Source organism: Asterias amurensis, chromosome 8, assembly GCF_032118995.1.
Source record: "Asterias amurensis chromosome 8, ASM3211899v1".
Lineage (NCBI taxonomy): Eukaryota > Metazoa > Echinodermata > Asteroidea > Forcipulatida > Asteriidae > Asterias > Asterias amurensis.
In genome coordinates, this window is record NC_092655.1 from 20646110 (window position 1) to 20714141 (window position 68032).

The 68032-nt window shown below is 37.6% G+C and overlaps 1 protein-coding gene and 1 long non-coding RNA gene across 2 annotated transcripts; one reads left to right on the forward strand and one right to left on the reverse strand.

Moving 5' to 3' along the window:
* Window positions 1–7296: 7296 nt before the first annotated feature.
* LOC139940540 (uncharacterized) lies at window positions 7297–29866 on the forward strand. The gene is made up of 10 exons (XM_071936842.1): window positions 7297–7344; window positions 15767–15812; window positions 16734–16837; window positions 17801–18002; window positions 23587–24318; window positions 24744–25058; window positions 25969–26211; window positions 26408–26533; window positions 26807–26902; window positions 27399–29866. The coding sequence occupies exons 1-10, from the start codon at window positions 7297–7299 to the stop codon at window positions 27635–27637; spliced, it is 2151 nt and encodes a 716-aa protein (XP_071792943.1). The 3' UTR covers window positions 27638–29866.
* Window positions 29867–54357: 24491 nt separating this feature from the next.
* On the reverse strand, window positions 54358–57126 carry LOC139940554 (uncharacterized). The gene is made up of 2 exons (XR_011786466.1): window positions 56836–57126; window positions 54358–56158 (listed from the first exon to the last, which is right to left on the reverse strand). It is a non-coding gene; the product is annotated as an uncharacterized lncRNA (long non-coding RNA).
* Window positions 57127–68032: the final 10906 nt, after the last annotated feature.

The following is a 68032-nucleotide window of genomic DNA, read 5'->3' on the forward strand; positions in this document are numbered from 1 at the left end:
GTCTCATTATTTCAAGACGACTTATGCACAAACTATACTCTGAGAAACACAGCAGTGTTATGTCAAGTACTTTTCAATTAAGTATCAAGTACTGCCGAGTACTCGGGAGATCAAGTAGTACTCAAGTATAAGTACTCATGGTCATCGATTACAAGTGTTCAAGTACCAAGCTTTTGGATATCCAAGCACTGAGTTCCTGAGATTGGAACAAATGACCTCCGGATTAGTATGCCGGTGCCCTACCAACTGAGCTATCTAGCCCATGTAGGCGGTCTCCCTGTTTTGTCAACATCTTTAACTGCTGTATAGCTAATAGGATCACGCCCATGTTTCTGAAAATGGAATTCCAAAATAACATGAGGCCCCTGGTCTAGTACCTTTCTAGGTTTGTGGACTTCATTGCAGCCATCATTGTGAGGGCCGGTGTCTAGCTCTGGTCCTGTTGGTTGGGTCCGTCTGAAGGTGGCAATGTTCAGCACTGTCTACGCCTACAATGTTTTCTTCTTGAAAAGAATGTCCTCCCTCTGTCACAGGATTCAACTTGAGATGTTGAGACACTGCAGCCAGCATGACGAAGCAAACAACTGGAAGCTCAACAGAGAAATAAGATTTCCCGGAGCCTCTGGTCACTCGAGCTCAACATCAATGTTGGTAAAGTTCAGTTCTCAACTCTGTGGCGATGTACTGAAGCACACACTGGAGCCATTTACACTGCTGCCAAAATAAAGCAAAAATCACCTATTGTTATAAAAAACTCAGATTATTAGGGTTCCAATTTGAAGACAGAAAAAGTGGGTGAACTAGGGGTCTATTTGGTCATATGACTTTAAAGTACCTCTAAATACTGCAAAGAATAAAGTATTTTCCCTAAACATTTTTGTTTATTTCCTGCAAGGCCAATGTCTCGTCTGTACAATACATGGTCAATGAAAAAGTCAAAGTACTACCTAGGGTGGTTTAGAGTTGTCAAGTGATTGTTTATTTTCATGCTTTGTAAGCAAATATCACCATTCCAAAAATGAGTGTAAAAAGAAACAATTTATAGTCATTTATCAAAAATTATACTTGTTTGATAATGAGCAAAGACGGTAAAATTTATAATTTGTGGAAAAAAAAACCAAGAATTGCTCAAAAACTTCATAGACACAGAAAGTGGGGCAAAAAGCCTTTGTGGCAATGTACATTTTGTTTCTGAAAAATGCCAGGTGAAGTATTTTCCTGAAGAATTCTTTTTGAATTTTTAACAAGACCAATGTCTCACCTCCACAATATGGCAAGTGATGAAATTATTAGGACAATGGAATTAGTAAACAACATTTGGCCAGGGTAGTTACCTTCAGGACTGTGGACTTCCTGCAGCAGAAGCAGCCATCATTGATGGGCTGTAGAGGTGCTGCAGCTCTACACCCCACGGGCTGGATGGGTCTGCTGTGTGGTCCCTCGGGCTGGCTGCATATGCTCTTGTCCTATGGGCTGGGTTGGTCTGCTCTGTTCCCAGGGGTGGGGTGGGTCTGCTCTTGTCCCATGGGCTGGGTTGGTCTGCTCTTGTCCCATGGGCTGGGTTGGTCTGCTGTGTGGTCCCACGGGCTGGCTGCATATGCTCTTGTCCCATGGGCTGGGTTGGTCTGCTCTGGTCCCAGGGGCTGGGTTGGGTCTGCTGTTGTATAGTGGAACGATGTTCAATTTCGCAAAGCTCAGTTCTTAACTCTGTGGTGACTTTCTGAAGACATTATTGCACTTCTGCAAAAATAATCCAAAATCAATGTTACAGAAAATTTAGGTTTCTAAAGAGCAAATGAACAAAGTCTATTCCACCACATGAATTTCGGGAAAAAAAAGAAAATGCCTCTCAACACCCCAAGACCAGTGTCTCATCTTGACAGTTATGGTTGATGAAGAAATCAGAGCACTACCTATGCTTCTTTGACTTTTTGAGCTGTAAAAAATAGTATATTTTGACCCCTGAAAGAGAATCACTATTTGAAATAATAACGGTGTAACCCACACATTTTGAACCTGTTGACTTTTTTAAATTCAATGTAATTTGCATGGACCCTGTCCTAAATTCTATATGCCATGTAATGGTAATGTGGTCTTGGTTGTAGGCAAACGCCACCATTCAAAAACTGACTGTAAACAAACATTACAGGCAAACATTTGTAAATAAAATGTTGTTTTGATAATGGCAAAAAAGCTCAAAACTGTGGATAACACAAAAAGTGGGGCAATTTGTTAACATGTGATATATTTTTTAAACTGGGAAATGCCTGGATTAAACATTGCAAAGAATACACAGTTTTTCCCAAAGAATTCCAGAAAACCAATGTCTTATGTCACCAATGTGGTCGATGAAAACAAATTGATTAGTTTATTATGACAACGTTACTGTAATTTACAAACTATATTAGGCTATAGGGTATTTACCTTTCAGTATTGTGGACTTCCTGCAGCGGCAGCAGCCACCCTTGCTGGGCCGGGGTGCTGCAGCTTTATGCCCCACGGGCTGGGTGGGTCTGCTCTGGTCCCGTGGACTGGGTGGGTGTGCTCTCGTAGTGAAACGATGTTCAGTACCGTCTTCGCCAATCAGTAATTCTTCCCGTTTCCATGGGGAACCAACTTACAGTAGTGAGATATTGAAGCCAACGTGACGAAGCAAGCAACTGGAAGCTCAACGGAGAAATAAGCCCCGGTGCGGAGGTATTTGCTACAGCTATCTTCAAGAGAAAGCTGGGCCTCTTTCCCCGGAGCCTCTGGTCGCTCGAGCTCAACATCAATGTCGGCAGTTTCGTAAAGTTCAGTTCTCAACTCTGTGGCGACGTACTGAGCACAAATCACACAAATTGAAGCAAAAACACAGCTGCAAAAACAAAGACAAAATCACATATTCTTTATAGAGAGTGAACAGTTGACTAGGTTTTGAACTAGGAGACAGAAAGAGCGTGTTTTGTTTTATTTTAGTGTGCGAGCAAAACGCTCCTGTGTCCAGTCCGCTGGCTGCACCAATGTAAAACCACATGTGTTTCGCACACACGTACGTAGCTAGCTCACCCTGTTGTCAAAAAGAGCATTTGCATTTCAGGAAAAGAAACGCAGAATCGTCTCTTTTGCATAACAAAGAGATTTGCATACAGCTTGGCAAAGTGTTACTTTTTGGAATGCGGGGAATTTACATCAAACTGAAAACATTGCGGTGTATGTAGCTTTGTGGTACTTGGATTTTTTTCTCTCAAAATAATACATGGCGTGGTTTTGTGCATTTTTGGCTAGGAAAGTGCCATTTTAAAGCAATAACAAAATTTAGTAGTGTATTTTTTAAACATTTTGTTTCGAGGAATCACTAGAAAATACTAAAATAATACTTAATAATGATGTCAAAATAAGCAAGTTTTGCTAATTTTTAGCATTTTTATTTTTTTTTATTTTGGGGGTGGTTGTCAAACTTGAAAGTAAAAAATAAAATAAAATGTGAACCAGGATTCCCCCCCCCCCCTAAAAAAAGATACATACATGTATGTTTAGCGCATCTTTGTAAAATGAATGACGAGGGGCCAGTGCGGCCATTTGAATTCCTAAAACACTGTAAATAATAATGTAATTTACCCACACCCTCTTTTGTTTATTTTTTCACCGCCCCTTGTATGTATCGACCAATCACACCCGCGAACGAGCGCCTAAAAAGTCCGTTCACTAAATTCACATTGACCAACGTGCAGAGAGCTGCCCACGTGGTGGGTACAACAATAAAAACATGCTGTGGGCGTGGCTTAAATGGTGAAGCTGTGCGCGGAAAAACATGTGCTTCTCTGGACATGACCGTCAATTTCCCGGCTGAAAACTTTTCGTATCCTGCCACCATCATTTCACTCATTTTTACAAAAAGGAAATTTGAGTAAACTTTAATTTACTCAAAATAATGAGATTTATATGAGATTTAAAAATACTATTTTATTTTATAACCCCACAGGTAAACTAAACACATGTTTTATTTTTATTTTTTTAATGAATGAAAACTGGTGACAGGATATTTTGAGAGTAGAAGTTGAGAGCAAGGGTCAGTTTTCATTGAGCACTTTTGGGATAACTTTCCGTATGGCGCCACCACTTTTTCACCTTTTTTTACAAAACGGGATATCTCATTGAGGTAAATTAGATACTATATTATTTCATATCGAATGAAAAAGTGGTGGCACCATACGGAAACTTTTTCCACTTTTGAAATGACAACAGTAATTTCTTCTTTTTTTCAGTTTTAGAAAGACAGGGGAATTCGAAACATTAATGAGGTAATAAATTGTTATTTTGAGAGTAGTGGTAAAAGAGGAAGTGTCGTAAATTAGACACATTTTCAATGAGCTATCTTGAAAAAGTAAATTTACTTTTAAAAGTAAAGATTGACAGTGGAATTCGAAAACATTTATAAGGCTCTTTACCTTTCAGATTTGTAGACTGCATTGCAGCGGCAAAAATTCATCTGTCTATTGGCTGGGCCGTGTAGCGGCTCTCTGGTCCCGCATGGCTGTGAGCGTTGTGGCTCAGTGCGTAGTCCCGCGGGCTGAGCTCGTCTTCTCTGGTGATAGGGGCACGGTTTTCAGTCTAAGGCTATCAAAATGTCTTTCCACTGTCATCACGAAGCCAACTTGACGAAGCAAGCAACTTGAATCTCAACAGAGAAATAAGCCTGGTGTGGAGGTACTTGCTACAGCTATCTTCAAGAGAAAGCTGGGCCTCTTTCCCCAGAGCCTCTGGTCACTCGAGCTCAACATCAATGTCGGCGGTTTCTTTCGTGGTCTCCATGAAAGTTTCACTCCGTGGCGACTTTTGACTTTTACTAAAGCATATGTCACACAAACTGTAGCCATTTACACTGTGGTCAGAATTAAAGCTAAAAGCACTACTTCTGTTTTAGCTGCATGTAGAATAAATTTACAGCTAATTTGCTTGTTTTTTCTGTGTAGAAGACAGAAAGAGTGAGTGTTGTTTTAGCAGACAAGTTTAGAGCCATGTCCAGACTGGCCAGTGACTTCAATGTGGTCTGGGCGCATGATTGTTTCGCCCAGGTCATTATTGTTGAAAACAGCGATTTGCATAGAAATCGTAACAGTTTGCTTGACAAACACATTACTGATTTCCATTTAAAGCTGTAGTCTGGCCAAGTCCTTCTTTGAAGAATGAGGGGATCAACGAGATGTCTTGAATGGACCAAAACAAAAGTGTTTCTTTATAATGTCTTGGTACTTAGCCTAGATCAGGGGATTAGGCTAACGAGTTTTTATTCAAATTAGGCAAGTGCGTGCTGGGTGCATTTAACTGAGCCAAGTATTTTTTCTTTAGAGCTACAACAAAAAAGTGACAGACGACAAGGGAACTTGGTGGGTTTTATAGTAAAACAGGTGAAATCATTATAGCTACATGGGATGACTGTATACAGTGTATTGGGTTCTGGCCGACTCCCCTGAACAACAAAACAAAATGGGCTGAATTTCATCTGCTAAGCACAACAATTTGCTTACCATAAAATTTTTGCTAAGCATGAATGTTTTGGTTTAACAAGAGACCCTTGACACTCCAATAATTATTGTCCCTTCACACGAGGTGCATTTTGCAAAATCTTACAACCATGCTACAATTTAGCAAGGGACCCTTGCTAAATTGCTCTCGTGTGAAAGGGGCTTTTGATAAAAACAGGGTTACCAACAAATTAATATCCACGTGATTTTTAGGAGGAGCAAACAACATCTGAATATAGTAACGATGCAAAAATCCGGTTTTTATCAAGTAAGACATTTCATGCTGAGCAATTTGTTGTGCTTAGCAGCTCTATGAAATTGGGCCCTGATAATGTTTGGAAACTTCAAACATTGGAGATGGATGGCTCAACTGGTTGTCCGCCCCTCCCCCCAAAACATAAGAAAACTAAATACCAAAAAGGGAGAAATTAAAAAATAGAGAGGACGAACTGGACGAAAGCAAAAAGTGGACCAAAACCACCCCCTTTCAAAAAATAATAACAATGATTTAGTAACAATTGTATTACAAAAAAACATAAAAAATTATAGCTCTGTTAAAAAATAAAATACCTTTATGGGACTACTTAGTTCTGAAAAAAAAAACAGTCCTGGATAAAAACGACCAAGGTATGAAACAAAAGAATGAAAGAGAATTACTCGACAGGGAAAACAATAATGGGCTTTATTCAGTGACGTTTTTATCACCCCTTCAAAAATTTAAACAACCTTTAAAAACACTTTTGGAATTGTTTCACAAGAGGGCGTCATCCATCTTGGTTTGTAACGCCCATAGGAGGGGGGGGGGTAGAACGAGACCAACCTTCAGGCCAACAGCACTTTGGTGGTTAGACACATATTTCTGCCTTTGGTTGCAAACAAAAAATGTATGTCAACAACCGCACGGCAGTTTGGAACCATTCAGCATGCATGGATTGATATACTGTTTTATCTTTGAGGATAACCAATCCTCAATTTTGTTTATAAGAGACATAAATCAAGGGAATGTTTTGTACTGCGTTAAAAATAACACGTTCGCCATTTTGTGGTGCAACATTTTAGGTGCGTTCGATTAACTTGCCTGGGTCGACCTCACTCGGGTGAGCCCGACAAGAGCTAATCGAACGATCACACTCGCCCTCTTGTGGTGACGTCGTGCAACTCGGGTCACCCCCAAGTGACCCACTCCACAAGTAGGGCAATGGGGGCTGACCCGGGTGAGCCCCTGAAATTACGTCAAGGCTATTCGAACGCACCGTGGGCAGACCGGGGTCGACCCAGGAAACGAACGCACCCAATATTTCCAATACAAAATGGCGGATTGTTAGTGTTATAGAGCACTATAGTAAATGGAAAAACCCACAATTTCGTAGTATATTTTTGCAGATAATTTTTTTCTCCTTTTCAAACATGTAGGCATGCAACAATTAATAATAAACGACCTTTCAGCACAAGGCATCCAAAGGCAACGTGACATTTATTAAGCACCTTTTTGGAATCAATAAAAAAAAGAGAGATTAATTTCAGACAAAATCTATACCTCTGACAGTGGGTAAGTAACTCACATAAAGTATGTCGGCACCGTGTCAGTATTGAGTTGTTTGTACATCTCCCCATACCCAGCCTGAAAGCAATTAGAATCTACTTATTTTTAATAACTCGTGATAAGACGATGACGATGGTGACTGCCTCTTTAGCTTTTTTTTTTTACTCCGCTACCCATGCAATGATGACGAGTATACGTGTATGCTAGTCACTTCATCGTACTCTTGATATCTGTATCATTGTTGCGATGGGGACGTGTACTGCATCAGCGATGGGTCTACTATCATTGAGCTTGGTGAGTCAATGTTTTTCATTAAGTTATTGCATCAAATTGCATACATGTTTTCAGTGAACTTATTTTCTTGGTACTTAAAGACACTGGGACACTGTTGGCAATTGTCAAAGACCAGTCTTCTCACTTGGTGTATCTCAACATTATGCATAAAATAACAAATCTGTGAAAATTTGAGCTCAATTGGTCGTCGAAATAATGAAAGAAAAAACACCCTTGTCAGGCGAAAGTATTTGCTTTCAGATGCTTGATTTCGAGACCTCAAAATTTAATTCTGAGGTTTCGAAATCAAATTCGTGGAAAATTACTTCTTTCTCGAAAACTAAGTTAATCCGTTTCTCACAGTGTTTTATGCTATCTACAGCTCTCAATTACTCTTTACCAAGTAAGGTTTAATGCTAAAAATTATCTTGAGTAATTACCTACTAGTGTCCACTGCCTTTAATGGACTAGTTTTCTTTCGTGAATTTTAACTAAGAAAAGATAAACTAACTGGATGGTAAATTTGCATCGGGTATAAAGAACAGTCATTTTGTTTTGTACCTAAATAAACCGATGTATATAGCACTATGTAGCCTACTCAGCACTTACCCGAGTTCTGTGAAAACAAATTTACAGGTACTCGGGTGAGGTTCGAACCCATGACCCTTACAATTCTAGAGCAGTGTCGTAAAGTAACTGCACTTAGAAACCTAAAAACTATATAAACAAAATTAAGCAATTTTTTATTTAAATATACATAACATTATATTTGTTTTCTGTGTTTAATCAATTGGCTCGGAGATTTACAAATTTACTGAAAATCTTCTCATAAGGCCTGTATGCTACAAACAATTTCCATACTTCAAAACAACAATTCAAAATTGAGGCTTTTTCGACAAAACACTTGCGTCATTCTCTCTCAAGTTTTAGAATTACATTAGAACAGAGCTTTCAATTAATGTAGAGAAAACTGAGTTAGAAAACTGAGTTTTTGAGTTTGGTCCTTGTCAAAGGGTAACTCGAACAAATATTTGGGAACACAGTTCGTCGAATTCGAACAATTAATTTAATGTTTGTGGTTATTTCCTTCCTTTGGTGGAAAAACAACAACTATTAAAACATATTTCCATTCATCAATTTCACCTGGTTCAAACAATCTAGATTTCGTTTTATACTTATCGTACTTGTGGATTAAATTTCATGTTCGCAAACACTTTCATTGTTATTACAGTCTCATTTAGGTTTCTGGTAGTAGTTGTTTTTAATTTCGGCATTCGATATTATTTTCGTGCGTTAGACAGTATACGGGACCAACGGCTTAACGTCCCATCCGAAGGACAAAGCAGCGATTAAAGGCCCGGTAACCAGAACTAAAACGAGAACGTTTAAACTGCACGCCCTCGATTGGTTGAATAAGCGTGGGCGTATTCTGGTGGAGCAAATCAACCAACAGAATGAGTTCCCTTTGCTTAAGGACACAGGTGTCATAACTGGGACTCGATCCCACACTTTGCAGATCAGAAACAACAGAGTTTGAGTCCGGTGCTCTTAACTGCTGAGACAACGACACGCCACTGTGATGAAGACTGAGCAAAATGACTTCATCTTCCGGCAAACCAATCGATTTAAAACAACGGGTTTTAAAAAGGCACTGGCCACTATAATTACTTAAAGTAACTGTTGGCTTAAAAGTTTTACTTGGTAACGAGCGATGGAGAGCTGTTGGTAGTATAAAACGTAGTGATAAACGACTCCCTCTATAAAGTAACGTAGTTTTTTTTTTTTTTTTATAAAACAAAATATATATTCACTACAAATATTTGCGTTGAGTTTGAGACCACAGCTCTAGTCTCGAAATCAAGCATCTGAAAGCACACAACTTCGTGTGACCATGGTGCGACAAGGGTGTTTTTTTCTCCCGTTATTCTCTCGCAACTTCGTTGACCAATTGAGTTTAAAATTTTACAGGTTTTTTATTTTATGCATTATTATGTTGAGGTACACCAAGTGAGAAGACTGGTCCTTGACAATTACCACCAGTGCCTTTAAACCAGCACCAACACAAACAGTCTACAATACGGATGTATTGATCACACGAACCCCGATTGAACAATGAGACTGTGGGTTTTGGTACACTATGCCGTCAAAAAGACTCAGCAAATTGACGCCAACCAGTAAACAGTCGATTCATACATAACATTATAGGTATTGACTGACAATACAGCCAACATAGGCATGTAATGTTTAAGCGATCTTTAAAAGGAATCCATGCGAATGATATAGGGGTCGACAAAGTGTCGGTGAAATGTTTAGTGAACAAAAGTATTAGCATTTTATTCAAATTTCAAACATAACATTAGGTATCGACTGACTTATAAACAGCCAACACAGATCGAAAATGTTGAAGCGATCTTTTAAAAGGATTTCATGCGAATGATATCTGGGCATAATATACAGGGTCGGTGTTATCTTTATGAGACACAATTTTTGGTATTTTATTCAAGTTTGTGTAGTTGGTAAGACACATGGAACTGTAAGTATCACGGGTACGAATCCCACCCGAGTCTCATGCCTGTGATTGTTTCTCGCATAGCTCTGTAATATATTGAGCAACACAGGGCCAATACACATTCATGTATATATTGGCTAAAACCAAAATGAATATTCTTTATCCCCGATGCAAATGTCAAACTATTAAACCATTTTAGTTGTTTTGTAAACAATTATTTCAAATTTACAATTTATGATTTTTTTTTTGTTTACATTTGAAAGCCAATTGCAATTAGCTCCTTTCGATGTCAACACTTCGCTGACAAGTTAAAATCAGAGTATAAATAAGTGTAGCCAGGAGAGAGCTGTTTTGACGAGTGGCATTGACAAGATGACTTTATTACAGAAAGTCAAACACAAAGCGACCATTTAATTACGTTTGAGGAAGTTGACTGTCAATAAACTGAGGTTTAATAAAGTTTCCAATTACCAGAATCAAGCTGTGTGTGGCTGGGGTAACTGCTTGCGCAGTCACGTTTGGGTCAAAATGGAAGAGTCATCTGAATTTTTTTAATCTAGCAAAAGTGTAGTTTCAAGCAAGGAAATTATTTGACCATTATGTGTCATTAAAGTCACCTGGAAGTGGTATTGTGTAAAAATATAGTTGTTGTCACTGAAACATGTGTTTTGATGAGTGGAATATTAATGAACAATTAACTGAGGTTAAACAAAATTGGTTTTCATGTTATTTACAAATTTGAAAATAAGCCCGACCCGAGAGGGCGCTGTGTTCGTGACGTCAATCGAGGCGCGATGAATCGCATGCAGTGCCAACACAAGATAGTGACGCTTGGCGCAAGCTAAAAACATGCCCTCAAAGTTAAAACAATAATTGATTTTTTTCACGTTATAGGCAAATGCTCCTTCAGGTTCGTTACGTCTTTCAGGTACCTTCTTCGACTTCCCCACTAGCTGGAAAATTGTTGGGATGGCGTCATGTTTTAGAAAAAAACTTGTCTTTTTATGACAAGTGTGTAGTGTATTCCGGATTCTCGAAGCACGGCGGCTAGAAGTGTTTGCTGCACAGCGCTGGAAAAGACGTCATACCGGACCACTTTGCAAACTGACCCCATCTTTAGTTGTTTTGCTGCATCCAGCAGCAATACACCTGGTCGACTTTGCCGGAAAATACAAGAAAAACCCTTTTTCGAAACGTACAAACTCACGAGTAGGACTTGAATGTAATAGACCCTTCCCATGAAATATGTAAATTGCACATAGCGCGTGCGCACTAACGTTTTGGTTGGCAAAATGAGGGAACATCGCGCTGTTTTGTACACGGCTAATGGGTGCGTGACGCAGACGCGATTGCGCGTCTGCTTAGTGCACAACTCTATGGCGTTTGCCAACCAACAGGGTCTGTACGCATGCGTGAATGTGATTAGCATATTTCATGGGAAGGGTCCATTGCACGTACGTGTGTTCGATGTTCGATCGAGGCAAAGTCTGCCTCGATTGACGTCACAAAGGGGGTAAGCGGAGTCACCCCACACAACATTTTTTTGTTAACACATAAATTGTTTAAAACAATTACTAAAACAAATATTTTATTGTTCAGAAACATATACTCGAATCTTTGAAGAAAAACAATTAGATTTCCAGGTGACTTTAAAATAGCTATCTTGAAAGTGGTGGAATAAACTTAACAGCATGTCATTGAAATTTGACGTTTTGTGGCCATAAACTTTCAGAGTCTTCAATCGTAGTCCAACTTGCAAGGAAACAAAGGACGGAAGGCAGGGCAGTTCACTTAAAATTTGTCAAATAATACTTTTTTGTTTACAATTATTATATTATTTGTTTTTGTTTGTTTGCTAAGTTGTTTTAAATATTTTCACATAACATTGGCCATTTACACATTTATGCATTTAGCTCTTTTTATCAGAAATGGGGTTGATTTATTCTGGGTCCGCCTGACGCTTATCTTTTTGTATTTTATTCCGTGTAGTATGATTGTTTGTAATGCAAAGTTTTTACTAAATTTTTTCTACTTTTTTAACTGTTGTGTATTTTTAACAATCCATATTGCTTTTTTTGCTCATGTTTTTAATCCTGCATTTTAATGTTTTTCTTGACTGTACAGCGCTTTGAAACAGTGTTAAAGCGCTTTATTAATGCATTTAAGTTAAGTTAAGTTAAGTTAAATTACAATCTATAATTACTATCTATATTAAAAAATACAACAGTTTTTTTTTTCAAATACAAAAAGGGCATATTACATTTTCATTCATGCTGTAAGAGAAAACAATTGTGTTTTTAGACTTACACCTGTGTGTTATAAGCGCCATACAGTATGTTATTCATTAGATGCTGATGACGCCATCTGACCCGTTTTCATAAAGTTGTTATAAGCAGAAAATACTGCTTGACAAAAATTTCTTTGATAAGCAAATATTTAGTGGGCACCAGTCACAACAGTGTCAACTTAACGTATTTTTGGCTGGTATCCTGTTTCTGTAAAACAATACTTTTCTGGGCTTAGCAAGTTTGTGCTTAGAGCCTTTCTGTAATTGGGCCCAGACCGTTTAGAACAATGCTGCCTGTGACAATGCTGTAAAGATAACAGGTTTTCGGTGACAAATCTCACAATTTATTCCTTCATTTAATTCAATGGTTTACTAAAGAATCTAGTTCTATCGCTGCCAGCAGGATAGAACTACATGAACAGTAACACAATAAAATTCCGGAGTGAAATATTACAATAATAATTGACGTGGCATTAAATTTATTACACAACAAAAACAGATATGTTTATAACACTTTTGAAGGCAAAGCAAATTATATAAAACACATACATCGAACACCAAAGTATCCCATAATGCATGTAGGGAACATAAAATAAATATAGAAAAAAAAACAGGTAAAATTTTACACAAAAGTAAAGCTATTATGTTAAAGGAACATGACAGAATTGTTTTTGTTTTTCTATCAAAACAGTTGCTGGCAGTGTAATAACTGTATGTAACCCACCATATACATAAACTGCCAAACCTGTAGAAGTTTGAGATCGATCGGCCATCTGGGTCACGAGAGAATAGTGAAAACAGATTACATTTTCATTGCATTAATGCCAAAATAAAAATGCAAAAAACGCTCACTGAGCGATAAACTAGAAACGTGAAGTTGGATAATTTATTTCTCATCAAATTATGACATTTCAGACAGAAAAATGACAGTCTGTGATCTTCACGATTTTTGTTTCTTACCAATTCTGTAACATTCTTTTAAATTATCATTATTATTAACATTTTATCAATTTAAAGCAAACAATGGCATGTTAACAAACATTGATACAACAAAAACTGAACATGCAGAGCTTATAGTGAGAAATGTCAAGTTAGTATCACAAATAATAGAGAAAAGGTTATGAAAAAAAGGTTTTAAAGGCACTGTACACGTTTGTTAATTACTCAAAACATCTAGCATAAAACTTTACTTGGTAACGAGTAATGGAGAGCTGTTGATAGTATAAAATCCCTGTGAGAAACGGCTCCCTCTGAAGTAAACGTAATTCTTTGAGAAAGAGGTAATTTCTCACTAAAATAATATTAGACTTCTGGCCAGAAGCCTTTTATTCCTATCTGAAAGCACACTATTTTGTACAACGAGGGTGCTTTTATTTCATCATTTTCCTGCAACTTGAATTTACACAGGTTTGTTATTTTACGCATATTATGTTGGGATACACCAATTGGGAATACTGGTTTTTGACAATTACCAAACGTGTTCAGGGCCTTTAAACAAAATGTATAAGACCCTATTTAATACCATGACAACATTTCAAGTAACTATGGGTCGATTCTTCGGCAGACAGAATTCGATCGATGACCTCTTCCTCAGCAATACCCATATGCACTTTACACTAAAAAATATACAGACAAGGACCATTTGCTATTAGCTGTAATCATTAAAGGGGAACGTTGCCTTGGATCGGTCGAGTTTGTCTTTGAAAAGTGTTTGAAACCGTTTGTTATGAAATGCAAATGGTTAGAAAGATATTTTAAACAGCTAATTCTATTTTCTCATCTATATTCCTCTGTTGCAGTATCCCGATGGTGATCCTCCTTACCTCCCTGGTTTCTTGTTACATTTTGTCTTATTTGTTGGTTGTCCACTTAGTTACCTGTTCACGTTCGTTGTGTTGTCATTTAGCCTTCGAGAAAGACTCTGCCTGGGGTCGAAACGTCAGGCCATTAACTATTTTTTGCAAAGATATTTTAAAAGTAGAATATAATGATCCACACAAGTATTACTCGAAATTGCACGGCTTTCCTTTTAAGTTGCGAACTATAACACGGTCGGCCATTTATGGGAGTCAAATAATTATGTGACTCCACAAAATGGCCGACCGTGTTTATTCGCGACGTATTAACAAGGAAAACTGTACAATTTTGAGGCATGCTAGTATGGATCCTTATATGTTCTACTTTTAAATTATCTATCTATTTTTTATTTCATAACAACTGTTTCAAACGCCTTTCAAAGACCAACTCGACCGGTACAAGGCAACGTGTCCCTTTAATGTGTTCCAATTTGCCTACAGACAGCTTGAAATTTTGCTGTATTGGGTCGAAAGGCTTGTACCGGATGATGTAAACGACCATTTGACAAGGAATCGTTATTAAGGATATTGATTGTGGTCGATGACTAGAAAGGACCGCCACAAGGCTCATTTAAATTCAACAGCTTCAATCATACTGCCAAGGTCTTCCATGGGCAAAAACCAATAAAAAAATTGATTGTCTAGTAGGGCACTTGTTATATAGAATAGCTGAAGGTCTCGCCTTGTATTGTTCTCTTCAAATCAAAGTCAAGAATATCTGGCTCCTTGATTGTCGTACAGTCAGATGGCTTAGCGAAATTAGCTTTGCATGGTGGACAAAGGTACAATTTTGGCACAGGTTTGCTGAGGGTCTATTTATTAATATTAGCCGAGGAGCCTTCGGATTGTTAAACATTTTTGTATTGTTTGTTTGCTTAAAAGTAGTGTTTTATCTAGATATTCAGATGATTCATGATGATTGTTTTATATTCACATTAATTCAGGTCAGGTCAGGTCAGGTTTAGGGTGCTAATAGAATACAACCTGCAACTAGAGGTGTGTAAGTGTGTGTGTGTCCCTCCCCCCCCCCCCAAAAAAAAAAAAAAAAAAAAAGAATAAATAAATAATAACACACAAAAATAAAGTACACAATTAATAATACATATAATTAACCGTAAAATAGAAATAATATATGTATGTGATATGGTGAGCGATGTGATTAATTAGTGTTGGACAAAACTTAAAGGCACAAAGCACCCTTTCTTCAAAATGCTGGGAAAGAGGCTGAATTTTAATTGGGTTGATTGGGGGGGGGTGATTGAAAGTTTAATTTACGGTATTTGTAATGTTCAACAATGTTTTGGTGCTATGAGAATGTCCAACTACCTACAAATCACATATAATGGCAACCACCCTGAGCTTTCAATGAATCACACGACTCAAGAAAGGTGAGACCCTTAGGAATGGTGTTTTTGTCCGCCATTTCACGGTAACCTTCATATTTTACGCTTAGCCACCTGACTAGTACGACCTGCCTCCTTCAAATCATATTAAAATAAGAATCTTTAAAGGCACTGGACAATATTTGTAGTTACTCAAAATCTGAGAAGCGTTACTGCAGTTATAACACTCAGATTATGTATTCCTGATAGGGATTATTTTGTTCTGCGTGGACAAATAATTCTTCTTTCGACGAGATCCCAAAAACGAGACCTACTTTTGAAATGGAATTTTCACACATCAGTTAAATTGTATACCTTTGCAGGATTTTTAAAAAATCGAGCGGTTCGCAAAAATCAAATATATTATACTTTGCCTTAAATGAAACTTGTTCGTTTTTTTTTTTTGCAGTTAGTTTTTCTTCAATTAAGTTTCACTGCAGGAGTTTGTGTAAATGGTAAGTTTACTCTTTCAGTCAAACAGAACTTGTTTGTGTTATGCAAAAGGACATTATAGCAAGTTTTTGAGTTTGTGTACGGTCCCTTTTATCCAAACATAATATTTTTACATTATTCGTCACTTACACCAATAACTGACCGGGCCATTTCTCAGCTTCTTCCAAGTCATGTTTATGCATTGAACTACTCGTCAATTTAATAATTAAGTGTTGTAAATATTCCAAAATTCAAGAACTTGACAATTTAAAATTGGGGTAAATTCTCATCATCATCATCATCATCATCATTCTCTGTGGACCATCAAGGGGGGACGTAGAGCCGCCCAAACCAGACGATTGCTTGCAGACTGCCACAGCTGCTGTGCCGGTGAGTGGTGGTCGACTTCTAGCTGGCGCAACCAGGTGTTGCGTGGTCGCCCTCTGGGTCTCTTCCAGGCAGGGTCAGGACGTAGTCCCCCTCGGGCGTTGACGCTCAGCTTGAGGACGGCATGTGCTGGAGTGTCTTCTCATTGCAGCTATTTTAAGAAGTTACAATTTTGGTTTTCATAAACTAACAAAAAGATTGATTTTATCATTGTGACGCTCAAAATTGTTATTTAGAAAATGATCTCACACAAATGTTTTGTTTTGGCGATTCCCTCCGCTTTTACAAAGTGACGCACCGGTAGAAGTGATAAATAGAAGAAAAACTTCAACCCTCTGAGATTTGGGGCTTGAAAAACTTGGAAATTGCTTTAAATTAACACAGATTTGGTAAGATCTACATACACACTGTAAAAAAAGGTCCACTCGGGGTAGTGCCAGCCAAAACAGAATATTCAAACATTCAAAATATCAAAAAGCAGTAAAGTTCAAATTATCCCTTTAAAATGAGAACATTATGTAAACCTGCATTGCCGACTCTTAAACATTATTTGACAGAATCGATACCTCCTATTGTGCCCCCTACCACTTGGACTGCTTGGTTTAGCGTGGATGACCCTACAGACGGTACGGAAAACGAGACACTAGCAGCAGTCAGATCGGTTAGTTGGTTTGTATTTTATTGTTTGAATCTGTTTTCCTTCACAGGTTTTTTTTATGACACTGGACACTAATGGTAATTGTCATAGCCCTATCTTCTCACTCGGTGTATCTCAACATATGCATACAAAAAACGGTGAAAACTTGAGCTCAATTGGTCGTCGAGATTGTGAGATAATAATGTAAGAAAAACACCCTGGTCACACGAATTTTGTTTACGGGACCTCAAAATCTAATTCTGAGGTCTCGAAATCAAATTCATGGAAAATTACTTCTTTCTCGAAATCTACGTTATTTCAGATGAAGGCGTTTCTCACAGTCTTTTATACTATCAACCTCTCCCCATTACTCGTTATCAAGTAAGTTTTTATCCTAAAAATTATTCTGAGTAATAACCAATAGTGTCTAGGCCTTTAAGTGTTTTTGTTCAATTTGTAACTGCAATTATTTTTTATATTAGCATCTTAGACGGAACCCAGAGAGGGTCATATTAATAATTACTACTCAAAACTTCACAAAAAATTGTGAATTTATTTCGGTCCCAAACAATGTCATTTCGTTCAATCTAAATACAATTTCACCCCTTCGGATTTTTTTTTTTTGTAGTTCAGGATAAACTGTTTCATTCTCCATTTTAAATTATTTCGTACCCCTCAAAATATTTATTCGGCTACGGAGTCCTTGATATGCCAGGACGATTTCTGGAATACAAGTGCTGTGGTATTATTATTTGGTACGATTTTATTTGGCTTTTGACTCTTTTTAGTTGAGCGAAGCAACTAAATACAACGCCCATAAATCAGTCTGACACATTTTTTAGGTCACCCTGCGGTCGAAGTGCTGTGCTTTCCCCTAATGATTGATGTAAATGAAGCATTCCCAAGAAGGCAGCCGAAACTGAGAGTAGTGTTTACTTTAGAAAGACTAACATTGCGAGCTCGCACTTTATATTTTCATTCCAATAGGCTTACCCATCGGTGTGCGTCACCCCAACCCAGGCGGAGTGCCGAGTGAGATTTCTCCATACTGATTACGTCACTGCCAGACAGTCTTTGGTCTTGAGCTGCACTCCTGCTGCCGGACTCCTGTGTCAAAACTCGGATCAACCTCATCCCCAAGAGACATGCCTGGACTATGAGATCAGATTGGAATGTCCAACACCTGCGGGTAAATTATACTTTTGTTGAATTTATTCCCATAAATAATAATACCAACACTTATAGGATGCCTTATAGTCATGATGTTGACATGCTCAAGAGCGCTGAACATAGCAATAGTAAGGGCAAATAAAAAACAAAACTAGACATGATTGCATTTGTGCACAAATGCAGAGCTGTTTCGTTAATAACAATTTAAATTTTGTCAACTGAATTTGAAATTTATTCTTTTTTTAAAGCAGTTATGACTAATCCAGGCTATTAAAAAAAAAAAAATTTGGATTATACCATGTTCGGATAGCAATTTATTCGTTAAAGGTGCAAAAATTGAAAAAATCATAAAATATCGTGTGATGACGTCACTATAACGTCATTTCACAATTCACGAGAGCTTGCCAATATCTAACAACCTACCAAGTTTCAACATAATCGCATAATTACTTAGAGAGTTATATTAGTTCAAAAAGTGCACCTTTAAGGCCGCGTCACGTGACCCCCAATGACGTCATTGATCTGAAACTTCACACATATGATGGCTGCCTGACAGTTAACATGTGTGTAAAATTTGAAGTGATTACAAAAAACTTCACCACACACATCTTCAAAAAGTCCATTTTGACGAGTTTTCAACCTGCCGCTAGAGGGCGCCGTTGCATTTTGTGACGTCATTGGTATTTTTTTTGAACTGCCCACCCTTGCCACACCTAACATCGTTAAAAGCAACTTCATATCTTTTTCCAATTTTGAATTAGAGGGCCACTTCCGGTTTCGACCGGAAGTAGAGGTCATGTGAGGTCACGCACACGAAACAAAATGAAGACCTTATTTATTCCTCCCCAATCCCGCAAACAGAAACCTACGGTCTCTTGTGGCTGATTTGTTATAAATTTTCAAACATTTAAAATACAACACCTTTAAGATGACGTCACGTGACTTCTGATTATGTCATAATGACATCCTTGTTTCGCAATGATCATTGCACCAATACCTTTCATCCCTGAAAATTTCATTGCAATTGCTCTTTGGGAACATTGCAAATCAGCACTTATATGAAATTTTTCTGAAGATGACAAATAAAAAAAAAATAATAATAATAATAATAATAACTAGAGCTAAATTGCATTTGTGCACAAATGCAGAGCTGTTTCGTCAACAAAAATTTCAAATTTCTCAACTGAGTTTTAAATTTGTTGGGTATTCAAAGCAATTTTACCCAATGTGGCATAAATAAAAAATAATTTGGATTATACCATATTCAGATAGCAATTTATGTGTTAAAGGTGCAAAAATTGAAAAAATCATAAAAAATCATGTGATGACGTCATCATGACGTCCTTTAATATTTCATAAGAACTTGTCAATATCCAACAACCTACCAAGTTTCAACATGATCGCATAATTACTTAGGGAGTTATATTAGTTCAAAAAGTGCACCTTTAAGGCCGCGTCACGTGACCCCCGATGACGTCATTGATCTGAAACTTCACACATATGATGGCTGCCTGACAGTTAACTTGTGTGTAAAATTTAAAGTGATTACAAAAAACTTCACCACAGACATCTTCAAAAAGTCCATTTTGAAGAGTTTTCATCCTGCCGCTAGAGGGCGCCGTTGCAATTTGTGACGTCATTGGTATTTTTTTTGAACTGCCCACCCTTGCCACGCACTAACATCGTTAAAAGCAACTTCATATCTTTTTCCAATTTTGAATTAGAGGGCCACTTCCGGTTTCGACCGGAAGTAGAGGTCATGTGAGGTCACGCACACGAAACAAAATGAAGACCTTATTTATTCCTCCCCAATCCCGCAAACAGAAACCTACGGTCTCTTGTGGCTGATTTGTTATAAATTTTCAAACATTTAAAATACAACACCTTTAAGATGACGTCACGTGACTTCTGATTATGTCATAATGACATCCTTGTTTCGCAATGATCATTGCACCAATACCTTTCATCCCTGAAAATTTCATTGCAATTGCTCTTTGGGAACATTGCAAATCAGCACTTATATGAAATTTTTCTGAAGATGACAAATAAAAAAAAAAATAATAATAATAATAATAATAATAACTAGAGCTAAATTGCATTTGTGCACAAATGCAGAGCTGTTTCGTCAACAAAAATTTCAAATTTCTCAACTGAGTTTTAAATTTGTTGGGTATTCAAAGCAATTTTACCCAATGTGGCATAAATAAAAAATAATTTGGATTATACCATATTCAGATAGCAATTTATGTGTTAAAGGTGCAAAAATTGAAAAAATCATAAAAAATCATGTGATGACGTCATCATGACGTCCTTTAATATTTCATAAGAACTTGTCAATATCCAACAACCTACCAAGTTTCAACATGATCGCATAATTACTTAGGGAGTTATATTAGTTCAAAAAGTGCACCTTTAAGGCCGCGTCACGTGACCCCCGATGACGTCATTGATCTGAAACTTCACACATATGATGGCTGCCTGACAGTTAACTTGTGTGTAAAATTTAAAGTGATTACAAAAAACTTCACCACAGACATCTTCAAAAAGTCCAATTGAAGAGTTTTCATCCTGCCGCTAGAGGGCGCCGTTGCAATTTGTGACGTCATTGGTATTTTTTTTGAACTGCCCACCCTTGCCACGCACTAACATCGTTAAAAGCAACTTCATATCTTTTTCCAATTTTGAATTAGAGGGCCACTTCCGGTTTCGACCGGAAGTAGAGGTCATGTGAGGTCACGCACACGAAACAAAATGAAGACCTTATTTATCCCTCCCCAATCCCGCAAACAGAAACCTACGGTCTCTTGTGGCTGATTTGTTATAAATTTTCAAACATTTAAAATACAACACCTTTAAGATGACGTCACGTGACTTCTGATTATGTCATAATGACATCCTTGTTTCGCAATGATCATTGCACCAATACCTTTCATCCCTGAAAATTTCATTGCAATTGCTCTTTGGGAACATTGCAAATCAGCACTTATATGAAATTTTTCTGAAGATGACAAATAAAAAAAAAAATAATAATAATAATAATAATAATAATAATAATAAAAAAAACTTTAACAAAAACAAGAGCTGTTTCGCTGCGCTTCGCTACGAAACAGCTAAAAAAAATTAACTGTTTCGTCAAAAAAAAATTCAAATTTCTCAACTGAGTTTTAAATTTGTTGGGTATTCAAAGCAATTTTGCCCAGTGTGGCATAAATAAAAAATAATTTGGATTATACCATATTCAGATAGCAATTTATGTGTTAAAGGTGCAAAAATTGAAAAAATTATAAAAAATCATGTGATGACGTCATCATGACGTCCTTTAATATTTCATAAGAACTTGTCAATATCCAACAACCTACCAAGTTTCAACATGATCGCATAATTACTTAGGGAGTTATATTAGTTCAAAAAGTGCACCTTTAAGGCCGCGTCACGTGACCCCCAATGACGTCATTGATCTGAAACTTCACACATATGATGGCTGCCTGACAGTTAACATGTGTGTAAAATTTGAAGTGATTACAAAAAACTTCACCACACACATCTTCAAAAAGTCCATTTTGACGAGTTTTCAACCTGCCGCTAGAGGGCGCCGTTGCATTTTGTGACGTCATTGGTATTTTTTTTGAACTGCCCACCCTTGCCACGCACTAACATCGTTAAAAGCAACTTCATATCTTTTTCCAATTTTGAATTAGAGGGCCACTTCCGGTTTCGACCGGAAGTAGAGGTCATGTGAGGTCATGCACACGAAACAAAATGAAGACCTTATTTATTCCTCCCCAATCCCGCAAACAGAAACCTACGGTCTGTTGTGGCTGATTTTTTATAAATTTTCAAACATTTAAAATACAACACCTTTAAGATGACGTCACGTGACTTCTGATTATGTCATAATGACATCCTTGTTTCGCAATGATCATTGCACCAATACCTTTCATCCCTGAAAATTTCATTGCAATTGCTCTTTGGGAACATTGCAAATCAGCACTTATATGAAATTTTTCTGAAGATGACAAATAAAAAAAAAAATAATAATAATAAAAAAAACTTTAACAAAAACAAGAGCTGTTTCGCTGCGCTTCGCTACGAAACAGCTAATAATAATAAAAAAAACTTTAACAAAAACAAGAGCTGTTTCGCTGCGCTTCGCTACGAAACAGCTAATAAAAAAAACTTTAACAAAAACAAGAGCTGTTTCGCTGCGCTTCGCTACGAAACAGCTAATTATAACACTAGGAGTAAAAACATTCTTAAAAACAATCAACCTCTTAGTAAACTTGTGACAGTGTCATCTTTAGAGTCGAGATTCCCATAGAACTTTTACACAATGACAGTTGACTTAAAGGAACACATTGCCTTGGATCGGTCGAGTTGGTCTTTGAAAAGCGTTTGTAACCGTTTTTTTATAAAATGCATATGGGTAGAAAGATGTTGCAAAAGTAGAATACAATGATCCACACAAACATGCCTCGAAATTGCGTGGTTTTCCTTTTACCTCGTCGACTAACACGTCGGCCATTTATGGGGGTCAAAATTTTGACTCCCATAAATGGCCGACCGTGTTAGTTCGCGCAGTAGAAGGAAAACCACGCATTTTCGAGGCAAACTTGTGTGGATCATTGTATTCTACTTTTAAAACATCTTTCCAACCATATGCATTATATAAAAAACGGTTACAAACGCTTTTGTTTTGACCAACTCGTCCGATCCAAGGCAACGTGTTCCTTTAAGAGGAACCAGTCTGTACTATAGCTTTCCATTTCGTTTTGTAAGTCGATAACGGAAATAATTTTCTATGGCTTTTGAACATGCTTCATTAATAATGGAATCTGTAAGGTTTGCGGCTTCAATAAATTAGTGAGATTGAATTTGATTTCTTCCCTGTTTTCAATCTTAACGTGAACACACCGACATGCAGTAATATGGTATATACCGAAGGCACTCCTTAACTATTCCGTTGAGTAAAATTCGCTGTCACTGTATCCAGTGTTATTTTCAGCAGTTTTGAAAGTCATGAGTTTTTTAAGACAGTGGACACTATTGGTAATTGCTCTAACAAATTATTAGCATAAAACCGTAAACCGCTACTTGGTAAACGAGTAATGGGAGAGGTTGATACGGCTCCCTCTGAAGTGCCATTGTTTTCAAGACAGAAGTAATTTTAAACGAATTTGATTTCGATACCTCAGATTTGGAACTTGAGGTCTCGAAATCAAGCATCTGAAAGCACAAAACTTCGTGTCACACGGGTTTTTTTTTTCTTTAATGTTTATCTCGCAACTTCGACCACCAATTGAGCTCAAATTTTCACACGTTGGTTATTGTATGTATATGTTGAGATACACCAAGTGAGAAGACTGGTCTTTGACAATTACCAATAGTGTCAAAAAAAAAAAAACCTTGTCACACGAAGTTGTGTGCTTTCGGATGCTTGATTTCGAGACCTCAAAATCTAATTCTGAGGTCTCGAAATCAAATTCGTGGAAAATAACTTCTTTCTCGAAAGCTATACGTTACTTTTACAATACCCATGCTTCTATTAAGCAATTCTCTTTCATATTTTTCTTCTTTGTCTTCTTCGGTCTTCTTCTCTTCCTTAGGCACACTTCCAGACCCCCAAATCCACTGGGAACTGAGCGGCAAGGCAAATGAGAGTGACGATGACCCGACATCATGCGGTGGGCCAATAACCTCAATCTATCCCAGTAAAGGCGGCTTGATCGGAACGGTGAATGAACCGAAACCGATATCTGCAGACAGTTTCAACTCATCCAATCATCTTTGCGCACACAGAACAAATGGCACTTATGATAACTTGTCTTTCGAGCCTTCGCCCAACAAGTGCATTACAGATACACCTTGCTGCACATCGGGTTGGACACTGACATTCTGGATGCGATACAGGAGTACTGCAAGTAGTTTGAGACGGTATATAATATCCACGGGAGGGCACGAAACATCCACACGAGGGTTCACTATTTATTTGACAAGGAAACTCTCATTGATTGTCAATGGCGATCTCAACCTCAAGGCATGGGGGATGAAAATTGATTCTCCCGATTTATTCCCAACTGATGTCTGGACTCATCATTGTTTCACTTACAATGCCGATGATGGAACCCGGTATTACAAGAACGGTGTACTTGGTTTCTCGCTCACAACGGCGACTAGAACTGAAACCAGCCCGCTAAAAAATTATGACAATGTGCATGTGTTCACATCTAATGGTAACAATGCAGGACGTCCAGAAGGCGATTTCAGCGATTTCAAAATGTTTTACAGAACCTTCAACGAGACTGAAGTTCTAACTGCATTCCTCAAGGAAACTACAGGTGAGTTCGTCCTTTTTCCTCTCTTGAAATAAAGAAGAGCATTTGTTGCAAAGTTTTGTGGGACAACAATTTCTTGATGAAAGATACTCTTTCAGAGCGAAATTTTAAACGTGACGTCACTTTACAGACGCTAGGTGGCAGCAGGCATACCAGGTAAATCGATTGGTTCTTGATAATGTGCGCGTGCTCAGATCATGCGTAAACAACTGAAATTTACCTGGTATGTCTGCTGCCATATCGCGTTCAAAGTCTCCCATCGGTTCACTCAGTACACTCCAAAGACGAACATTTTGTGGGACTGTCTTGGGCTGAAATTGAACACGTTTGAAATGAATATCACATGGCGGAACTTAAGACTAGTTTTACATGGGGTTAAGAGCTTAAACCCCCAACAAATTGTCATAAGCGCTCTATCTATTTTGCAGAATCAAAGTTAGTGATTCACTACTTGGTGCAGAAAAACACTGACGACGCTTTCGATGTGGAGTTGGTGTGCTTAGCGAAATCTGGAAGTCACCCGAACATCACCTGGCATCGCTCTGATGACGAGGCCCACTTCTACGTGGTGTATCCTTCATCAAACGTTGATATCGTCGAAAGCTTTCCCAATATCTATAGGACGCGGTCGGAGTTGAAGTTTCGCTCTATGAAACCGGCGTCTGACGTTATTATTGCATGCGAGGCATCGGATGTTGTCGGCTCCAAGGGAAGTACATCAAAGAGTATTACCATTCCTAAAGGTAACGATGTGTTTATGCAAATTCAGTTGGTGTTCTTGCTAATTAATATAAGTATTGCTCAACACAGTTTGGATCAGTTGGCCCGTATTAAAGGTATATGAACACTTTATTGGACATTGGGACAAATCACTTGCAGTGTTTCTCACCAGTGGGAAATGTACAGTCAACCAATAGGTGACGTTTTTGAGATGCTTGGTGGCAGCAGACTTGCCACGTAATTTCCATTGTTCTCGGATATGTGGGCATGCTCAGAACTACGTAAACAATGACAATTTACCTGGTATGTCTGCTGCACTCTGGCATTCTAAAGTCTCCAAATGGGGAAGCAACATCGCGTTTCTAGAGAACTATGGTCCTTTTCGAATCCACGGCTTCGGCTTCAGGCTCCATTCTCTCGTCTGAAGCCCCGAGTATGAACGCAAATCACGCGCAATATTTTCAAAACAATCGCGGGGCCAAGCTAGCCTGTGCCGAAGCTGGAGCCGAAGCCCTGGTTTCGAGAAGGGCCTGTGTCACTCTGACGCCATTTTTGTACATCTTAAAAGCTGATCGAAATCCCACCTGGGAATAAAACGTGTTCAAGGGGACCTTGGTGGGGGGGGGGGTGTCAATTTACGGTAAGATTTGACCAAGGAGAGTGCTTTGGGATGAGAAACAAATTGTCATAAACGTTTGGGACCCGGGTATCCCTTGGTACTGGTGTTATTAGCTCGATAATTCTTGAAGCTTTTTTTTAATATCACCTTCTCTGAGCTAAAGTGTAGATCCGTGTTTATATCCTTCGCGACATCCAAAACAAGAGCAGTAAACTGTGAAGTTTTAAAGACAACTCAGTTATTTTTTTGACAAAAGACATTTTCATGGAAAACTAATTTGAATCATTTTCCCAACTATACTTATTTTTACTCAGTTGATGTTGTGAAAGAGGTTGTGACCCAAAATTGTTACCTTGGCCAGGAGCCTGACTCTAACCAAGAGGGTAAACTCAGATGGGTGTTACCAGTTGACTACAACAACCGCTGTATTTGTACACGACTCCTACCAGGCGGATTGAATTTGTACACACCAGAGAGATCGTACATACCTTATTACATTGATCAGCCACCATTCAGAGCCACTGAGAGAGAAATGGTCACCTTCTTAGATTGTCCAGGTGAGGCAAAGAGACTTCTTGAGACAGTCCAGTTGTGTTGTTAGTTGTACTGAAACCTAGATAAAAAAATGTTTTTAAACATTATTTGAGAACAGGAGGAACGGTTAGACATTTAAACTAACTTCGATGAGAGGTTTTGACACATCATTTCATAATAACATTGTTGACAAATGTTTGTATGCCATTTTCCACACAGTTGATTTCTCCATTATTGGCAAACCGACTGAGCAGAGTTCAACGAACTCGGCTGGACACGCATCACATAAAGCTGTAGATGGCAAAGGTTTGGCATCTACTCAAAACGGAGATTGCACAAAAACAAGTAAGTGAACAGCTGGGCACCCATTGCCAAAATCACATTCACTATCACATTGTAACGAAGTTACTTCTATAAACATTCGGTTTGAGGTAACACCATGTGTGTATACCAGGTATAGTTTGTTCTTTAGAGAACTGTCTTTTCACACAACTACCAAAAAGCTTTTTTTTTTACACAGTTTAACTTTCTGCACAGCATTCAGCATGTATACTTCGATGAGTTCTTGCAATACATTTCATCTGATGTTTTTTGGTTGTTTTTATTGTTTGCCAACAGAGGATGGTGGTGAGATGGACCCTTGGTGGAGAGTTGATCTTGAGGGTGACCATTGCATCAGGACGATTACAATCATCAATAGGATCGACTGCTGCAGTGAGTACATTTTAGTTCTACATTCACACACGACTTAGGTATTGCTTTCTAGGTAGTGGACACTGTTGGTAATTTATAAAAATAATTATCAGCATAAAACCTCACACGGTTACGAGTAATGAAGAGAGGTTAATAGTACATTGTGAGAAACGGCTCCCTCGAAAGTGACGTAGTTTTCGAGAAAAAATAAGTTTTCCACGAATTTGAGGTCTTGAAATCAAACAATTGAAAGCAAACAACTTCGTGTGTTTCAAGGGTGTTTTTTCTTTCATAGTTATCTCGCAACTCCGACGATCAATCGAGCTCAAATTTTCACAGGTTGATTATTTCATGCATATGTTGAGATACACTAAGTGAGAAAAAAGACTAGTCTTTGACAATTACCAATAGTGTCCATTGTATTTTACACGATATGTAAACCTGAACTTTTTCGCTTTAGAAACCCCTCACCCCAAAAAAATAAATTAAAATACTTAATTATTATTTGGATTGACAGGCGAGCGTTTGACTGGTGCCGTTGTCAGAGCAGGAATAGACCCAATCGTTACCAACAACACCATATGCGGGGAACCAGTGACGACTGAACAGGCTGCACCACGTGGTGGCATTATTGAGTTTAAATGTGACCCGCCGGTGAGGGCGCACTACGTCTTTGTAGACATACCGAGAGACACGCCTGCAATACTGCAGCTGTGTGAGGTAATGGTGAAAGAATTTCCCCTTGAGATCTGTTAATCCACAGACAATGGAAATTAAAGCCACTAATCACTAAATAAACATGAGAGTTTGTGGGAATTTATTATCAATTCTTTTATTTTATAGCGATGAGTTTCGTACGAACCTTGAAGCTTTTGTTGAGATGTTAATATTACTGATTGCCTTGTTGCCTTTATTACCAAATTCAGTGCTAATAAAACGCTAGTAAAACGCACTTAGATCAGATAATCGAATGTAATCTTTAGGTATTCTTTATGTGAAAGTTACACTGCCTTCGATCGAATGAATAAAGTAGCAAGGTAATAATTGCTAGCTGTAGAGAGTTTTTAAATAGAAAGTCCACTTGCATTGTATTCTATATTCATTTTTGTGAGATATTAAAATGTCATGTTTGGTATTTTTGCTAATAGTTTATGCCTTGAACAACATTCTGAGTGTCACACCTTGATACAGAGTCCATGAAGAGCAAAATACGTATTTATTGAAATTTGAAACATGTAAATCAAATGAAGAAAAACAATCAAAAAGAAACTGGACAATAAAATTTGAATTGGAAGAAAATTGCAAACTGAAAACCTGGAGGTACAAAAAAAAGTTAGCGCCTACCCCTACGCTATTATTACACCGTTAAATATGGGCACTATTGGTATTTGTCAAAGACCATCAGTCTTCTCACTTGGTGTATCTCAATATACACAAAATAAAAAACCTGTGAAAATTTGAGCTCAATTGGTCGTCGAAGATGCGCGATAATAATGGAAAAAAAAAACTTGTCACACGAAGTTGTGTGCTTTCAGATGCTTGATTTCGGGACCTCAAAATTTAATTGTGAGGTCTCGAAATCAAATTCGTGGAAATTTACTTCTTTTTTGAAAACTACGTTACTTCAGAGGGAGCCGGGTTGCACAATGTTCCATGCCATCAATAGCTCTCTATTGCTTGTTAATACCAAGTAAGTTTTTATGCTAACAGTTATTTTGAGTATTTGCCAATAGTGTCCAATGCCTTTCACTAATAAGGGAAACAAATAAACAAACAAGTAGTTAGGTCTAACAGCACAAAAAAGCAAATTTTCAGAACACACAAGATGAAAATTTACCGGTACTTATTGTGTAACTAAAGCACATTTAATGCTTCAAATTTTCAAACGGGACAGTTCAGTTGAACTATTTTGGGGAAACAAATATATCAGAGACAATATTTAGCATCGTTTAAAATTTTGTAACGGACAATGTCACTACTGTAATCTGGAACTATTTTTGAGGTTACTTTATGTATGTTTTAAGACAATATGTAATTATTTTACTGCAGTCAAATAGTTTAACCATAAGGTCAATGTAATGTCTTTATTGTTCAACATGCATGGACAATGTAAATGTTTTGCTGTATTCTAAACTGTAAATTTTCTTAAGCTCCTTATATCATTGCCAAAACGTAAAACTTTCTTGAGATTGTTATTGTTCCAATCTAATCTGGAAAACAATCAATAAGAGATGTACCCCCTGGGGACAAGTTAAATCACTGGGCATGACTTGTAGTGGGAGAAATCCAACGTCAACAAACGGTATGGTTAAAAACTCCCGTTTTTAGAAATCCAACATCAACAAATTGTGTTGTAAAAAAACTAAGTTTTTAGCATACGTGAAGTTATAATTTTTCACGTCAGGTAGGCTACGTACGTACGTGCAGACGTCATGTGAGACGTCATGTGAGACGTCACCTAGAACCAACACAATTTGTTCTTTGTAAAACAGTGAGGTTTAACCAAGTAGCGCTCTGATGTTTGAAGGCACTGAACACGTTTGGTAAATGTCAAAGACCAGTCTTCTCACTTGGTGTATCCCAACATTAGCATAAAATAACAAGCCTGTTAAAATTTGAGCTCAATTGGTCATCGAAGTTGCGAGAAAATGATGAAAGAAAAAACACCCTTGTTATGGGCGAATTAGTGTGCTTTAGGAATAAAAGAGACTTCTGGCTAGAAGTCTTTTATTATTTTAGTGAGACATTACCTCTTTCTGTAATCTATGCTACTTCAGAGGGAGCCGTTTCTAACAATGTTTTATACTATCAACAGCTCTCCAATGCTTGTTACAAAGTCAGTTTTTAAGTTAATAATTACTTGTTTTGAGTAAATACCAAACGTGTACTTTCCCTTTAAAATAGCCTGAATTGATTTGTTGACACCAACCATGTACCAGTTGTGTGACATGTATGCTTAAATTTTGTCATAAATACATGGAATGAAGAGACTATTTACTTGTTTAATAAACTGCTTACAAAGTTGTGCAAGATACCTCACAATAAGTGTTCATGGGTTTTTTTGTGGTCTAATATTGTATGTCGATGCACTCTTATGCGAACCTGTTGATTCGCCTGAAATATCGCCCTACCTTCATTCATTGATTGAAATTGTAAAGGCTGCTGATTAGAAATGTTCCTATTGTTTGATACACTTCTGAAAAGTCTCTTCGTCATGGCAACTCAATCTTTGATGACGTCATTATTCATGTCTTCGTTTCACTCTATTACCTAATATAATTAGTAAAAGGTCGTTTGGTTGTGTGCGGCAAGCTCAAGTTGTATTGTGCATAAGACGACCATTCTCGACAGGTGTGACAAAGGTGTTTTTAACTCTTTGAGGGGAATCTCTTTCTAAAGTCATAATTGCTAGAAATGACGCAGTTTTGTTGGATGACAGTATGCATTTGGGCTCTATTTGGTTAGTAATCTCTTAATTGAAGCTTTTAAAATCTACAGCTAAGGATATTGTAATTGTACTCCTTTTCCCCCTTTCTACAACATTTTTTATATCCCGAATGCCATCGACTCTTTACGTATTTTTTTCATTTCTATACGGCGATTTGGTAATAGTGTTTACTTTGGATTATTGCAAGTGTGACGTCACAACGTTGAATCTACAAATAAACTGAAACCTAGCTGGTCTTTAAAGGAACTGATAGACACTATCGGTTATTACAGAACATAGTTATTTCCAGAACCTTAGTGTTTCCCAAAATTCTAAATTGTTTGAAGAGTACCTTCTGCTTAAGCCTCATGAAATAAAGGTAATCTTACTAAATTTGTCATCGATACTTTTCTTCTAAATGGTAATCTCGAATTTAGATGTGAGGTCAATATTGCGACGCGATGTAAAATTGCACCTATACTGGGTCCGGTCATCCAATGGATCCCCACCCACCACACCCATCACTACACCACAGTGAACACACCAAACAGTGGTTCAAAAGCCTGTTGCTGATGGCTGTTTCGAAGATCTTAAATGGATCCCTCCGCAGTGTCAACATTGTTATGCATCTATTTCTTCAAACCTAAGTGGTGAAACGATTATTTTTCATTGTTGTAATGATTTCTTGTGACTGCTGTTTGATACTGGTTTTTTTTGTCTTTTGATACTGTGGAAATAAAATGAACCTTGAACCTTGATCGTTATGCCCTTATGATTTTGAATCATATTTTACCAGTCAATTCTGAACTGCTTAATAATTTAGGCCTATAGATCTTTTTGTTCGTGTAAACTGATCGATTTTTTGTTCAGATTGACCAAACCTTTAGCTTATCCTTAATAATAAAATAAACGAACGATCAATTTAAATTTTAAACTAAGCCCGAAACCTGTAAATTTCACTTTAAAATACCCTTAACAATAAATAGCAATATCAACAATTGATTAATGAATAAACTAAATTTCTCTGCATCTAATAGACTGACTTGACTGATACACACTGGTTAAAGGAACGTTACAGAATTGGTAAGAAACAAAAATCGTGAAGATCACAGATTTACATCAAACTTCGTCATGGTGATTAATTCTCGAGGGACTAAAAAATAATCGTCTTTGGTTTAACTCCTATGTTAAATCCTCTGTAATTAATCGTACGGTCGTGTACTGCAGTCTGAGAAGTCGTATGTTGAATAAAAGAAAACAAGTCTCCGCAAGTTCAGGAGATTTGATATTTTGTTTATTTGAGGGGAGTAACCTACTTTTAGTTCAAGGCCCAAATTGTTATCTTTTTAGGCATAGTTACGAATACATCTTCGATCATAACTGATTCTAGACTGATATAGGCCTACGGCGAATTGTTAACCATTTAGCCACTGGGCCGCCCAGCCGCCTATCGATATACTGTATGTGGTAGGAGGAAACTTTGCTAGCTTGTGTTTGTAGAAAAAAAGGAACGTCAAAAGAATCCTCGATAGTCATTATTAAGCTAATGAAGCTAATGGTGATGAAATAATTTAGCTCTTACCCCAACTCCCGCCTTCGCATTTAATCAGTATAATAATTGAGTCAGATAAAAGCCTTGAAAAGCTATTGTGTCCATTTTATCCTTACAAACAAATGTTCGCCATAAAAATTACCGTAGCCGTTTAACGAGAGCAATTTATTGTTCTCATGCGAACTTGTACTTTTATACAAATGTCGCTGTGGCTATCTTTTAAATTTTGAACTACGATTCCAGTAATTAACTGCAAAAATGAAGTATTAGTTTTCAGCAAACTCGGGCGGTGCAGGGACTACAGGGTTAAAGGGATGCTGCAGTGAATTAAAATAAAACAGTTAATTTTGCTGTCATTTATTACTGATATATGTATTGAACCTCAATAAAATGTGTTTTGCTTTTTCCCCGACATATCTCACTTGCGTAATTAGCGAATAAGTCATGCCCCCCTTTAGTGGATTGTTACCGCCCCCTACCATCGACGTCACGTCGGGAATTCAAACATATCGTCGGCAAAAAAGAGTCTGTCCCTACCTTATATATAACTCTATGGTCCCTAACTACACGCGCCTAGGTACCAGGCCACACAGTGCACACGTCTCTATATGCACACAGCCAGGGGGCCCGACGGCTCGGGTTCCCGACATGACGTCACGTTTATGCCCCTTTAAAGGGCGGGGTGGGTTCCCCTAATCTCTTGAAAACCATTTTTAAAATACTTGCTCATTTAATAAAAAAATTAAAAACAATATTTCAGGTGTAAAAAGTCAGGTTTAATTGTTTAAATTATTTTTAAAAAACTGCAGCCACCCTTTAAATTACATAAAAAACTGTACAGGTTTATGTGATAAAATGCAACAGTTTACTTGGATGACCGTAATTACTTGGGCCTTACTCGGCGGTAAGTCATCTCTTTAATTTAACGGCAAATTCAAATATTTCGAAACAATAAAAAAAAACATGAATGGAAATGAGTGCAAATAACTATAGTTTTGAAAAAAGGTTTAACTTTATACATAACATGTATACATGCACATCGTACATGTATGAAAAGACATATTATATGAAGTTGTCGCACCTGTGTCGGGTTCAATTGTGTTTTGTAAACCTTATGAACTAATTTTTTGTCAGCCTTTAATGAAGGAATAAAATCATGTCTTGGTATACACTGTTGTGGAGAAGGTACGTTAGGAAGCCTGCCGAGGATCATGTTAAAAATGAGCAATATAAAATGGAGATCCATTTCACATTATCAGTGCAAATGTAAAGGTGTTTTTTTAGTCGGTACTTGTCATCATTCTGTTTTTATCCGTATTGACCCCCAGCGCACGCACGTTACCGTCGGTGATGGATAGGTTTACGTGTAAACGCCGCGTCGCCTAAAATGCGCACTTCACTGCAGAACTCGATCTCACAGCGATTGACCACCAAAATGGCGCATCCAAGATTATTCTGATGATGACGTCATGTGAATTGGGTCAATACTTTATAAACCCAAAACAGTGATTAGCCTATTTTGTTGCCGTTCCTGTCTACATCTGAAAATGTCAAGGTTGCAGGATGAAATTTGTTTTTGTCGATAAAACTTCTGACATTACTTTTTTGATGGCGACAATTGCTTCGGTGGACAAATCGTCTTTTGGCTTAACCCCATTATAAAGATCCTCTTAAATTAATCATACGGTCGTGTTTTGCAAACTTTTTTGTAATTATTCCTTGTGTTTTTTAACCATTTAGCCACTGGATCGCCCAGCCACCTAAAGCGATACACTGTATTATGCGGTAGGAGGAAACCTCGCTATAGCTTTTGTTTGTAGAAAATAATAAACATCAAAATAAAACTATAGGTAGTCAATAGTATGCCTACGCATTGGTGAACCCATCTAGTTATTTGTAGATCATTATTAATTTGTCTCTTCACAGTTGACTTGACGACGCTAATGATGATGAAATAATTTAGCACTTACCCAACAAAACGCTTATTAGTAAACACAAAGGAAACTGTATTTATCATTCATGGTGATATTGTCGAAAACTTATGCCATCGCAAATAATCAGCATTGAGCCAGATAAAAGCCTTGAAAAGCTATTGTATCCATTTTATTATTATACAAAAATAATCGCCATAAATATTACCTTAGGGTTTTTTATTGTTCCCCAATGAGGACTTGTACAAATATTACCGAAAGGGTCAAAAATTGTGCGTTTAACTATAAATAATAAGCCTTGGCTGTCTTTAAAAAATTTGAACTACGATTTCAGTAAAGTTAATGCAAGAATCTTCAAAAGAAAAACAAAATTATTTCGGCAAACTCGGGCGGTGCAGAGACTAGAGGGTCAAATGAAATGGTTTATGTTTTGTTATTATTATTAAATTTGAATGTTATTAGTGCAAAAATAGAAAACAACTTTCACTTTTTACTTAAAAACTGTGATTAAATCGATTGAATTTGATTGAATTAAACTGAAAGGTCGGGAGGTTAATAGAAGAAGAAAACCATCTTTGCTCGACATAACATGTGGTGCAAAAAATAAGCAAAGTTTTGTGGAAACAAGGCGCAGTTTACTTGGATGACAGTATATTTATGCTCACGTTCGGTTAGTCATCTCTAAAAACGTTGGCTTTTCCGAACAAGAGCGTTTTTAATTTGTTCAACTGTTTCATTGAAATTTATTTTAACTTTACCTCAACAAAAATATCGGTGACAAGTAACTGTTCAAAGACAGTTCGATTTTGTTTTATATGTGAGAGAATGTCAGGTGAAATTTGTTTTATATTATTTTTTTACACTGGGACTTTTTTGTTCCTCAGTTCATTTTGAGATAGAGGTGGTGGCCAACAACTGTGACCTTGGCCAGGAGCCTGACTCTAACCAAGAGGGTAAACATAGATGGGTGTTACCAGTTGCCTACAGCAACCGCTGTATTTGTATACGACTCCTACCAGGCGGATTGAATTTGTACACACCAGAGAGATCGCACATACCTTATTACATTGATCAGCCACCATTCAGAGCACCTGAGAGAGATTGGTCGTCTTCATGGATTGTCCAGGTTGGAAATGTTTGCCTTAAATCCTTTCCCCTAAAAAGTAACGACAGTGATATTTTTTATGGATTTAATTTTCATAAAACTAAAACAATAATATTAATCTAACCTTCTTTGTTTTAGGTTTGAAATACGTGAACAATTTCTGTGCACACAACACCGGTGGTAACAAAAAGAAGTTTAACTAAAAATTGAAGGTTTGTACAATTCAATTGGGGGTTTCGTGTTAAGGTTACTTTCAAAACTAACATCTATTTTGAAAAGTACAAGTTTGTTCACAGATTTAAACATTTTTTTTATGCCCATTTGTAACTAAAGCCGCTTTATGATAAGTTAACAAACATTTGTTTTTCCTTTCAGTAAATTACTCCATTATGCAAACCAACTGAGCAGAGTTCTATGAACGGGCCTTCAAGGGGAGCCGACACAGCTGTAGATGGCGAAGAATTCACAGGAGTGTGCTCACACACAAGTAAGGAGGAAAAAAACAAGTTATAAGAAATAAAAACTTACTTTTACCATTTGAGTTTAGTTGCAAAAAATGTCATGTCAGCAGGACAGGTAGTACAAAGTCTTGTAACTGTTTTTTTGGCGAGTTAGCAGTGACAACCCTACGTTTCGATTAGAACTATCCGAATGTCTTCAAAAGAAAGAGTAATGCAGATCACGATTTGGGGGCAGATTTTATAGGATTGGTAGATTTCAGTGGTTCACTATTCATAGTCAGAATTGATGCTACTGCAACCTTTTAAATTTGCAATTCTGCCTTAAAGACACTGGACAATATTGGTAATTGTCAAAGACCAGTATTCTCACTTGGTGTATCTCAACATTATGCATAAAACTGTGGAAATTTGAGCTCAATTGGTCGTCGAAGTTTCGAGATAATGATGAAAGAAAAAACACTGTTGTCAGTGCTTTCAGATGTTTGATTTCGGGACCTCAAAATCTATATTCTGAGGTCTCGAAATCAAATTCCTGGAAAATTACTTCTTTCTCGAAAAATACGTTACTTGAGAGGGAGCCGTTTTTGCGATGTTTTATACTATCAACATCTCTCCATTGCTTGTTACCAAGTATGTTTTATGCTAAAAACTATTTTGAGTAATTACCATCTGTGTCCACTGCCTTTAACCATGCAGTGAGGGTAGTTGTTAGCTTTATGCTGACAAATCTAAACATTTTAAAGTTGATTAATTTCCAAAATATCTCAATGTTTGATTCAATTGTTTTAATATTTTAAATGCTTAGGTCGAAAGGATTTTGAAGATAATCAGGGCAGTCTGTAAAGAATACAATATACAAATTGTTTACATGTAAAAAGGGTAGTCGTTTCTTTCCATCAATTCTGTGTTGTGTCCATTTTAGTGTCTAGCTTCGTTTAGACTCACAACCAACGCGATGATTAGCCCATAATTTCACCGTAATCTGCCTCCAATTAACGCGTCGAGGCATACCGATTCGTTCGTATTGTTTGATACACGTAAGATTCATCGAAGCGACTCAATCTATTTGGCCGGATTAATGGTAAGTGTTTTGGTTTTACCCCATTCTTAACAATAATGAGTACGAGGTATTTTTAGTGCGTGCTACAAGACGCTTAGCAAATCTTTTTTTCACAGCGCGGTAAAGGCCAATATTTGCATACATTGCTCCCATTGGTTAGTGGCGTCTGTATTACACACCATGCACAACATCAATAATCATACGTCGTAGTATAAAGACGCCCAATATCCAGAAATGCAACATGTCTTGTGCGGAGAGGCACCTAACCGGCGTATCTTTCAATCAGTGGCTTTCTCTTATTAAGCAATGATTAAAGGCAGTGGACACTATTGGTATAATTATCAGCATAAAACCTTTCTTGATTGTGAGAAATGGAGAGAGGTTGATAGTATAAAACATTGTGAGAAACGGCTCCCTCTGAAGTAACAAAGTTTTTGAGAAAGAAGTAATTTTCCACGAATTTGATTTCAAGACCTCAAGTTTAGAATTGGAGGTCTCGAAATCAAGCATCTGAAAGCACACAACTTTGTGTGACAAGGGTGTTTTTTTTCTTTCATAGTTACCTCGCAACTCCGACGACCAATCGAGCTCAAATTTTCACAGGTTTGTTATTTTATGGATATGTTGAGATACACCAAGTGAGAAGACTGGTCTTTGACAATACCAATAGTATCCAGTGTCTTTACGGCACGGAAGTGCACTATATATAAAACTTCCAAAGTCATAATTGCTTGACAATAATTATTGTGATGCATTACAAGTTGAACACAAATAAAAGACGTGCAACGTGTTGCGATAATATGACGCAGTTTGGATTGATGACAGTATTCATTTGGGCTCTATACGGTAAGTCATCTATTTAATTGAATCTAATTGCCTTTTCAGCTCTGGCGCGAAAGAGAACTTAGTTTAGTCAGATCTTATTTTGGGGCTTTCATTCTGATTTTCCCTCTCGTTTATCTACTGCATTTTTCTATCATAAACACCAGCGGCTTTTTATACAGTTTTGTTCTTCTTCGCAATTTATAGTTATTGTCTTAGCTTGGATCTCATTAAATAGCAAATATTAATGAAATACAAATTAAGTAAGTGTGACGTCATCATGTGTCATGTAAATCTTCTAAAATGTGCATTATTCAACGTTTAATATATTCACACATAAACTTGAACGATAAAGCTGAAACATTGTTGTGTTAACAGTTTACAGTTATTTTGTGCGGATAAAATTGGACTAGTTTAATTACTGCCACCGTAGCAGTTCCACAGTCGTAGTAAACATGGTTCTTTATCAAAGATTATACTATAGTTAAAGACATTGGACACAAGTGGTTCTTGTCAAAGACCAGTCTTCTCACTTGGTGTATCTCGACATGTGCATAAAATAACAAACCTGTGAACATTTTAGCTCAATTGGTCGTCAAAGTTGCGAAAGAGTAATAGATGAAAAAACGCCATTGTTGCACAAAATGTGTGCTTTCAGTCAGATGCTTGATTTCGAGCTCAAAATCTAATTCTGAGGTATTGAAATCTAATTCAAATATTTACATGAGAAATCATTTCTTTCTCAAAACTACGTTACTTCAGAGCAAGCCGTTTCTCACATTGATTTGTACTATCAACAACTCTCCATTGCTTGTTACTATTAAGTAAGGTGATACGCTATCAATTATTTTGATAATTACAAATAGTGTCCAGTGATTTTCAAGTGGCTTAAGTCGAAAGATGTTTTTTTTTTATAATTTGGCCTTTTTATTGTAAAGAATGAATGGAAGGAAGGAAGGACGTAGGTTATGGGGGTCACTGAAAGAGTCGATAACAATACTAAACTCACAACAACGTTGTATTTCAGGCGTTACTCTAGTCTCGTCCCAACACGCTTGTCACAACGGTTTGAAGTATGATCTTAACTCTAACAATCCACACCGATGGGTCTTACCGTACGAGGATCCATGCGAGTATGTTGCTGTACTCGGCGGACTGACTACTCATAATATATCATATCAACAGGGGGCGCCCTTTTACCTGGATAAGATATTCTTCAGACTGCATACAATCTTTGGTTGCCAATGTTATCAAAAAGGTATGTATAACATGGTTGATATTAAGGCAAAAATGGCGGCATTATCAGAAACAAAGGCAATGCAACTTTACTACAGAAGAAACACTGCAAAATGAGCTACAAAGCTCGCATGAGCGTTCCTAGCCTTACTGTTTATTTGTTAGAATACTTGTATTTAGCTGTTCGACTAGTCAGTCGCCTAACATCGCAAGGCCACAGGGCCACTTTAATGTGAGGGCTACATTTAACTGATTTGGTCTGCCGAAACAAATTAGATGCCAACAATCCAGTGTCTGCAACAGGGTTACAGTCCGGAATGGCTAGGCTTTCTAGAGCCGCGTTCCCAAACAGTTGGAAGGGAAGACCACTTGCGCGAGGCGATTGAATGCATCGCCTACCAAACACGAAACATAACGAGAAACAAGTTGTCCAATTCACGAAGGCCTTGACAAAAGACTACGCTCAAGGTTACAGGCGTTTAATGTTTCACGGCGTTATGTTTCAATACTTATGATGTGACAGATTGTTATGTCAAATTTGCTTCAAATAATATTTGAATTATGCCTTTTTTATCCCTCAGTTTATGATGACACCAAAGATCGGGCATCAATCACCGCCACTGAGACAGAAACGACCATCTTCTGGGATTGTCCAGGTTGGTGTTGTCTCCTTTGAAACTCCCTTTTTCCGGCATACTGAGAAGTAACGACAGTTGGTATATTTTACTTTTGGCCTAGTTTGAACGTTAAACACTTCTGCCAAGTGACCTTCAAGTGCAATTAATCGTATATCAAAATGGAATGGGCTTAAAGTACTCTAAATGTATCATACTTGTTAAATTCTTTTGACACAGTCGAGCAGTAGCGGTGTCAGATGCAATTGTGTCCGCCATGCAATACTGTCCGCTCCGGACACTTTTGCACATACAATCGTGTCCGGGGCTTTGCAAAAACCGTCCGGCGGACATGACTGTACATAATGTGCGCGCGTATTAGCGAGCGTGCATGCACTGAACCTACGTATTATGCAGCATGAATATTCACGTATTTTATGATTGCAGCGAACACCCAACGGCCGAACATTTCCCATGTCATTCATGACATGCCCTTGTTAAAACAAATATGGCGAACGTGTTCCGTCGACCAAGGGTGTTTAATTTACTGCAGGACGGTTTTGCACGGGGTGGACACAACTGCATATGCAAATGTGTCCGGGCGGACACAATTGCATTATGCAGCAGCGTCCGGGCGGACACGATTGCATTTGCAAAACCGTCCTGCGGACATTATTGCAATATATGCAATATTGTCCTCCGGGTAGTATTGCATAGTGGACATAAGTGCATGCGACACCGGTTAGGTTTTTTACTCAAAATGTAAGGATTTTTTTTAACTAACTTTTTTTTGTTAAAGTAAAACGACGGTTCATATGAGCGACTTGCCGTTAAGTTGGAAGTAATTCCAATCTAAAATAACTGTGTTTGTTCTTTTCAGTGGATTTCTCCATAATTGGCAAACCAACTGAGCAAAGTTCGACGTACAGTGTTCAATTCTCATCTTACAAGGCTGTAGACGGCAAAGGTGTGACAGCAACACAAAGCGGAGATTGCACACACACAAGTAAGGCAAAAACATCCCATGACATCCCATGGTTATAAGCCTTTTTCCGGGGAATTTCCATTAGTTTTGTACACAAAACAAAACGAGGACAGTCGATATGTTCTTTTTCGGATCCCTTTTACTGAATCTTCGGTTTTGATGCGTAGACATGTTCACACTCACAAAACCTTCATGAAACACGGTGTTGTTTGGTTTGTGAAAGAATGAGTCCGATGAATACATGACGGGTAAATACAAAACGTGTGTCTCGTCGCAGCTTTGTATGTGCGCTTTAGCAGCAATGACTATACGTTACGAACAGCCTGTGCAAATACATTCAAGGGAACGAGTACCGTACCTTTTGAAGCATAATTTATGGGGAAACCGATTGCTTATGCGACTTTAATAATGCAGAATTAAGGGCCAATGTGAGGACATGCTGCATTTTAGTAATTATTTTAATGTTTTATTCCCTTATACAACATAATAAAAGGTGGTCGTTCGATTCTTTGCCAACAGCGGGATATGGCGATATAGACCCTTGGTGGAGAGTTGATCTTGAGGGTGAGCATTGCATCAGGACGATTACAGTCATCAATAGGATCGACTGTTGCAGTGAGTACCGTTTAGTTCTACATTCACACACGACTTAGGTATTGCTTATTATTTGGGGGCTTTAAAAACTGTCAGAAATTGAACCGCCTACATCATGGTTTTTTATTATAATTTGTTTATTTATAGGCGAGCGTTTGACTGGTGCCGTTGCTAGAGCAGGGATAGACCCCATCGTTACCAACAACGACATATGCGGGGAACCAGTGACGGCTGAACAGGCTGCACCACTTGGTGGCATTATTGAGTTTAAATGTGACCCACCGGTGAGGGCGCGCCACGTTTTTGTAGACATACCGATAGACGCACCTGCAATGCTGCAGCTGTGTGAGGTAATGGTGAAAGAATTCCCCCGTGCAGTTTGTTCACCGTAAGAAGTGTAATTGAAGCTGCAAATCACAAACACAACGTGTGAGCTTGTATTAAACTGATAAAAAATTATTTTATTGATCGTGATGAATTTCGTATTAATTTTAAATGTTGTTTAGATGTTAATATTACTGTATGCTTTATTGCCTAAACAAAATGTTCATTTTTAATTTTAAACGTCATGTAAAATACATTTGGAGCATAACATCAAGCTTAGCAAGGCGTTTTTGTGGTTTTATCTAAATTATTCTGCCTTAAACCCAGTTCACACTTCCTGCGAATGCGAAAGCAAGAGAGTTGACCCGTTGAGCTCTACCATTTCCTGCAAGCATTCCTATCTCATTCGCATGAAGTATTAACCGGGCTTTACGCTGTCTTCGCTCTAGTAAAATAGTTTGTTTGATACTGTTGTTGAAAGGTTTTGTCTGACATTGATATAATTAACTCAGTTCTTAGTGACTAGTCTTGGTGCAAGACGTTTCTCGTTCCCTTTTCACGCACACCGTGGCCAATTCACCTACAGCGCGTGCACCGACTCACCTGACTTACAGTCCACTCACCGCCCCGGAGAAACGTTTCTCCGGGGCGGTGAGTGGACTATTAAAGTCAGGTGAGTCGTTGCGCGCGCTGTCAGTGAATTGGCCACGGTGTGCGTGAAAAGGGAACGAGAAACGTCTTGCACCAAGACTACTTAGTGGCACGTATGCTGAAACAATATCTATTAAAGGAACACGTTGCCTTGGATCGGACGAGTTGGTCTATGAAAAGCATTTGAAACCGTTTGTTATGAAATGCCATATGGTTAGAAAGATCCACACACGACCCACACAAGTATCACTCAAAATTGCACGGTTTTCATTTTACGTCGCGAATTATGGGTCGGCCAATTATGGGAGTCAAATTTTTGACTCCCATGTGTCCACTGCCTTTAACCATGCAGTGAGGGTAGTTGTTAGCTTCATGCTGAAAAATCTAAACATTTTAACGTTGATTAATTTCCAAAATATCTCAATGTGGTTGTTTGATTCAGTTGTTTTAATATTTTAAATCCTTAGGTCAAAAGGATTTTGAATATAATCAGAGCAGTCTGTAAAGAATAAAATATACAAATTGTTAACATGTAAAAAGGTTAGTCGTTTCTTTCCATCAATTCTGTGTTGTGTCCATTTTAGCGTCTAGCTTCGTTTAGACTCACAACCAACGTGATGATTAGCCCATAATTTCACCGTAATCTGCATCCAATTAACGCGTCGAGGCTACCGATTCGTTCGGATTGTTTGATACACGTAAGATTCATCGAAGCGACTCAATCTATTTGGCCGGATTAATGGTAAGTGTTTTGGTTTTACCCCATTCTTAACAATAATGAGTACGAGGTATTTTTAGTGCGTGCTACAAGACGCTTAGCAAATCTTTTTTTCTCAGCGCGGTAAAGGCCAATATTTGCATACATTGCTCCCATTGGTTAGTGGCGTCTGTATTACACACCATGCACAACATAAATAATCATACGTCGTAGTAAGACGCCCAATATCCAGAAATGCAACAGGTCTTGTGCGGAGAGGCACCTAACCGGCGTATCTTTCAATCAGTGGCTTTCTAATATTAAGCAATGATTAAAGGCAGTGGACACTATTGGTAATTACTCAAAATAATTATCAGCATAAAACCTTTCTTGATTGTGAGTAATGGGGAGAGGTTGCGAAAGCAAGAGAGTTGACCCGTTGAGCTCTACCATTTCCTGCAAGCATTCATATCTCATTCGCATGAAGTATTAACCGGGCTTTACGCTATCTTCGCTCTAGTAAAATAGTTTGTTTGATACTGTTGTTGAAAGGTTTTGTCTGACATTGATATAATTAACTCAGTTCTTAGTGGCTAGTCTTGATGCAAGACGTTTCTCGTTCCCTTTTGACGCACACCGCGGCCAATTCACCTACAGCGCACGCACCGACTCACCTGACTTATAGTGTGACTAAATCTGCGATGAAAAAAATCGTCTTTTGGTTCAACTCCATTTTAAAGACACTGGACGTTATTGGTGAATGTCAAAGACCAGTCTTCTCACGTGGTGTATCTCTATGCTGTGATGGTAAAGCATCAAAGGATGTATATTTCAACCTAAAAGGCAATAAACAACGCCCTTTCAAGTCATTTCACAGTCACTTCCGGTTTAAACAGATCAAAAGGTCAACGAAAGTTCACCAACATATCCATTTCTGTACAGTACGTAAAGCTCTTTCATATGATGTATAGATTGTCAAAATAGCTTATGTAGTTTAGGTTAATATATGAACTTAGGAAATATTGACGACTGTAGAAAAGACTGTAAGGGGCATGTATATTTTAACCGCCTTGAACGAAGACTATTCTTCATGAAGCTTTTTCGCACTCTATATGGATGATCACTGGAGCGTGACTCTGCTGCACCGCTAATACACTAACACGTTGTGTGTATGCCTACGTGCAATGTTTATGCACATACCAATGGGGATTTACGTTGTTCTTTAGACGTGAATTTTGAAATTTTCCGATGATGTTTCGATTGTAAGAATCCCTCATGTAGATCAAAAGTTATGATTTTTTGAATTAATAAACTTTGAATATTCATAACTCAAGAATTGATGACGTCATCATGACGTAACTCACACAGTTTCTAACTATGTGTGAAGTTTCAAGTTCATACGAGTTTTGAAAAGGCGCTTTTGTTAGCGGACAAGGGACGCTGATAAGAAGAAGAAGAAGTATGAAGAAAAAGAAAAAAAAAAACGAACAAAAATAAGAGGTGTTCCGGGCCGTTGGCCCGAACACCTAATAAAATGAATCTGATGTTTCAAAAGAAGAGAATAAAGATCCGCGCAAATCTCTCGAAATAATTATGTGAGGTTTTCCTTTTACTGCGTGAACTATCACCGTCTTCCATTTTGTGAAGACATAACTTCTGTTTACAAAAGTGGCGGACAGTGTTAGGTCAGAGAGTGTTCGATAGAAGTAAAAGATATCACACAACTTTGAGTTATAGTTGTGTATCATTATAGCTTTTTTAGAAATATCTTTCAAACATATTCTTTCCAAACGATATTCAACACGCCTAAATGCGAAGGCATCGTGTCCATTTTATCAAGCACATTGGAGTCAACAGCAAAAATACAATAGACAATCAGTCGGATGGATTTTAGTTGTTTACACATCTTCTTAACAAGTTACAAGACATTCTTATTGGAGTCTACTTGTTTCATAATCATCTAATAGACCGATTGCGCTACCAATGTTTACATGTGATCACGTGACATATAGTGGGTATAGAAAAACAAAGCTACACAGTAAAGACATGGGAAGACTCATACCGATGGACCATAATCGGCTGTATTTTCAATAAATAACACTTTTAACTAGAAAAACGAAGCCCGTTTTGTAAATTTGACATTTCCAGTATTCTACTACAAAGGAGGTTTCTTTTGAGAGTATGGTTAGACTACGTAAATTACTGAGGTTTGAGAGAGCTCACACGCGCCGTGGATTTTGCGTTGTGCACGGCGTGAGGCGGGCTGTGATAAGGAAGATCGCAAAGTTGTCCCATTCGTAGCTGACAGCTCGCCCCTTCCTATCAAATAATTTGAAGGTGAAAAAAAAAGGAATTTGCAGCTTTGGGAGATTTTTATTGAAAATATTGGCAGCAAAAACATTACAAGTAAAACCACACTTTCCGTGCACAAACACATGACATCGAGGGAGATTCTCGTGGAATTTCCTATTGGACTCAATGTGTTTACCCAGTTACTGGCATTGTCATGTTAAAAACTCCAATATTCTGCAGTGATTTCGAGAATTGAGTCTGTATTGAACAAAAAATTGCAACAGTATAAAATATCATGTCCGTACGATTGTATGCACTTCGCCGTGTTTGTTTACATTAATTAGGTCACGTGACGCACGGAGCGCAACCGGTCTATTGTGTAGACGATAACCATGGTAACTGCATCTTTAGTAATTTTTACGTCGCTACCCTTGCACTGATGACGATAATATGCTAGTCACTTAATCGTGATCTTGATATCTGTATCGTTGTTGCGATGGGGACGTGTACTGCTTCAGCGATGGGTCTACTATCATTGAGCTTGGTGAGTCAATGCATTTCTTTCATTTCGCTTGCCTTAAATTGCAATTATTTTGTTTTGTTTCAGTGAACTTATTTTATTGGTACTTATAAAAGACTAGTTCCCTCCGTGAATAATTATAAAAACGATAAATTAAATGCACTAAGAAACCTGCAAACTAAAACAAAAAAACCTAAAATGTTCATTGAATATTTTATGCGTTAATTTAATTGCTTAAGACAATTACAAACTACTGAAAGTATTTTTAATACTACCAATAATTCGAAAATACTTTTGAGTTTGAATATAAATGTCATTAAGACGCCATCGTAGATGAAGCAGAATTAACGGGCAATTAAAGCCAGTGGACACTATTGGAAATTATCAAAGATCAGTCTTCTTACTTGCTGTATCTCATCAAATGCATAAAATAACAAACCTGTGAACATTTGAGCTCGATTGGTCGTCGGAGTTGCGAGATAACTATGAAAGAAAAACACGCCCTTGTCACACGAAGTTGTGTGCTTTTAGATGCTTGATTTCGAGACCTCAAATTCTAAACTTGAGGTCTCGAAATCAAATTCGTAAAAAATTACTTCTTTCTCGAAAACTACTCCACTTCAGAGCGAGCTGTTTCTCACTATGTTTTGTACCACCAACATCTCCCCATTACTCGTTACAAAGTAAAGTTTTCTGCTAATAATTATTTTGAATAATTACCAATAGTGTCCACTGCCTTTAAGAACATTTTCTGACTATTTTGTAGGAATATTTGTTTTTCTTTTCTGCAATTGATTGCATATTGAGCAAAGTTTATGACTATTCTCATATATAAGACACAGCAACATCAAAAACAACAACAGTAGACAATAAGAGAGTACAATCCCTGGTTAAAGGACAAGACTGTGGGTGTAAGTACAATACACTCTAATAAACAAATGAATAAATAAATATGTTCTTATATAGCGCTCACATTATAGCGATCTTATATATCACACCCTCGGGGCATATCAAAGCGCACAGTTACTTGTCCTGCAAGGAATGTGGAGCTATATGTTTTCAAGTATGATACCTTTTTCCTTTAAAGAATTTGGGCACTTTTCGTGACACAAAAAACAATGTGCACAGATTTACATTAAACTTACACCGTTTGAAGGTACTGATAGTAAAAAGCTTAACCTTACATTATTACTTTCTGAGTTGGAGAAGAGTAAAACAATGTCGCGAAAATTTACAAAATTTCGTCGTCAAAGAAAGAAATTATGTTCGTGACTTGTTAAACTCATTTCTCAAAAACTACATTACCTCTGCTAGTAATATTTTAAGGGCAGCTTTCTACCATCATAATCATCAAACTGTGTTTTTTTCTTCAACCATTTAAGTATATGGTTCTGAACAATAAAAACAAAATTGAGTAATTGTTTTTAACGATTTGTATGTTTAAAAAAATAAATAAAGTTGTGTGGGGGTGACTCCGCCTACCCCTTTTGTGACGTCAATCGAGGCAGACTTTGCCTCGATCGAACATCGAACACACGTACGTGCAGGTACATTCAAGTCCTAGTCGTGAGTTTGTACGTTTCGAAAAGGTTTTTTCTTGCATTTTTCCGGCAATGTCGACCAGGTACATTGGTCGGATGTGGATGCAGCAAAACAACCAAAGATAGGGTCAGTTTGCAAAGTGGTCCGGCAAGCGTATTGTAGCACGCGACACACGACAAACAAGAAGTTAAGTTTTTCATGCATCATTCATATATTTTTCAAGATGAAACTCTCCTAAACAGCGCCCTTTATTGGTTCTGCCGCAAATGAGCTGGATAAAAAAATATCGCGTCCTTTGAGAAACCGGAATACACTACACATTTTAACATAAAGAGAAAGGTTATTGTCTAAAACATGACGCCATCCCAACAGTTTTTCCAGCTAGTGGGGAAGTCGAAGAAGGTACCTGAAAGACGTAACGAACCTAAAGGAGCATTTGCCTATCGTGAAAAAAATTGTTTCAACTTTGAGGGCATGTTTTTAGCTTGCGCCAAGCGTCACTATCTTGTGTTGGCATTGCATGCGATTCATCGCGCCTCGATTGACGTCACGAACAGTGCCCTCTCGGGTCGGGCTTTTTTTCAAATTTGTAAACAACATGAAACTAATTTTTTTTAAATCTTAGTTAATTGTTTACTCATATTACACTCATCAAAACACATATTTCAGTGACAAAAGCTTTATTTGGACAAAATACTACTTCCAGGTGACTTTAATGTAAATCTGTGGACATCGCGTTTTTTACCAAACCCCCAAAATTTTGATTTAAAATTCAATAGGTATTTTGATGGGGGTCGAAAAAGTTACAAGCTTTCATTTGAGCCATTGCTCAAAAAAAGTCCGCCAATTATTAGTAGCAGTGAAATAAAGTGCTCAAAATTAGTTTTTGTCGGGATCCCGACAATGAATCACGTGACCAATTCTTATGTGTTTAAAAGAAACGTTTTAAATTGTTGTCATGGTTCCTGACCATTAAAAGTAGAAGTTAAACTTTTTTCGTTTGAGCGGGTGAAACTCTTTGAAATACCATTCACTCAAAAAATCGATTTTATTTAAATGTTTGGGGCCAAAAATCTGACATTGCACCTTTAAACAATGGAACTGTGGGTTTGGGTACAATATGCCTTAATAAAGACTGAGAAAAATGGCGCAAACTTCCAGCAAACAGATAAATTCAAACATAACATCAAGGTTGACTGGCTTATTTACAGCCAACTTAGGCCTATAATGTTAAAGCGATCGTCAACAAGATTCCATCTGAATGATGTCGGGGCCTACAAAGTGTCGGTGTGGTTCTTTTGGGACAAATTTGCATTTTTGTTTTACTTGTATGCTAACAATTATTTCGAACTTATAACTTACGAAGGTTTTTTTTTTGAAAGCCTGTGCTTATCACCGTAAAATGCAGTTAGCTTTTTAATATCAACACTGAGCTTACAAGTTCAATTTAGAGTATAAAAGTGTAGCCATGAAACTGTTTTGACGAGAGGCATTACCAATTTGACTTCGTTAATGAAAGCCAAACAAAGCGAGCGTTTAAATTGGTTTTTGACGAAGTTGACTGAGTATCACATCAACTGAGGTTTAATGAACGATTCAAACTTTCAGAATCAGGCTGTATGGATTGGTTTGACTGAATACCTATACTTTATTCAAGTCTCGTTCTCGGTTGAGATGTCCCTAAAAATATTTATTCAACGGGTTTCCAGGAATGAAGAAGAACAGTCCTTAAAAAAAATCATCAAATTTGGCCGTTTTGGGGCATTTTAAAACAAAAACGAAGGTCGCGTGATTGTTCTAACCAAAAAGTGGTACAAACAATCACGTGACCTTCCGGGCTAGTTTTACTTCCAGCCGTCTAAAAGTAACTTACCTAACCAAATTTAAATCTTTTTTTTTACAAAATTATTAACGAGTAATTGACGAAAAAGATCATGTATTCAAATTATCGCTACAAAATGTAAATAATGGTGAAAAATCTAACGTAAGATTCGCATTCAAAGAGTCCGTGTAACGGAAGCTTGTTATATGGCCCCACAGCCTGGAGCAATCGGAACGTAAGCCTCGGGGCTTATCACGTACCGCACATGCCGTGTCTCGTGGAGGGCTGGAGGTGTAATCCCGGGCGCTATGAACTCCCAGCTTGCGGGTCTCGCCGTGAGCTTGGGAGGGGTTGGGAGCCAGACATCAGAGTACATGTTTGTCATCGTGGGTTTGTCAGTCGGTACACCTCGTGTCAAATCCGTTGTTTCTTATGATCGCAACGTTCCAATATTATACTCTGTTTTGTTTCATGGCTCCTAATTTCTTTTTGCTAGGAGTTTTCAGGAAACAATCAAAAGAGATTGATGATGTCAAAACGTAGGAATACCGCATTTTGTTATATTGAGAGTAGCTTAAAAAATGTTTTATGAAGAAGAAAAAAAGGATTAAAAAACCCGGAGCCCCGATCGAAAAAAGAACAAGTGAAAAATAATTTTGTATAAAAGGTTGAAAAAAAGCATAATTTTGTCAACAAAATATTTTTTAATTCTGTGAATGAAGTGTTATTTTTGAGATTGTTGAGGTACTATTTGGTTACGTTCCAAGCTACGCAGCTACTCAGCTACGCTTACGTTCCATATGCAGCTACGTTTACGTTCCAAGATATCCAGCTACGCTTATTACACCTTCCAAAATATGACGTTCCAAGCTACGCTTACGTTCCTTCTCAAGTTACGCTATATACAAAAGGTACGCTTTCAATCCTGAGTCAAGTTACGCTTACGTTCCATACGCAGCTACGTTTACGTTCCAAGATACCCAGCTATGCTTACGTTCCAAGATATGCTTACGTTCCAAAAGATATGGTTACGTTCCAAGCTACGCAGCTACTCACAAGGACGCTTTTGAATCCCTCACGATTCCCCTCACGTTACAAAGTAAGTTTTTTTTTTTTTTTTGAAGAAATTACCTAGTGCCCAGTGTCTTTAAGCGAAACTCAACTTGTCTTCAAATTGCTCGCTATTTCTTTTTCAGCTAGTTTTTCTTCAAATGAGTTTCACCGCAGGAGTTTGTTTACCTGGTAAGTTTTGAGGTCCCTGTTAAGACAACCTATATTCTGACATAAATTGTAACTGCAACAGTAACCGACCCTTTCTCAGTTTTCTTACAAGTCATGTTTAAACAATTAAAGGCAGTGGACGCTATAGGTATTTATCAAAGATCAGTCTTCACACTTGCTGTATCTCAACATATACACAAAATTACAAATTGAATTGAATTGAATTGAATTGAATTGAATGGTTTATTCGTCAAGTATATAAAAATACATGAAATTTACAATCCTATTGTACAGCAACATATAAAATATTAACAGGTTTGTAATTTGAAAAGTTGATAACGTTTCAATCATTATGCTCTGATCGTCTTCTGAAGAAAGCAGTCGAGTTCCGTTGAAACCAACGGTTCTTTTCAGAACCACCCCAACTCATTCGAGTTAGTCATTACATGGTGTTACCGCAAACCTTTCTATGTCGCATTTCCACCATGCAAAATTTCAAAACCTACTGAAAAATGTGCATTGTTCAACGTTTAATATTTTCACACATGAACTTGAACGATCAAGCTGAAACATTATTGGTGTTCAAGCAAAGATGTCTTACATACATAAACCAATAGGTACTGTTAACAACGCCATTTAGGTGACGTCACCTTCATGGGTGCAGTTCTACAAATGGATGTGGGTTGAAATTTTGATTGATTGGGAGGACATCACGTGTAGGTGTTTAAACGGATGATATAACCACAGCCAGAATTGTTTAAGCATGGGCGGGCGTGACACGCGAGCTTGCACCTGTGCTTATGTTTATTCTTTCATATTGGTCGAGAGCAACGTCTGGAACATCTGTGACACATCACACGATACGTGCGACGCGCACGCCAAACTCCTTATAAGGAGTTTTTATCAGGGGGCCTTACCATTTCATAGCTGGAGGGGTGTTTTTGTTGAAAGAAATCATTGAACAATTATAATTGTTGCATTTTTTTTTTCAAAAAGTGTATATGAATGGGAATTATTGCATCCAGACTGCAACCGGTATTAACTGGGTGTTTAAAACCGGCCAAGCACATATTTATTCCCTTATTATACTATGTTAAAGTGGCTGTAATACATTCGAAATATCTTTCTGTTTTTTGTTTTTTGGTGAAGGTGTATAGTTATTATGTTTATAATGTACATATTTCAAAATGTCCACAGATTTACATTAAACTTACGGGGTTTGAATATAATGATAGTGGAAAGTTTTCCTTGAAATATTACTAACTGGGGTTCTGTAGTTTTTGAGAAATGAGTAAACCAAGTCACAAAATAACTATCGTCTCAGGAAGACGAAAATTATTTTAGCATGTAAAATCACATTCACCAGTTATGATATCATACCATAATCATAGCATAACTGGTTTTAACCAGTTATGCTACGTTTTTTACATGATAAGACTGAGACGAACACTTATTTCTCAAAAACTACAACACCTCAGTAAGTACACTTTCAAGGGAAGCTTTCTACCATCATAATATTCAAACTGTGTACGTTTAATGTAAATATAGCTTTGTGTGTTGTGTTAGGAAAAAGTACATAGATGGATGGATGGAAGGAAGTAAGGACGTAGGGTTTGGGGTCACTGAAAGAGCCGATAACAATATTAAACTCACAACAACGTTGCATTTCAGGTGTTACTCTAGTCTCGTCACAACACGCTTGCCACAACGGATTGAAGTATGATCTTAACTCTAACAATCCACACCGATGGGTCTTACCGTACGAAGATCCATGCGAGTATGTTGCTGTACTCGGCGGACTGACTACTCATAATATATCATATCAACAGGGGGCGTCCTTTTACCTGGATAAGATATTCGTCAGACTGCATACAATCTTTGGTTGCCAATGTTATCAAAAAGGTATGTATAACATGGTTGATACTAAGGCAAAAATGACGGCATTATCAGAAACAAAGGCAATGCAATTTTACTACAGAAGAAACACTGCAAAATGAGCTACAAAACTCGCATGAGCGTTCTTACTGTTTATTTTTTTAGAATACTTGTATTTAGCTGTTCGACTAGGTAGTCGCCTACCATCGCAAAGCCACATGGCCACTTTAATGTGAGGGCTACACTTAACTGGTTTGGTCTGCCGAAACAAATTAGATGCCAACTACTCCAGTGTCTGCAACAGGGTTACCCCCTTCACACTCCGGAATGGCTAGGCTTTCTAGAGCCGCGTTCCCAAACAGCTGGAAGGGAAGACCACTTGCGGGCGAGGCATGAATGCATCGCCTACCAAACACAACACATAACGAAAAACAAACTGGCCAATTCACGAAGGCCTTGAAAAAAGACTACACTCAAGGGCACAGGCGTTTAATGTTTCACGGCGTTATGTTTCAATACTTATGATGTGACAGATTGTTATGTCAAATTTGTTTCAAATAAAATTTGAATTTTGCCTTTTTTATCCCTCAGTGTATAATGGTACCATTGGTCAGTCATCAACCAGCGCCATTGAGAGAGAAACGACCATCTTCTGGGATTGTCCAGGTTGGTGTTGTCTCCTTTGAAACTCCTTTTTTCCGGCATACTGAGAAGTAACGATAGTTGGTATATTTTACTTTTGGCCTAGTTTGAACGTTAAACACTTCTGCCAAGTGACCTTCAAGTGCAATTAATCCTATATCAAAATGGGATGGGCTTCAAGTACTCTAAATGTATCGTACTTGTTTAAGTTCTTTTGACACAGTCGAGCGGTAGCGGTGTCAGATGCAATTGTGTCCGCCATGCAATACTGTCCGCTCCGGACACTTTTGCACATACAATCGTGTCCGGGGCTTTGCAAAAACCGTCCGGCGGACACGACTGTACATAATGTGCGCGCGTATTAGCGAGCGTGCATGCACTGAACCTACGTATTATGCAGCATGAATATTCACTTCATGACATGCCCTTGTAAAAACAAATATGGCGAACGTGTTCCGTCGACCAAGGGTGTTTAATTTACTGCAGGACGGTTTTGCACGGGGTGGACACAACTGCATATGCAAATGTGTCCGGGCGGACACAATTGCATTATGCAGCAGCGTCCGGGCGGACACGATTGCATTTGCAAAACCGTCCTGCGGACATTTTTGCAATATATGCAATATTGTCCTCCGGGTAGTATTGCATAGTGGACATAAGTGCATGCGACACCGGTTAGGTTTTTTACTCAAAATGTAAGGATTTTTTTTAACTAACTTTTTTTGTTAAAGTAAAACGACGGTTCATATGAGCGACTTGCCGTTAAGTTGGAATTAATTCCAATCTAAAATAACTGTGTTTGTTCTTTTCAGTGGATTTCTCCATAATTGGCAAACCAACTGAGCAAAGTTCGACGCACAGTGTTCAATTCTCATCTGACAAGGCTGTAGACGCAACCCAAAACGGAGATTGCACACACACAAGTAAGGCAAAAACATCCCATGACATCCCATGGTTAAGCCTTTTTCCGGGGAATTTCCATTAGTTTTGTACACAAAACAAAACGAGGACAGTCGATATGTTCTTTTTCGGATCCCTTTTACTAAAATCTTCGGTTTTGATGCGTAGACATATTCACAATCACAAAACCTGATTTACTTCATGAAACACGATGTTGTTTGGTTTGTGAAAGAATGAGTCCGATGAATACATGACGGGTAGATACAAAACGTGTATCTCGTCGCAGCTTTGTATGTGCGCTTTAGCAGCAATGACTATACGTTACGAACAGCCTGTGCAAATACATTCAAGGGAACGAGTACCGTACCTTTTGAAGCATAATTTATGGGGAAACCGATTGCATATGCGACTTTAATAATGCAGAATTAAGGGCCAATGTGAGGACATGCTGCATTTTAGTAATTATTTTAATGTTTTATTCCCTTATACAACATAATAAAAGGTGGTCGTTCGATTCTTTGCCAACAGCGGATAAGGATGGTGGCGATATAGACCCCTGGTGGAGAGTTGATCTTGAGGGTGACCATTGCATCAGGACGATTACAGTCATCAATAGGATCTACTGCTGCAGTGAGTACCATTTAGTTCTACATTCACACACGACTTATAGACCGTGGGTTGATCATCAAAAAGGGCTCTAGTTTTCGAGTTTTGTGGTCTACCCTCTGCAACTACCTGAATTTTTTCCCCAGATGTTCTTATGGTAGTCCTGAATAACATGTGAAAGTCGTCAAGGGCAAAACTTGCACAGTAATGAGTTATTTTAATTAGAAAATAATTAGAGAAAATTAGCGCCCTCTATTGGTCAAAACTGGAGAACTATGCACAAAATCTATGGGCAAATCACCTAGTGCACAAACGAATGGGGAAAATATACTGGCTTATTTATTTTGCTTTCATTTACAGGTTTTCAGCTCTTTTCTCCCAGATCTCAATTAATTAATTATTTAACATCCCTGGACATCAATCATTTCCCCAATTGAATTATTTCAATTGTTTCAAATTAATGTCACTAACAAACTTTCTGGGCCTCATTTTGGTCATTTACTACGTCTTCAGAGCTTAGAAAGGCCTTAATTTAATTGTAATCGAATGAATGAATGAACTTTACAAAAAAAGGATATCGTTGACAAGAGACACACATTAAGATTTTTTTAATTTCTTCTCTTCATATCATAATGACACATTTCTAGTACAATACTCATTGTTTTTATGATGAATTATGTTACTTTCTTGAAAAGGCCCTTTTAATTCCCCCAAACAATTCAATTTAAAACAATAATAAAATGTGCCGTATAACCTATGCCTGGCGTATCCCCAAAAAGTCTTGATGTATTCTGACGTATCCACCTGTAACATACATAACTTCATTTTAAGTTAGTGATACGCTATCAATTCATTAGTCATACGCTTTGTATACGTTCAGTACGCTATGGATGCGATTCTGGGAAGTTGGGCACTCTTGGACTTTTAAAATGCTCGAACTAGTTTCTGTAGGCCTATACGCCGGCATAGGTTAAGGCGATACGCCATGGTGTGACAGGGGTCGATTTCACAAAGAGTTAGGACTAGTCCTAACTTGGGACTAGTCCTAGGAGATATACAAATTGCATGGATAGTCCTAAGTTATGACGAGTAACTGGTCCTAACTCGAGATAAGACTAGTCCTAACTCTCTGTGAAATCCACCCAAGGACCTTTAACCATTTCAAAGATATAAAGATTTTACAAAATTGAATGAAAATAATATAAATCTAGTTCCCAAACTGTCTTTCTGGTACCACAGTAACTGATGGGTTAATTCAATTCTCAAATAAATTGTTGCACATTATTTTATTTTTAAGGTTTATATTTTGGTAAGGCAAAAGCTTACTTTTTACACATTGTACTTGTGCAGAATTCTCTTCTTGTTTTTTTCTACTTTTCTATTGAAAATGATGATTCAGACAACGATTTGTTTAAATTAGTTATCATCAGAATAAACATCCCCATCCGAGTCCTTTGAAGCCACTCCACAACTGGCACAAAAGCATAGGTCTGTGCATGGGAAACTGATTTGTTGACAGGAACATCTTCTGTGTGATATTTTCCTTTACATACTTTCTTCTTCAATCTGCATGATACACTGTACCGGGAGCACGTTCAGCTGAGGCGTTTCAGAATCACCAGTGTCAGAGCGTAGCAACCTTTTGATCGTGGTTCACCTTCAGTTGTCTCGTTGCTAATGGCATCACTATTCTCGCGTTCTACAAGCGAATTAGAAAAGCATACTCAATGACTGAACAGACAGTACACAAAATAAAAACAATTTGTAGGAAAAGCAAACACGTACAGTTTTGGTGATGGTACAATATTACAATAACAACATAGAAAAGCAATCAGCAGATCAACTCATTGTTCCTTAATTGTAGTACACATCCAATCCAAAGTTTATTTAGGCAGTATGAATTTCTCATATCCAAGTGGCATGCCCTCATACCCTAGTCAACTTGTGCCCAATTATTAAAGGTCAATCCATACAAAACATATGACAAAGAGCACTGGAAAGCTTTTGATATAAAGAGGACATTTTTACCCAATACTTTGAACTTTTCATTATCTTGTAGCAAATTCTTGCAAAAATGTACACAGATTTTATATGTAGATTTTTTTTGTTTAATGGGGATACTGGTCCTGTTCACAAATACCAACAGTTTGCCATATATTCATTTGATTTTTTTCCCCTCGTTTTCCTTAAAACAAAAGAAAAGAATGTTAGAAGGTTACGCACAGTATTTCTGCTGGTGGACGAGAGTAATGAACAAGTTATTTTTTTTACCTTCAATTTTTGTTCTACTTTAGCTTTCTCAGATTAGTTTCTGCCTTTCTTTGTTTCTCCTACTACCTGCACGCTTCATTGTCAGCGAAAGGTGTTGATAGCACTAACCCAGAGCGGACACGTCATACTGAAAAGAAAAGAAATACAAATAAATGAGGCCCTAGTTTACTCATCTTATTTGAAAACAAAATTAGGCTTGTTCCCCTTAGTTTAAATACAAAATTTTAATTTTAATACCACATCTCAAAGAAATCTGGTTGTTTGCCTCTAGAGTTTTAAGAATAAAGATGGGGATGTTATTTATTATTATTCAAGCATACTTCATCACGTGATTAGTATGGGGGTCTTGGGGTACGTGTATGTACCCTTGCCCTTCCTCCACTTCGGTGTTTTAGTTAAGCAAGTAAGGGCCAATATAATTTTTCCTGAATCGTGTAAATTTTTAATCGGCCTAGTGCATTGAATATTTAATGCTTTTTTTGTTTTTCATACTGTAGTCTGTACATGTAATTGTAATTACTAATTGTAACAGTGCATGTATGAATATGATGTATGTTTTTTGTTATTATTTTAAGTATTAAGTAAATAACTAAAACCGATGTGTGTCATCATCATGATTCATCACCAAAATGTGTATCCTCATCATGTGATCGTGACTCTGATTTCGTTTCATTTATTTGAGAGATCGGAGCATTTCATTTTGTTTAACTTCATGACTTGTCAAAATAAAAATAAAATAATGATTAACTGCTTTGTTTCGAATTGAAGCACAACTTATTCTGGAAAGAAATGTTGCCTAAATACCTTCAACTTCCACTAGTACATCCACGGTACTCCAACCAGCAGCTGCCGCTGTGCTTTCTGGTGAAATTGGATCGGAAGGTCTTGTCTTTTGTTTGTAGGTCGCTGTCATGTCATCATCCATCATGTCCATGGCGTCCAAGCATAGACATTTTCACATGTCATGATGATCATGATGTTTTTCCTAACCACTGCTGGGCCAACGAACTCCTGCCAGCGATAACTATTTTCCCTAACTAGCTCTGATTTAATTTATGTTGTGTTCATGTAACATAAAACGAGCCGATCTTCGCAACTTTCTTTCCTTCACACAGGACGAAGTTTCCTGAGAAGCGTAGACGACATCTTTCTGAAACCCTTCTCGAAACCACGGCTTCGGCTCCGGATGCTAGCTTGGCCCGCGGTTGTTTTGGCAATTGTGCGTGCTTTGCGTACGCGCTTAGTCAGGGCTTCAGACGAGATAAGGGAGCCTGAAGCTGAATCCAACGCACACGCCGTCGTTTTGAAAAGGGCCACAAAACCACAGGACTTCGAAACAAGCTCTTTCATTGGTCCACACATCCGCATGCATGTCATATGCGCTATGATTGGCCGAGCTTATATGTCATCTATTTTTTTGTTGCACGTTCAGCCATTTATTCTCGCTGTATTATTGTGCTTCATTTCGCGAATAAATCTATACTGTGCGAGTTTTGTGCTTGACGACTTTTTTTGGGTGGTCAGTTGAATTTTCTTCAAATTTTGAGACCAAATGTAAGTATTTGTGTAGGGTAGAGCACTGAAAAGCAGAATTTGGAGCATCATCCCACGGTCTATTAGGTATTGCTTAATTTGGGGGCTTTAAAAACTGTCAGAAATTGAACCGCCTACATCATGCTTTTTTATTATAATTTTTTTATTTATAGGCGAGCGTTTGACTGGTGCCGTTGCTAGAGCAGGGATAGACCCCATCGTTACCAACAACGACATATGCGGGGAACCAGTGACGGCTGAACAGGCTGCACCACGTGGTGGCATTATTGAGTTTAAATGTGACCCACCGGTGAGGGCGCGCCACGTTTTTGTAGACATACCAAAAGACACGCCTGCAAAACTGCAGCTATGTGAGGTAATGGTGAAAGAATTTCCCCTTGAAATTTGTTCGCCATAAGAAGTAATTATAGCCGCGAATCACAAACACAACGTGTGGGCTTGTATTAAACTGATAAAAAGTTATTTAATTGATCGCGACTAATTTTATTTGTTGTTTATGTTAATATTACTGTATGCTTTATTGCCTACAGACAATGTTCATTTTTTATTTTAAACGTCATGTAAAATGCATTCATTTGGAGCATAACATCAAGTTTAATATCAAGGTGGGTTTTTTTTCTTTTTCTTTTTTTTTTCTCAATTTAGCCTTAAACCCAATTCATACTTCCTGCAAATGTGAATGCAAGAGAGTTGACCCGTTGAGCTCTACCATTTCCTGCCAATTATTCGTTGCGAATTTGTGACGTTAAAGCATTCCTATCTCATTCGCATGAAGTATTAACCGGGCTTTACGCTATCTTCGCTCGACCAAAATATTTTGTTTTATACTGCTGTTGATAGGTTTTGTCTGACATTGATATAATTAACTCAGTTCTTAGTGGCACGTATGCTGAAACAATATCCATTAAAGGAACACTTTGCCTTGGATCGGACGAGTTGGTCCATGAAAAGCATTTGAAACCGTTTGTTATGAAATGCATATGGTTAGAAAGATGTTTTTAAAGTAGAATATAACGATCCACACAAGTATCACTCAAATTTGCACGGTTTTTATTTTACGTCGCGAACTAACACGGTCGGCCATTTATGGGAGTCAAATTTTTGACTCCCATAAAATTAATGGCCGACCGTGTTTGTCGACGAGGTAAAGCGAAAACCACGCAATTTCGAGGCATATTAATTTGTGTAGATCATTGTATTCTACTGTTAAAACATCTTTCTAGCCAAATCGATTTTATAACAAACGGTTAAAAACGCTTTTAAAAGACCAACTCGACCGATCCAAGGCAACATGTTCCTTTAAAAGCAGTTAATTGTTTATTGAAGTTTAAAACAATCTCACTAAAACAAACCAGTGAAGCCTGAATGCAATACAGAGAAACAACAAAATAAAAAAAGGAAATAAACAACAGTAATTATGGTGAATTAGAAGAATATTAAACTATGAAAACCTTCCACATCTTTACAAAAAAAACTAGAGTTCCTTTTTTACTACAATTATTCATACAACAATTAAAAAAATTAAAATGCAATAATTTGGCGACTAATTTAGGCCTACAGTTACAGGCAGTGGACACTATTGGTAATTACTCAAAATAATTATTAGCATAAAACCTTGCTTGGTGACGAGTAATTGGGATAGGTTGATGGTATAAAACATTGTGAGAAACCGCTCCCTCTGAAGTTTAGAACCTGAGGTCTCGAAATCAACCATCTAAACGCACACAACTTCGTGTGACAAGGGTGATTTCTTCTTTCATTATTATCTCGCAACTGTGATGACCGATTGAGCTCAAATTTTCACAGGTTAGTTATTTTATGCATATGTTGAGATACACCAACTGCGAAGGCTAGTCTTTGACAATTACCAATAGTGTCCACTGCCTTTAACAAACAAAAGAACGAATCAATCAATAATTTTCTGTGGTTGCTGTACATATGCGTCTATACACCTATATGGAGTAGCTCGTGTTTTCACCGTACCGGCTGATACTTGAAAAAATCAAGGTTGCCAATATGAACATCGCGTATTGTTTGGTACTTATGAAAATTCTCTTCGTCAGTGTGACTAAATCTGCGATGAAATAATCGTCTTTTGATTCAACTCCATTTTAAAGACACCGGACACTATTGGTGATTGTCAAAGACCAGTCTTCTCACGTGGTGTATCTCAACATATGCATAAAATAACAGACCTGTGAAAATTTGAGCTCAATATTGGTCGTCGAAGTTGCGAGATAATATTGGAAGACAAAACACCCTTGTCAACACGAAGTTGCTTGATTTCGAGACCTCAAGTCTAATACTGGGGTATCGAAATCAAGTTCGTGGAAAATTACTTCTTTCTCGAAAACTACGTTACTTCAGAGGGAGCCGTTTCTCACAATGTTTAATACTATCAACCTCTCCCTATTACTCGTTACCAAGTAAGGTTTTATGCTAATAATTATTTTGAGTAATTTCCAATAGTGTCCACTGCCTTTAAAGGGGTTTTCCGATTCGGTATTTTTCATTATTCTGTTTTGTTTTCTTCAATAGACTTCTTTCTTCGCATATAACCCATTACAGTGATTACCCTTTTTTGTTGCCGTACCTACCTACAATTAATTTGAAAGTGCCAAGGTTGCCTGTATATTATTTGTTTGTATTGTTTTCTGAAAAATGTCTTCGTCATGGTAACCAAACCTTCGAATAACTAATCGTCTTTTGGCTTAACTCAATTTTAAATCCTCTTCAAATAATCTTACGGCCGTGAGCAATCTATTAAATGTTTGTAATGATTTCTTGTGAAAGGTCATGTGGTTAATAATAGAAGACCAATCTCACAAAAATTCAGCACATTTGACGTTTTGTCTTGTAAAAGGAAGTCACGTCAAAAGCCTTATTTCTCTTCAAGTTGGTTTCAATCGGTATACGTTGGACACATTTAAGAATAAACTGGTTAAGAAATAAGGATGTCATAACTGTTTTAAATTTGATGTATAGGCCTACAGTGAGTTGTAAAATAAAATCAGCAAAGCTGTGTGATACCATGTCGCAGTTTATTTGGATGTGCGTGATAACCTGGGCTCTTTTTGTTGGTAAGTGATCTCTTTCATTAAAATTCAATTTTAAAAAATTCAACATTTAAAGACACTGGACACAATTGATTATTTTAAAAGACCAGTCTTCTCACTAGGTGTATCTCAACATATGCATAAAACAACAAACCTGTGAAAATTGGTTGTCGAAGTTGCGAGATAACACAGAATGAAAAAACACCCTTGTTACGCGAAGTTGTGTGCTTTCAGATGCTTGATTTCAAGACCTCAAACTGTAAATCTGAGGTCTCGAAATCAAATTCGTAGCCTTGCTCAAGGCAGTCGAATTATTCACTCCGAAAAAAGACCGCCGCTGTATAAAAACCCACCCGTATTCACTGTGCGTAACATCGCACGACACGATGCCCCCGTACACTATCCGCATGCATAGAAATTGAAAGATGTCCATGAATTCATGGATGAAAGAGCTCAAATGGAAAACAAAATTTGCCCTTTTTTCTGATGTGTTTGGTTGAAGCGTAATAAATTTACATAACCCCTACTACATAAGAACATGTTGCATTTGGATTTTGTCTCTTTGGGCTATACAAACATTATTTAAAACTAGAGATTGAGAGTTTGTGAACAAACTCAAGGTGTTCGGTTTCCGGGAGTAAAAGCCTGGATTAAAAAACAAATATTACACCTTGCTTTGTTCTCAAGATTTGTAATAAATGATTCAAATTGCAAAAACTGTCAAAACAACATGATTACGTCATCTAGTAAAAGTGTATGTTTGGTGACGTCATCGGTAATATTTGTTTTAAACCAGACCTTTGCCAGACTTGTATGCTGTGATGGTAAAGCATCAAAAGATGTATATTTCAACCTAAAAGGCAATAAACAACGCCCTTTCAAGTCATTTCACAGTCACTTCCGGTTTAAACAGATCAAAAGGTCAACGAAAGTTCACCAACATATCCATTTCTGTAAAGTACGTAAAGCCCTTTCATAGGATGTATAGATTGTCAAAATAGCTTATGTAGTTTAGGTTAATATATGAACTTAGGAAATATTGACGACTGTAGAAAAGACTGTAAGGGGCATGTACATTTTAACCGCTAATACACTAACACGTTGTGTGTATGCCTACGTGCAATGTTCTTTAGACGTGAATTTTGAAATGTTCAACCTCTCTTTTGAGCCGGAAGACAACATCAAAATGGGGTCATGTCTGTGGGGCGTTTACGGAGTTTTCAATGACGATTCCGATGATGTTTCGATTGTAAGAATCCCTCATGTAGATCAAAAGTAATGATTTTTTGAATTAATAAACTTTGAATATTCATAACTCAAGAATTGATGACGTCATCGTGACGTAACTCACACGGTTTCTAACTATGTGTGAAGTTTCAAGTTCATACGAGTTTTGAAAAGGCGCTTTTGTTAGCGGACAAGGGACGCTGAGAAGAAGAAGAAGAAGTATGAAGAAAAAGAAAAAAAAACGAACAAAAATAAGAGGTGTTCTGGGCCGTTGGCCCGAACACCTAATAAAATGAATCTGATGTTTCAAAAGAAGAGAATAAAGATCCGCGCAAATCTCTCGAAATAATTATGTGAGGTTTTCCTTTTACTGCGTGAACTATCACCGTCTTCCATTTTGTGAAGACATAACTTCTGTTTACAAAAGTGGCGGACAGTGTTAGGTCAGAGAGTGTTCGATAGAAGTAAAAGATATCACACAACTTTGAGTTATAGTTGTGTATCATTATAGCTTTTTTAGAAATATCTTTCAAACATATTCTTTCCAAACGATATTCAACACGCCTAAATGCGAAGGCATCGTGTCCATTTTATCAAGCACATTGGAGTCAACAGCAAAAATACAATAGACAATCAGTCGGATGGATTTTAGTTGTTTACACATCTTCTTAACAAGTTACAAGACATTCTTATTGGAGTCTACTTGTTTCATAATCATATAATAGACCGATTGCGCTACCAATGTTTACATGTGATCACGTGACATATAGTGGGTATAGAAAAACAAAGCTACACAGTAAAGACATGGCAAGACTCGTACCGATGGACCATAATTGGCTGTATTTTCAATAAATAACACTTTTAACTAGAAAAACGAAGCCCGTTTTGTAAATTTGATATTTCCAGTATTCTACTACAAAGGAGGTTTCTTTTGAGAGTATGGTTAGACTACGTAAATTACTGAGGTTTGAGAGAGCTCACACGCGCCGTGGATTTTGCGTTGTGCACGGCGTGAGGCGGGCTGTGATAAGGAAGATCGCAAAGTTGTCCCATTCGTAGCTGACAGCTCGCCCCTTCCTATCAAATAATTTGAAGGTGAAAAAAAAGGAATTTGCAGCTTTGGGAGATTTTTTTTTAAAATATTGGCAGCAAAAACATTACAAGTAAAACCACACTTTCCGTGCACAAACACATGACATCGAGTGAGATTCTCGTGGAATTTCCTATTGGACTCAACTGTGTTTACCCAATTACTGGCATTGTCATGTTAAAAACTCCAATATTCTGCAGTGATTTCGAGAATTGAGTCTGTATTGAACAAAAAATTGCAACAGTATAAAATAACATGTCTGTACGATTGTATGCACTACGCCGTGTTTGTTTTCATTAATTAGGTCACGTGACGCACGGAGCGCAATCGGTCTATTGTGTAGACGATAACGATGGTAACTGCATCTTTAGTCATTTTCACTCTGCTCCCTTGCAGTGATGACGATAATATGCTAGTCACTTAATCGTGATCTTGATATCTGTATCATTGTTGCGATGGGGACGTGTACTGCATCAGCGATGGGTCTAGTATTATTGAGCTTGGTGAGTCAATGCATTTCTTTCATTTCGCTTGCCTTAAAGGCAGTGGACATTATTTGTATTAATTTGTCAAAGACTAGCCTTCACAGTTGGTGTATCTTAACATATGCATAAAATAACAAACCTGTGAAAGTTTGAGCTCAATCGGTCATCGAACTTGCGAGATAGTAAAGAAAGAAGAAAACACCCTTGTCACACGAAATTGTGTGCGTTAAGATGGTTGATTTCGAGACCTCAAGTTCTAAACTTGAGGTCTCGAAATCAAATTCGTGGAAAATTACTTCTATCTCGAAAACTACTCCACTTCAGAGGAAGCAGTTTCTCACAATGTTTTATACTGCCAACCTCTCCCCATTACTCTTTACCAAGTGAGGTTTAATGCTAATAATTATTTTGAGTAATAAACAATAGTGTCCACTGCCTTTAAATTGCAATTATTTTGTTTTGTTTCAGTTAACTTATTTTATCGGTACTTATAATAGACAAGTTTCCTTCGTGAATTATCATTTAGCTGTAAGTTAAATGCTCTTAAAAGTTTAGTGTTGTGGTCCTTGCCAAAGGTTGTTTTGAACACAGATGGCGGTTTTAGCGTTGAGAGTAATTATAGACCCCAGCGAGCTAATGTTTTTCAAACATTAATTTATTTTTGTTTTGTATTCCCTTTGTTATGGGGGGGGGGGGTTCTGGGTCACGTTCCGGAGGAAGAATCATAATAACAATATTCTAATTCATTAAACTATTTCTGTGACGTCACTCTATTTTTAAAAGTGTAAATTATTTTTACGAAACTACGTTATTCTTACGCATCGAGTGTATTTTCATTACAATGGTTCAACTTAAAAATTACTGTCTTTCCAAACTGAAAGATAGGATGAAGTGCACCAAAACATTGGCTAGCTAAATATATAATTAAATTAACTTCAATTTACAAAAACCTTTTTCCAGTTTAGACAAACCACTTTAGTAACACAATCTATTGTTAGCTGAGCAAACTGACGTTGTACTCGATAATGTTGCAAGCACTAAAGAATGGCTCTATGTTGTAAAATATTTATATAAATATGTGATCAACCGTCGTTTGTAAACGTATACGAAATTATATAGACTAAGTAGTGTTGTTACTATTGAGAATCCCAAACCAATGGGGGAAATAGTTTAAGTCAGAGAATAGACCCTAAAGTGTAGATTCGTGAATATAATGTACTCGCCTTCGGCTCGTACACTTCAATTGATCTAAGCTCTATTAGTTCAGTATTGATCTAGGCTTTTGTTTTATCTACTTGTGGATTGCATTTCATGTTCGTAAACACTTTATTTTATAAGTCTCATACAGGTTTGTGGTTGTTATTCTATTACATTTGTTGGCATTCAATACATAACGTTTCTCAATTACCTAGTTGCGTTAATTGACATTGAGTGGTCGATCTGCTCTTGCTACAAGCTTTTACAAAATTGAAAAATCTTCGCGTCTGAATGAAATTGAATCTATATGTTATAATGACGCCATCGTACGTGAAGTTTTCGAATTAACGTGCAATAAGTAGAATTTTCTGACGTTCCTGTACGAGTAAATTGTTGTGTTTTTCTGCAATTGATTACATATTGAGCACAGTTTATGACTGTTCTCATATTAGACACAACATCATCAAAAACAACAACAGTATACAATAAGAGAGTACAATACATGGTTAAACGATAAGACTGTGGGTGTAATTACAATAAATTGTAATAAACAAATAAATTAATGATGTTATTATATAGTGCTCTTATCACGCCCCTCGGGGCTTATCAAAGCGCCCAGTATTTTGTCCTGCAAGGAATGTGGAGCTATATGTTTTGAATTATGATACATTTTCCCAAAGGATTTTGGTACTTTACGTAACACAGAGTGTCTACATCAAACTTACGCCGTTTGAAGACAATGATGGTATTAAAGCTTACCTTAAAATTAGTTATTACTTTCTAAAGTGCTGTAGTTTTTGAGAAATGAATAAAACAGTGCCGCGAAAATACGTTTTACTTGCTTACCAAATTTTCGTCGTCAAAGAAAAACATTATTTTCGTGACTTGTTTAACTCATTCCTCAAAAACTACATTACTTCAGCTAGTAATATTTTAAGGGAAGCTTTCTATCCTTGACACTGTGTGACATGTAAATCTGTGGACATCGCGTTTTGTATCATATAAAGTACCCAGACCCTTTAACGCGCCATGTAATGGTTTACAAGTTACTGTGGCGCAATGTTCTGCCGATAAAACCAGGAACGACAGGGCGAAGCCCTGCTTGTTTCGATAAGTGCTCTAGGTTCTTTCGCATGCGTTACACAGCACACGGGACCAACGGCTTTACATCCCATCCGAAGAACGAGGCAATGATTAAGTGTATTGCTTAAGGACACAAGTGTTACGGCTGGGGATTCGAACCCACACTCTGCTGATCAGAAACACCCGGTTTGAGTCCGGTGGTCTTAACCGCTTTAGGCAACGACACGCCACTATACTGAAGACTGAGCAAAATGACTTAACCTTCCAGCGAACAAATCAATTAAAAACAACGGGTTAATCATTACCAATCAACAAAAAAATGTCATACGGATGTTTTTATCAAACACACCCTGATTAAACAATAGAACTGTGGGTTTTGGTACAATATGCGGTTATAAGACTGAGCAAAATGGCGCCAACTTCCAGCAAACAGATAAATTCAAACATAACACAAGGTTGACTGGCTTATTGGAGTCAACATAGGCCTATAATGTTGAAGCGATCGTCAACAAGATTCAATTTGATTGATATAGGGGCCTACAAAGTGTCGGTGTAATTTTTTGGGACAAATTTGCATTTTTACTTGTAATGCTAAAAATTATTTCGAACTTATAACTTACTTGAAAGCCTCTGGTGTTATCACCGTAAATTGCAGTTAGCTTTTTAATATCAACACTGAGCTTACAAGTTCAATTGAGAGTATAAAAGTGTAGCCATAAAACTGTTTTGACGAGAGGCATTGCCAATAATTATGACTTCGTTAATGAAAGTCAAACAAGGCGAGCGTTTAAATTGGTTTTTGACGAAGTTGACTGAGTATCATATCAACTCAGGTTTAATGAACGATTTAAACTTCCAGAAGCTGTGTGGATTGGTTTGACTGAATGCCTAGACTTTATTTAAGTCTTGTTCTCGGTTGAGATGTCCCTAAACACATATTGCGCAGCAATCTCGCCGTCAAAATGTGGTACCGAGAACAGGTTTGGGAGTATCACAAAGCAGTGAGATGGCACGGGATTGGGGCTCGAGTCAAGTCTACTGAATGCCCTGTCACGGGGTCATATTGGCACTGTCTTCTGTTCAATTTTGCAATGTGTAATTAAGTAGGCTCACTTTCGCCATTTAAATAGTTGTCTGCAAAATATTTGAGTGGTAAAAATAAACTTACCAGCAGTTTGTTAAATCTTGAAGTTTAGTGACCACTAAACGTTTAGAGTGTTTAATCCACAGTAAAGACACGGGAAGACTCGTGCCGATGGACCATAATTGGCTGTATTTTCAATAAATAACACTTTTAACTAGAAAAACGAAGCCCGTTTTATAAATTTGATATTTCCAGTATGTTACTACAAAGGAGGTTTCTTTTGAGAGTATGGTTAGACTACGTAAATTACTGAGGTTTGAGAGAGCTCACGCGCCGTGGATTTTGCGTTGTGCACGGCGTGAGTCGGGCTGTGATAAGGAAGATCGCAAAGTTGTCCCACTCATATAGCTGACAGCTCAGCCCTTCCTATAAAATAAGGTGAAAAAAGGGGATTTGCAGCTTTGGGAGATTTTTATTGAAAATATTGGCAGCAAAATCATTACAGCGTATGAGGGCAATGTAAAAACACACTTTCCGTGCACAAACATTCTCGTGAAATTTCCTATTGGACTCAACAGTGTTTTAACCCATTACTGGCATTGTTCAGCCACCGGTAAGGTCTCATGTTACAAACTCCGGAATATTCTTCAGTGATTTCGAGAATTTAGTCTTTATTGAACAAAAAATTGCAACAGTATAACATATCATGTCTGTACGTTATGCACTACGCCGTGTTTGTTTACATTAATTGGGTCACGTGACGCACGGAGCGCAATCGGTCTATTGTGTAGACGATAACGATGGTAACTGCATCTTTAGTCATTCACTCTGCTAGCCTTGCAATGATGACGAGTATACGTGTATGCTAGTTACTTAATCGTAATCTTGATATCTGTATCATTGTTGCGATGGGGACGTGTACTGCATCAGCGATGGGTCTAGTATTATTGAGCTTGGTGAGTCAATGCATTTCTTTCATTTCGCTTGCCTTAAAGGCAGTGGACACTATTGGTAATTGTCAAAGACTAGCCTTCACAGTTGGTGTATATTAACATATGCATAAAATAACAAACCTGTGAAAGTTTGAGCTCAATCGGTCATCGAACTTGCGAGATAATAATGAAAGAAGAAAACACCCTTGTCACACGAAGTTGTGTGCGTTTAGATGGCTGATTTCGAGATCTCAAGTTCGAAACTTGGGTCTCGAAATCAAATTCGTGGAAAA

What these genes read in the sequence shown, in the direction of transcription:
- LOC139940540 (XM_071936842.1), top strand. Translation starts at nt 7,297, where the DNA reads ATGGGGACGTGTACTGCATCAGCGATGGGTCTACTATCATTGAGCTTG. An exon ending in GGAATGTCCAACACCTGCGG is followed by an intron (nt 18,003 to 23,586) that starts GTAAATTATACT and finishes TCTCTTCCTTAG; the next exon opens with GCACACTTCCAGACCCCCAA. An exon ending in CAATAGGATCGACTGCTGCA is followed by an intron (nt 26,903 to 27,398) that starts GTGAGTACATTT and finishes TTGGATTGACAG; the next exon opens with GCGAGCGTTTGACTGGTGCC.